This window comes from Bidens hawaiensis, unplaced genomic scaffold (assembly GCF_021521415.1).
Source record: "Bidens hawaiensis isolate Kalapana, Puna unplaced genomic scaffold, B.hawaiensis_p1.1 tig00036769_1, whole genome shotgun sequence".
NCBI classification, from domain to species: domain Eukaryota; kingdom Viridiplantae; phylum Streptophyta; class Magnoliopsida; order Asterales; family Asteraceae; genus Bidens; species Bidens hawaiensis.
In genome coordinates, this window is record NW_027496421.1 from 43400 (window position 1) to 112408 (window position 69009).

Here is a 69009-nt window from a genome sequence, read left to right on the forward strand (position 1 = left end):
TGAATGCTAAGGCGGGTAGCCTCTTGAATGCTAAGGCGGGTAGCCTCATCAAAGTATGATCATACGTTAATTCCGAGTATATATGATATCCCCATATAGAAAGGTGTCGTCAATGTATTCTTATTGACGATTTCATTATTGTCGTCAATGTATTCTTATTGACGGTTTTATTCTCTAAATTGTTGCTATTATTTATTGTTTTCATATACTAGTTGTGGATTTCATACTATATACTTATTGTCCAAAACTATGAAAATTGCTCACCAACCTTCGTGTTGACAAACTCTATTTTATGCAATGTTACAGGTTTGATGTTAGCTTGATTGGATTACTTGAAGAAACTTATTATCTTGGCTTTAGGATATTAGAAAATAAAAGAACAAGTTATTTGTTTATCTATCTATTTGGCATTTTGTATGAACAATTGTTATGTTATTTATGATGATATGGATTTAAATGAGTTGTTTAAATATTGTAACTTTATAGTGTCATTGTGCGATGAGCAATCATGTCGCGCCTCGACGTTTCCGCCTTCATTGGTCGGGGTGTGACACAATACTTCTTGGTCTATCGTTTGAGAAATGTTTTCTTCAATGAAGCATGTGAAGTCGGATTCGCGTAATTATTTGGGTGACGATTATATGAATGATGCGTGTATTTGTTATATTGAGAATGAGTTCTTTTTCAAAGTCGCGATTGAAGATATTTTTCAAAACATGAAAACACGTAAGAAACAATTATAACATGCAATATCTTTTTATTTAATAACTTTGTATTGTATTGAATGCTAACGATATATTTTTGTTATGATAGTGATACTGCATTTTATTTATTAAACCGAATGATCGACCCGCCCCGACCCATTCGGGCCCGAAAACTTTGACACCGGTAAAAAATCAAGCATCAAAAAGTTCCGAACCCATAGAAAAAAGTTTTTGGCTCCGCCACTAATCGTTTGAAATTATATGTGTTTAATTGACGATTTTATATTCTCACCCGTGTCGTACACGGGTCAATAACCTAGTTATTCATATAGTATATTGAAGCCTTGAAGTCTTAAAATCAAAGAAAGAGATGGCCGGCCATTGCTGTTCTCTGGTTGAAGCCTTGAGGCGAACTGACGAAGAGTTGGACGAGTAGATGACCTTTGGACTCTAGTTGATAGAAACATAAATTTATCGGTGTGTTTAATTAAGAATGCTAATTGGGTTGGGCTTATCCACTCATTCCATGAATAATTTTGATCTTTTTAATATATATATAAAGATGAATGATAATAAAGACTTCAAGGCTTCAATCTATTAAATGAATGATGCTTACATTTATTATATTAAAGATAAGTTCTTTTTGAAAGTTGCGATTAAATATGTTATGAATCGTTTTCAAAACATGCAAATGCGTTAGAAACAATAATAATAAGTAATATCTTTTTTTATTTAATATGACTATATATGTTATTAAATATTGACGATGTACTTTTATTATTTAGTAATATTGTATTTTATTTATTTGACCGAATGACCGACCCGACTCATTCGGGCCCAAATACTCTAAAGTCAGAAAAAAATCAAGTATCGAAAAATTCCAAACACGTAGAAAAACATTTCTAGCTCCGCCACTATACTTGGTACCCTACCTCCACAGGTCGTTATAGATAAACTTTATATGTGTATGTGACTCATGGATTATCATGTTAGTTATCTAATGTAACACCCCGGCTAAAGCGGAAACGCCCGAGTGTGACGTACAGATTGTTCAAACACACGTGACACTATTTGGTGACAATAATAAAGTTAATTCATTTAAAACATCATGTAACACAAGTTCCAAAGTAAACAAGTACATCCAAATCAAAGACAAACAATCATAATGAAAATCCATTTATTTGAATACCCTAAATAAACTAAGTGCCTTCCAATACTTCATCCTCTAAACACGGTACCTGTAACATATGTATAAAATACGGTCACTTATAAATATAGCTGGTGAGACTTCCACAGTTTGATATATATATATATATTATAAAAACCATACAATTCCATGAAAACTTGTAAAATGCGCAAGTAAGGGTTCTTTACACTCGATGCAATGGACCTGAGTGTAAAGAACAAACGAATGTCCTTTCCAGTTGGGGCTACCAACGTACTTGGATATGATGTCCCTTTTCCACTCGATACAAATGGACCTAAGTGCGAAGGGGGGCGTATGATCATACTTATTGAGGCAACCACTTGAAATCCACGTATATAACAAATAAGCAAGTACGCATACAAGTCCATGATACGAATTGTAGTTTGTAAGCAAAGTTGTAAATCTTGAAGTTTGATAATAAATACATATGCCACCCCAAAATATGAAAGTGTTTAAAAATGGGTTGTGAAAACTCACCTCGAATGCGAAGATAAATTTGTAATAAAGCCGATAGCACAATTACGAAACCGAAGCGATCGAAAATGCGTTTAAAGAATCCGAAACGTTTGAACTTCTCGAACTATAATTAAATACAAATATTTAAAGACTAACTAACGAAATTGATGAAACAATAATTTAGATAAAGGGATTTTAATATATTTTTATTTGCTTTTTATGAAAAATTATAATATAACATTATATTTGAGTTTAACGAAATTTTAGCGGTATTTATTATTTAAGTTATAATTTTAACACTAATATGAGAGTTACGATTATTATAATGTACGTTTTAAATTGGGATTATGTCTCAAAGACTAATTATGTTAACGATTTAAAACTAACGAATTTTAACTCCAAAGAATTAAGGTTAACGAATTAAAGTTAATAAACTAATTAATATTAACGGGTTAACGATTTATTAATATTTTAACATTATGTTAATTCCAAGATTAATGCTAGTTTGCATCTCATAACGTTTACATAAATTTGATGTTAATGATATATTTTATTTATATAAAAAAAAAGAAAGTGTTAACGTATTATAGAGTTTAACAAAGATTGGTTTTTAAGTGAAAATGATAAAATTTATTTATTTAACTTAAAAGGATTTTATTTGATTTATTATGATTTTAAGAACTTATTTAGTGTAATATAAAAGAAAATGCTAAAAAAAAACTAAATAACAAAAATAGTGTACTGACCCGGGTTGGAACCCGGGTCTGGTGCATGAAAGTCCAGTGACATAACCACTAAACCAGCTTGGTTTCTTTGTTTAGGAATAGAACAGAAGGGGAAGTATAAAATGAAAACCCACTTGAGTTGTGAAAACCCTATGTAACATCGTTTTTTTTGTTACACACGTAATATATGTTGTTACATTTAATACAAAACATTGAAAAATCAAAAAAACATGTTTTTGCTATTTTTAATATTTTTTTACTAATTTTTTATATGTTTTCAGGAGAGAGAAAATGTTATATATATGTTTACATTTTTTATTAACTTTAATTGTGGACCACAAGATTTATACTTTAATTAAAAACATGTTGTTGAGAATGAGTTTTTAGAGTTTTCACAATTCAAGTGGGTTTTTATTTTAACCTAACCCTAGAACAGAAAACATATAACTTAACAGACAGTTTCATCATCTTCTACAATTAACCCTAAAATTTCAATTCCTACAATCCGTTCTATGTTTGATCAAACTAGTTTAGGGGTTTGTTTTAGGTGTCGTTTGCGATGAAAAACCATATAACAATTACCTCGTGAGATGCCGAGACGTACAGGAACGAGAGGTGGCCAGAAGTTTGACCGGAAAGCTTTAACTTGGATTATATGTGTGATACTGTGATAACTGTTAATTGGTGCGAGTTTAAGCTTGTTAGGAGGTCCTATTTATACTAGTGGAAGGAGTGTCTACGCGTTAATTGCATTGATTTGATTTCCCGAAGATTCCGGCGTATATCACGGATATAATCGCGGTGTATAGGTTGTTATATCGTCATTAATTGGTTCGTTATGATATAATATCGAAGATTAGTGATTTTTATATAATTTAATTGAACTAAAGTTAGAGTTTTGAGGGGCTACGGCCTCCTCCAGCGTCGGATTCCGGTGGCCGGAGGTTCGTCGGAAAAACGGGGGGGGGGGGGGGGGGGGCTGGGTAGGGTTAATTTATAATATTATAATTTAAATACTAATTAAACTTTAGACCCTAAAGTTTAGGATTCTTTTAAGTTGAAGTTTATTATTTAAACTTTCATTTTTAACCCTAAACTTTATAAGTTACATAGTTTTCGGTTTTAGAATATTTACGCGTTTTAGCTAGGTTATCGATAAGACTCGGGATTTCATAAACAATCGAATAACAACGAACATTGAACATTAAATGTCGATGAGTATAAATACTTTGAACGATAAAGCGAGTCGGAAAACATTGACGAACGTGAAACGAATCTCGTGAATATAAAATATACATATATATATATATATATAAATACTTGAAAACAAAAATCCGAAAACTTGAAATGGGTCGGGTTTTCATTAAAAGTAACGAATGTTACATCTAACTAGTGTTAGACTACAGGGAATTTAGTATAATGATATATTTTAAATGCCGTCTTTCTAAGGGTTTACGGTGGGCTGTAGAATAAAACTCAAATAGATTAGATGAGTGTGCAAATTTTTTTCTAAAAGTTAATATTTTTCTCTTTAAAACTTTTGTACTTTGTTTTAGGTTAATTTGATCACACTTTGTTAAAACAAATTGCTTTTTGAATATGAGAGCATTCTTAGCCCGTTTTTAAAAAATGTGTGTGGAAGATTTTAAATTATATGGTATGGTTATGAGCGGTTGTAAGTAGAGCAGAGAGAAAATGTTATATGTAAAAGTTAAATTTGGGGTTTCACTGTTCATCTAGTATAACTTTTTAGCATTTTCTAAAAGTGGTTGTGAGGAAGATTTGTAAATTATATGGTATTGTTATGAGCGGTTGTAAGTAGAGCAGAGAGAAAATGTTATATGTGAAAGTTAAATTTGGGGTTTCACTGTTCATCTTTTTACCATTTTTTAAAAGTGGTTGTGAGTTGAGGAAAGAGAAAAGATAATGATAAAGGTATAAAAATATTATTTAATGAAACATGAGAGAAAAAAAAACAATAACTTATAGTTTAATTATCTTATCTTACTATTCTAATAAATAACTACTCCTATATGCCATTTGTCAACCTCTTATCAACTCTCACAACTTTTAATCCATTTTCATAAAATGGTATCTCTTTCGGGTTAACCCGTCCCAATAATGCTAACTGGATCCATTTTTATTATTCTTTCATTCTTTTCATTCAACACCAAAAGAGATGTCGAACCTTAATTCCCATTCATCCCAACCTCCGCCAATGATACCGCCATCGCCATCGCCACCTACGATACCGCCATCGCCACCTCCATCTCCTACTTTCAGTTGTTCAATCCATGTATTTCTCCGCCGACATCGCCACCTCCGATACCACCGTCTCCTACCTTCATCGCCACCGCCGTCTCCTACTATATTGCCGGCACGTTTAGATTTGGAATTGGAGTCTCGATTGGAATGTTGATGGGATATTATTTCTTCATCTACTTCCAGCCCGCTCCTGTTGAGGTAATCATAATCGTTGTTGTTGTTGTTATTATTATTCGAGTTTGCTTTCTGCTTACATTTTTCTTAACTGATGCTATTTATTGGGCAGAAGAGCTTCGTAAACCTAAACCATGGCTTTTAAGGGCTTTACATCATAGTCTTGGAGGAAGGTTTGTATAATAACATTTTGCTACAAAATTTTGTAGGCCGGTTTACATACTTTTTTTTATAATATCGAGAAAGTTTGAATATTTCACGTTTGTTTGATTACAGGTTTTGGTGGGGAGGCTTTTGGAAGGTATCCTATGAATATTTTCATAGTCTTGAATCTCATATGTTTTTAATATATATATAGAAACATATTTATTGTTGACTTAATAATATAAATCTACAAAAAGAAAAACTTGTTGAATATCATGAATTTTGGCTCTCTGATGAGTTTTGTGCAATATGGACATCTTTTGAACTCAATGTGTCATGCGAGTCCTTATCATTGAATCGAGCAATGAACATTAGATACGATAAAAATAAAATGGTTCTTTGGTTTTGTGAATGTAATACAATGAGCTTACACATGGTGTTTTTCTTTGCAGATTGGCAATGATCTTTCGCAATTTGTCGGGCCACTGATTTTGAACCAACTGTCATTGGTGATTTAGATAGCTTGTGTTTTTAAATCTCTATATCTAAATTATTAGCTGTTGTAAATTGACGAGTTAGGTTTTTTTGAATCTCTGTATCTAAATTATTAGTTGCTGTAATATTATTTCATATCTTTAACTAGCTCCCCTAATTTTTGTTCTAACTGTTTATACTTTTCAGGCTATGCAAGAACGTGATCCAGCTCAGAATGATTACATCTATGCATTCTTAATTTTTGTTCTAACTTTCTTTATGTATTAGAGTCATTCTTTTCTAATTAAAATATCAAAAAAATAATTTGGGAAGGTGTTGCATTTTGATTCTTACATATCCTTCTTCTGTTATCATTATTTATAAATGCTGTCTTTCTTACTTTTTTGTTTGAATCTGTGATTTCTTTCAAGATTGCTGTAGTTTTAAGGAAGACACTAAGGCTAACTAATGAGAGTTGCAGAAAGATTGCATCTGTGAAGATTACCAACTTGATGACAACCGATTCTGAATCCCTCCAGGCATGTTTCAGTAACATTTGTGTCCTATTGAGTCGTATATTTTGAAACAAATAAACACTTTTTGTCCAATATTTAAAGTTTCCCATTGCAGTATGTTTTGCGATAACCATAAAAAAAAGCCAAGGTCAATCACTATCTAGGGTTGGTTTGTACTTGAAAGAACCCGTGTTCTCACATGGACAACTATACGTCGTCTTGTCAAGAGTTACAAGCAGATTTGGGCTCAAGATTCTGATTCTTGATAAACAAGGTAATCTGACAAATACAACCACAAATGTCGTGCACAAGGAAATTTTTTCTTATTTGTAGACTACTTGCGTAATGTTTGTTTTGTAATTCCTGTAATTTTAATGAAAGTTGCAATTGTATTAACAATATATGATAATTGTGTTATTAATTGTATTTTGTGTAACGTTTAAATTATGTAAATTTCATTAATTCCCCGTATAATACACGGGTCTCAACCTAGTATGATATATATGAATACAGGGTAGGAAATGGGACAGGAATATACTAATTATAAGGTAAGTTGTCATTGTCTAATAACGTTGTTTTTGTTTTTACTCTCAAAATAAGTAAACTTGTAATTTATACAATTTTAGGTTGAATTGAAATCTATTCTTCTTATCTTGATTAAAAAATAAGTGATATTCTACTTCATACAACTTAGGGTTAAGATAAATGTTTATTATTTATTGTTTTTTTCTCTTGGTAAATTAGTTATATAATCATCATCGTACTCAATAAATTCTACTAATAGCAAAGTTATGATAGGGTCTGATGAGGGTAAGATGTAGACAGAATTACCTCCATCCCGTAGAAATAGGGAGGCTGCTTCCAGTGAAACCCATGGCTCGATAGTAGTTTTGTGTCAAGCCTTGGACATAAGATACATAACACTCAACCATCGGGACACCAGCCGATTGATGCATATACCCTTGTCTTTCGGCTATCAACGCCACCACATGATGCTTAATTAACCTTCCGCCACTTTTAACGTTATTTTCACGAGATTAGTAAAATAACGTTAAAATTAGTGTAATTTCACTTTTGCCCACCCGAGGGTTTACACGTATATACATTATATACGCGCACCGCAAACATGGCGTAAATTAGTATGTGTATAAATATATATATATCATATCCTATAAGTGTATGAAATAAAACGCAACAAAACTAATATTGATGATACTTTGGTATGTAATACTGCGATAGAAAACAAGGAAATAATGTGGATCAAGAACCAAAGTTTGTTGAAGAATATAAGCATACGAATGATTGTAGAAAATGAAAAGATGCACATGACAAAGCTTGAATTCTCTCGCAAGTAGGAAAGCTTTTGGACTAGTGTTTCAAGAGGTCGATGTCCAAATTTATGGGAAGGTTTATATTTGTAACACTTTAAAATAATATATTTTGGCACCAGTGTCGATATTTAAAAACATTGGAGTCAAATTTCACAGGACCTTAAAATTTCATAGAGTCGATCAGGATTTTATCAAATATATAATGTTATATTTTTTTTCAAGGGTTGCAAGTGACCTCATACAAACCATGTGAGTACGCCCCATAAGTACTCCGAAACTAGCATTCGGCTCTGTCAATGACACTCAAAGCGACTCAGACTCCTTATTAATTGAATATTTCAGTTATTATTTTGACTGTCTACAACCAAATGAAATTTTTGCTCACGATCAAGATTTTAATTTCCGCCCCACTGGAAGTTGCCTGATGTAGTTTGCCGGCAATCCACCACCACACCTTTTGTTGCCCCGTTTTCATTGCAGAGCATTTCAATTCACATGAATAATGAACTTATTATAGTATACATGTTGGTGGCTATACCAAAAAAACTATGTTAATCATACTTAAATACTTCTCTCAGTTCTAATCCAATACTAACATTATCTCTACTAATTAAATCATAACTAGATAACTCTAAAGATTAAACTAAAATACAAATAATTAATCAAACTAAACTTGCTTCATTACCCTTTCAACTTTATTTTGACTCATTTCAAGATTTAGTTTCAATATTTTTTTTAAACGGACAACAAACAGGTAATTACCTAGTTATTCTGTACGGGATGACCCAATAGCAAAAGGTCACCGCTAGCTAGCCCAACCTAGTCGTATGAAGCTCTTAAATGCCTCCAAGTTATCTTTAATTCCGGGAAAAACCCACCCGCCCGAGGGCATACTGATGGTAAATCCCAGACGCCCTCTAGATTAAAACAGTAAATTACAAAGATCACTGTCTTCCTTTATTTAACCACCATGGCCTCCCTAAAGTATTGTCGGTATGCATCAAACCTTGCTTGAAAACTGTATTTTTTTTTCTTTCAATATTTGTTACTAACTTTTGAACTCGTGTATTACACGGGATTTGTCAAATAATAAAAATAAATATGGTCTATTATTTGAAAGAAATGAATAAAATTAAAGGTAAAAAGAAAATAAAATATATAGTAAAAATAATAAGAAATCTACAATCTTAAATTTACAAATTAGAAAAAATATTTTTATATACAACATTTGTCAAAATTGTTTTGACATATTAATCTATTACCCATGGATAATTATGATAAATGAGACGAGATTTAGAGAATTAGAAGAAAAATTATAACTCATTTGTTAAAATTGTTTTAACCCATGACCTATTAATATGTAGGATAAATAAGATGATGAATTAGAGAATTATAAAGAAAATTATAACCCATTTGTCAAAATTATTTTGACCCATAACCTATGGAGAGATAGGATGAATGAGATGAAAGATTACAAAGAAAATTATAACCCATTTGTCAAAATTGTTTTGCCCCATATCCTATAGATATCTAGAATGAATGAGAAAGAGATTAAATCAAAATTGAATATTAGATTGCCACGTCTTCTTCATTGTTTTCTTTTATTAGTATTGTTAGAGTTATCATTTTAATTTTATTATTATTTAACGTCACCTTAAACGGTTTCCCGCCGGAGACAAGCCGACCGTCTCCGTCACTGTCACGTGCGAATTTGATAAAGCTTTCAATCACATGCCATTTCTCCATAAAATAATATCAGCTTCGATCACTGTTGACTACAAGCATTAGCACTTTGACTTTATTCCGGTACGTTTTCAAGTGATTTTGATCCTATCTTCTTCCCAAATTGATTCTTAATTTTGTCATATGCTTAATTAATTGCGAGTTTTAAATATTATGTTGTTTGTTAAATGATCTGCAAAGCTGATCCGGTTTTTTTAGCTCATTGATCGGATCTACAACAATTCCAAGTTGCATTAATGTGTTATTCATAAAAAGCCCTAAATTCTGTAGTCAACCCGATCTGCTTTTAGTAGCTTTATGAAAGTTTAATGAGCCTATGGATTATTAATATTATAATATATATCTTATCTGTTAAATCCCTAAAAAAGTAAATTCTGTTAAACAGTTAAATAATTGTTCAGTGTTGTAGAATTCGCTAGGCGCTGGTCAGGCGGTAAGGTAAGGACTAGCGATTTATCGGATTGGAAATTATATGTAATTTTTCAAATACACATGTACACCAAATTTTATAAAATTTTCAATTTTGACCGATTTTGAACAAATAGCGATTAATTGACAACTAGTCGGTGGGTTACCAGCTATTGATTAATCGGGATTTAATCGGATTGGAAAATTTATATGTAATTTTTCAAATATACATATGTATACCAAATTTTATATATAAAATTTTTAATTTTGGCCGATTTTGAACAAATAGCGATTAATTGACGACTAGTCGATGGGTTACCGACTAGCGATAACTCGGACTGGAATTTATATGTAATTTTTCAAATATGCATATGTATACTAAATTTTATATATAAAATTTTCAATTTTGACCGATTTTGAACAAATAGCGATTAATCTGCGACTAACCGATGGGGTGCCAACTAGCGATTAATTGGCGCCTAGGCGGGATTTTTATAGGTTAGCTGATTATTGTTTTTTTCCTTTTAGTAATGAGTTTAAAGATATCCGTGGTGGTGGGCAGTTTTCTTGGATGGGCGTATATGCGGATCAAACCACCGTCACCTAGAATATGTGGATCACCGGGCGGCCCACCTATAACTTCACCGCGTGTCCAGCTTAATGATGGAAGACATTTATCCTACAGAGAGTGGGGTGTCTCTAAAGATGAGGCGAAATATAAGGTTATTGTTGTTCATGGCTTTGATACCTGTAAGGACTTGAAACTACCTCTTTCCCAGGTATCACAAACTATATTATTTAATATTAATATTAATATTTTTCATACATTGTTTATACTTTTGTGAGATTGTGTTGACTGTTTGAAATGTCGAAAATGCCCTTTGATGATGGCAGGAACTTATTGAGGAGCTGCAGATTTACTTTCTCTCATTTGACAGAGCGGGTTATGGAGAGAGCGATCCACACCCAAAACGCACGGTTAAAAGTGAAGCGTTCGATATTCAAGAATTAGTCGATAAATTGCAAATTGGTCCCAAATTCTATGTAATTGGATTATCCATGGGTGCATATGCTGTTTGGAGTTGCCTTTATTACATACCACACAGGCATGATATGAAAATAATTTCTAACTGCATATTTTCTCCTGTTTTTTGTTATTTTTATTTTTTATCGTGTCAACAATATTATGTTGTTAATTTCTTCTAAAATGTGATTGAAGGTTCTCGGGGGCTTCACTTGTGGTTCCGTTTGTGTATTACTGGTGGCCATGTTTGCCTGCTGACATGGCTGAAGAATGCTTTAAGCTACTGCTTTCTCAAGACAGGTGGTCGTTTCGTGTGGCACATTATGCCCCGTGGTTGTTTCACTGGTGGATGAATCAAAAACTGTTTCCGTCGTTAAGTATGATGGCAGGAAAATTGGATATATTTTCCCAATCAGATTTGGAGTACTTGAAGAGTCTGCCACCAAATTCAGATGATAATCCGGTAAATAATAATCACTATTTGATTATTTTTACAAATTAAGAGCATCATAGTTAATTATAACAAATTTAGAACATATAATGCGGGACGTTTTAGGCACAAATATCTATCATTTTAAGGTGTGTTTAGATCCGTTCACTCCATTGTATTAGAAATTATTTCTTCATGAATATTCTTGCAGTATTCATATCAAAGTCATTTTGACTTTTAAAGTTAACTCCTATCTTTTTTATATCAAACAGTTGACTAATCAATTCTAAATTCTCTCTTATGACGATATACATTTGTAAGGCCCCGTTACCGGTAGCCCTACTTTCGTGTTGGATTTACTCATAAACGCAGTTCTAAATATCAGAGTTAATTAAAACATTCGCGGAATATAAAAGCTTTCATAAAACATTTCATAACAAAACACGTCTTGTCTTAAAACATCATTTTGTCTTTCAAAATAAACGAAACATTAAACTTAAACGTCTTGAGTCTTCCGATGCCAGCCTCTTATTCAGTGCCACGTGTCTCCTCAAGCGAGCTGCCTCATCCTACTCACCTGCGTGCATACTAAAAGTCAGCTACGCTGAGTGAGTTTTAGTTAATCATACGCTATACAATACACATAAACTTATATTCTTTCATTCATACTTTCATACTTTCATACTTTCTTTTGTATTAACTTACTTTCATATCTTACGTTATAAAGAGCATTACGCCCTACATTCCTCGAGTATTATTAGGGCTCGGTACCCTCCTTCCTCGAGTATTATTAGGGCTCGGTACCCTCCTTCCTCGAGTATTATTAGGGCTCGGTACCCTCGTTCCTCGAGTATTATTAGGGCTCGGTACCCTCGTTCCTCGAATATTAGTAGGGTTCGGTTCCCTAGTTCTCGAATATTAGTAGGGTTCGATTCCCTCTTCGTTACCATATAACCATACATCATACCTCGAGTATTATTAGGGCCCGGTACCCTCTTCGTAACCATACAACCATCATTTCCTTCTTTTATTAACTTTATCACATTCATACACATAAGCATACATATCATACTTACCTTATACTTAGCGTTACAACCTGACAGTACGTGCAATATCCGAAGATCGTTCACGTACCGTCAAGCCATCATTCATACATATCACATTATTCACATAAGGCATACACTTATCTCTTAGGATAAGCGTATTAACAAACATATCGAGTATGCACACAGCCCCGAAAACATAACACATAAATGGGGCTAGAAACTCACTTGAACACGGTTACGCTCTCCGTTAATAGTTATTCCCTTCTTGAGCTGTGCATGGCTAACTGTATAATATTTACACGTATCAATTAACTACTACTACTCATGTTGTATTTCTATCTTTATATGACCCACAACGAACGGGGGTCCGGGGGCAGCGCCCCTGGCAGCAGGGTCTAGGGGCGGCAGCCCCTAGCAGGGTCCAAGGGGCAGAGCCCCTGGCTGGGGTCGAGCTGCCAGGTCAGCTTGGAAAAATTTTATTTCCATTAACTGTCTTAACACATTTTTCATTAGGTTTTTAATTTATTTTGTAAGCGAACTTAACTTTAGGCGAAGTTAAACCTTAAGCGAACTTAGCTTTAGGCGAAGTTATCAGTTAGGCGAACTTGGCCGTAGGCGAAGTTATCAATTAGGCGAACTTGGCCTTAGGCGAAGTTACCAGTTAGGCGAACTTGGCCGTAGGTGAAGTTATCAATTAGGCGAACTTGGCCTTAGGCGAAGTTACCAGTTAGGCGAACTTGGCCGTAGGCGAAGTTAAGCTTTGAAGGCGAAGTTAAGCTTTTGCAGGCGAAGTTGCCCAGTTCGCAGGCGAAGTTGCCCAGTTCAGCTACGGGTTGGTTTTTATCAAGCATTTTGGCGATTTTAATACCCTTGTTATGGTTCGACATCACCCACTAACGTTCCCTAACCATTTCCGGTCGTATATATATCCCGTATATACTATAAAGCTTGGATCTTTAAGCTTAAGGACATTCAAAAGGCTAAACGTTCAATAAAACGTAAACTTTAAAGGTCAAGAACATACCTTTAGCGCTCGTTCGATCTTGGTTAGCTTGTTTATGCACTCTAGATCTCGTGTAATAAGATCTAATACCAACTAACGTTTACTCTCTCTCGGGTCTTGCTCGTTTATGGTGTGTGTGTGTGTTTGGAGTGTGTTAGAGAATAAGATGGAAATGAAATGAGGGTTTAGGGTTTTAACTTGGTTTAGGGGATATTTATATCCCTTAAAGCCCATGGACCTAAGGCCCATTCTCACTTAACCCGTCTCAATCAATCTAAGTCCATGATCCGTTCTTTACTCGATATTGATTAATTAATAACGCGAAATCACTAAACGTAACTTTCTTTATTCAACATTATAAATTTTAGGATGTTACAACATTAGGACAAGACACGTCAGCAAGGAGTTTATGAATCTCTGTATCGTGACATAATGGCTGGTTATGGAAAATGGGAGTTTGACCCGTTGGATATAAGTAATCCTTGGCCGGACAACAATGGTGCTGCTCATATTTGGCAGGGCTATGAAGATAAAGTCATACCGTATAAAATAAATCGGTTTCTTTCTGAAAAGCTTCCTTTTGTTCGGTATCATGAGGTTCCAGGCAAAGGGCATTTCTTAGCTTTTGATGGCGGTTTATGTGAAGAAATCTTTAGGACACTTTTGGTTGGATGAACCGGTACATATTGGTAAGATTATGCGCACTGTCATAGGATGCTTTGATACTGAGTTTCATTATATGGTGATAATAATATTGTTCTCTGAAGCAAGCAGATTTTATTGTTGTATATGCAGCTAAGTGCTAGGGTTATTTTCTTGTATACTAAAACTATTTAAATTGGAGATGTTTGTTCAGCTATAATAAAGTAATGAACTGTTATTGAACATCAACCAAAAATGTTAAAACAGATGATCACGCTGCATTTTACGTTTAGTCTTTTTCTCGGTCGCATAGTGATGATACCAAAGGGGGGTCAAACCGCACTTTATTCGTCGGATGTCCTCTGTCCCAAAACAGGAATGTCTTCGTATCGCTTCTGCATAACAAGGCGATATGTTAGAATTTGGTATAAAAAATGTTCTGAATTTGACACGTACTGTAATTGTGTAACTACAGTTACTATCTTTAAATGTACCGACTTTAAAACCTCTTTCCGTTTATGTAATGGTAGACCCGAAACTAGGAAACTGGTTAACTTAAACCTGAATGTTCTAAACCGGACATCTATTTTACTTTTGCATTATCAAAATCCAATAATCAATTGAGAAAATATATATATATATATATTACACAAAATAGTGAAAGTATTACCTTCTAAAAAACTTTAAAAGCAAAAAGATATATAAAGAAACAAATGAAATATTATTCTTTGTTAAGATCACCATGTTCAATAAAGTGGTAAAGTTTAGGATATTAAAACCTATTTTTTTTTAACGGTCAACAAAATAGATTTTATTAAAATAAAACAACCGACCAGGCTAGCAAGAAACTAGACCACGAGACCAATATATTAAATCTTAGTTTTAACATGTGAAGTAACATAATAATGTGAAACAGCACATCAATCTAGAGTTTAAAACATTACCCCAACATTATTTTTCTCCCATAGTTTATGAACTCCATAATCAACGGCCTGAAACACATTAGCACAAATCCATTGGTCATAACATGCAAATTTATTTCATATATACAAATACATCTGTCAATAACATATGTATGTATTCACTTATGCGTATAAATAATATATAAGGAGCGAATCCTACCCGTTCACCAACAAGAGCACCGACAATGACGAAAGTGGCGTAGACAGAAGTACGTCGCATAAAGACTTTGTATAATCCTTCAAGCAGTCCTCCGCTTCTTCGAGATGATGCATTCATGGTGATGATGTTATTCTACCTCTCTTGTTTGGTTTTGCTATCAAAAAAGGTGATGGTTAAATGGGAATAATTTGGTTTTTGGTAAATTATTGTTTTGATATGAATAACCGGCTGTAAATTCCAACTTTTATTGCCTTGTTTATAGTTACCAGGTGACTGACTTTGTCCCCCACCGTTCATTTATAATTTGAGAAAACTTGTGTGGTGATTTTGTACATAAATGTTTAGACTAAAACATGAGGTTAATTTTTGAGATGACATAACCTTACCACGAAATTTATTGGTCCGGTTTAATGTAAACGGGTTTGATTCCGTGTCGATCGAACCGGCAGACATGTTTTATGGGTTGACCTGTTTATTTCATCAATTTTTTGAATATATTTTGTATTACAACTTAAATTAAGTTTTATGAACGTTATCTGAAGGGACGAACACCGGACACATCACACTAATATAAAACAATTTTACATGCAGCTGTAAAAAAGTAACTTTATATGCAACTTTTTTAATCAAAAATCGTGTCACATAGTGTCACATCATGTATTTTAGAAGTTCTTATAAATCTAGTCTAGTTTTTGATTATTATTTATTAAGTTTAATCCTCCTGACTATTATTTGCATGTTTAACGTTTAATTAACAAAAAGATTATAAATATTGTATAAATCTTATATTATTTTTAAACGGTGTATTGGTTTTTATTAATTCTAACTATCATTTTTTGGTCGATGTCGGTCCCAACTAACGAATTGGCTGATAACGATCTTACCATTTATCATATTTGTTCCAACGGTTCGCGACTAACAGAAAATTCTAACGTCGTTAGTTGTAGGTCACCAGGAAAACTTTTTTGGCCGAACAACTCAACATTTTCGTCCGAAACGTCTTTGTAAACTTGGATCGAACCTTTAGGAACCATTTTCTAGTAAAAGCCCTAATTATTGAGGTTGTCGGAACACCATAACCATCGTCGGATTCAGTTGGTGGTGCACTGGTGCTCAAGTGGTGGTGAGTTTGTTGGTAGTAGTGGCGGTGTTAAAGTGATGTTCAGGTTAAGTTTCTCTGGCAAAAAAATGTGACTTTTCCAGCCAGAAGCGTTTTTCCGGCAATCGGCAAATAACGAGGGCGTTAGGATTCTATTATTCACAGACCGTTGGGAACAAATACGTTAAAATATGGGACCATCATCAATCAACTCGTTAGTTGGGACCGACAATAACTTGAGAATGATAGTTGAGATTATGGGATTATTAAAAACCAATATACCTTTTAAAAATATTGTATCCTCAAGTCAGTTTGGTCCATTGTTTTTAATATGGCCCAGTAACTTATCATGACAATTGGCTACTTAAAAGCTCAACAATACAAGGCCCATTCATTTATTTCAGGATTAGGGTTTCAATCTCATATATTATAAGCTACTCGCCTCTGTCTTCTCGCCACTTTGAAACCCTATCGGAGGTACCATTTTATTCATTTCTCACAAGTTTAATAGCAGATGATTACGATTATCATGTGATTAGATGCTTATTGTTAATTAAGAAGCTTGCTTTTGTCAATTATATGAATTTAGATACCATTTGTTGATGCTTAGCCCTCTCTTTGATGCTGAAATCATTATTGTTTTAATTTATTTTTTATTTTTCGTATTTGATGTTTGCAGAAGTTAAATTAGCAGGAAGAGAAGCTTCCGAGAATGAGGTCTGTTATGTTGATTGATTATAATAGTAATAATATTTGTTACTGAATATTGATTGTTGTGGAAATGTTGTTTTAGAATGGTAATTAGTATACTAAATTTAATGTTTTTATTTTAATTATTTATTATGCAGTAAGCTTCAGAGTGAGGCCCTCAGAGAGGCAATTACTCAGATCACTACTGATGCCAAGGAGAAGAAGCGAAATTTCACTGAAACAATTGAGCTTCAAATTGGTTTGAAGAATTACGACCCGCAAAAGGACAAGCGTTTCAGTGGAACCGTGAAGTTGCCGCACATTCCTCGCCCCAAGTTGAAGGTTTGCATGCTTGGAGATGCCCAACATGTTGAAGAGGTGATTTAACCTTTATTTTTTATTAATTCACTTAACGGTGGAAACACATGGTATATTGAGTTAAAATTAAGGTTTATAAGTAAATGCACAATTTGAACATGATCAATATAGTCTTATTGGGTTGCTTATAATAGATTGCATCATGCAGCAGTGTTTGGTCCATAGTTGTTAATAGCAATCATAGCTAGTGATCAGTGTAGCATAGGGCTGTATAAAAACAGTGTATTTGGATATAATATAGCTATAAAATAGCAGGATTTTAAGTCTTTTATTAATAATAAAAACACTGTATCTGGATAAAATATACATATAAAATTTGAAGTCTTATTGGGATGTTTGCTATTTGCTTTTAACAACTATGGTTTGGTCAATTTGTTTATTCAAGCAATGTAATAATTTTCAAGCAAACTTACAGGCCCAAAAGATTGGACTTGAGTATATGGATGTTGAGGGTCTGAAGAAGCTGAACAAGAACAAGAAGTTAGTGAAGAAACTTGCTAAAAAGCACCAAGCTTTCTTGGCTTCTGAGTCTGTCATCAAGCAGATTCCTCGTTTGTTGGGCCCTGGTCTAAACAAAGCTGGTAAATTAATTTTTTCTGTCTTCTTAAACCAACACATTGTGTTCACATTATATCAATCTTTTTAAGATTTTGTAGGCCAAAATGTTCAATTAGAACTGTTTAACTAAGTTTAAATTAGTCCCTGCACACTTCATTTTCTTTGCAACATATTTAAGTTTATATATTATAGTTTTTATTTTTAAATTGCCGGTGGCTTTGGTGATGCCATCAACTGCCATGAGCACTCAATTTCATCTGCAGAAAGAGTTTATGGAAAATGTAATTTTTTTATAAAAAAGCAGTGATAATGTGATTGTTTTTTTACAAAAATTGGTAATCTGGTTGCAAAAGTAAAGAAAATATATAAAGCTTGTGTCCATTTTATACAATTTGCTCTTATTCTTTGAATAGTCACCATGATTCTTGTTATGATTAAAATGTAGGTAAGTTCCCGACTCTTGTTACCCACCAGGAATCTCTTGAGGCAAAGGTCAACGAGACCAAGGCAACAGTCAAGTTCCAACTCAAGAAGGTGCTCTGCATGGGTGTTGCTGTTGGAAACTGCAGCATGGAAGAGAAGCAAATTTTCCAAAACGTTCAAATGAGTGTCAACTTCCTAGTTTCGTTGCTAAAGAAGAATTGGCAAAATGTGAGTTGTTTATTTGATTGCAATGACAGATTTTTTGAGAAAATTATTATATATTTTATATCTATTTATTTTTTTAATGAATTCAGGTGCGGTGCTTATACTTGAAGACCACAATGGGGAAGCCAGTCCGCATCTTTTAAGGATGAGTTTATTTGTTATGTTTTCATTTGGTTTTTGTTTGGCTTGTTACATGTTTTGTTTCTGTAGCACTATAAAATCAATCTTACTTTTGAGAATTGTTTGATAAAAGTCATTTATGGATTTCATTTTTTGTTCTGTTGCTCAATACTGGTAGGCAATTTTAGTTTCGAACAAAGATTGGTGTAGATTAAAATGGAAGTGGGTCCATGGCTTTCTAAAAGGTTCACATATCAGAATACTTGGTTTATTTTGTGAAGGGGAATATTTCCAATCGGATAGAACGTGAAAGTGTGAAACCATAAAGTGTATACTTCATTGATGTGCATGAGTATGAGTTCCTGCTCAGGCGATGATGGTCAACACATGCAAGTTCTTTGTATGAGTTGCTGATGGATTGATTAGACATTTATATGTCATGGGCTTGTTTTGTGATAAGCGCCTATACTCCTATAGTAACTTTCACTTTTTATTAAAACTGTAATCTGGATACATTCTGATTTGGGTTGCCCGGCATTCGAATTTCATTTGCTCAATCATTAGCCTATGAAAATATTTCTATAACACAATTCATAAACCTGCTTTGTTCATCCTAAATGGAACCAGAATCCACTTGTGAGTGCAGTTGTACAAGACAAATCATTTCTGGAACTTTTCTTTAGTTTGGTAATGCTAAGAAGTAATCATGTTTCTGTTTAGTACGAATTATGCGGATTTTTGTCTGTTTTCCTATATGAAACAACGGAAGATGATGTTTCCGCCGGCTATACTCACAAACGAAACAAATAACCCAAGAAATGATCATAGTGTATCTCCATACGAGTTCTTCCCATTACTAAAAATGGACTTCAAAGAAGAGCATCTTTCAAGAACCGGTGGTTCAATACAGCTTCAGCAATTGGCCTACTCCTGAAGTCGGGATTTAACATCGTCTGCATTTAATCAAAAGCAATATAAATAACAGTACCATTATCCTAATGTTACAAATTAACACACCCAATTCCATAGGAGAAAAGAAATAATACTAATGGAATTAAACCTGCAATAACTCCCAGCCAGCACCGTCACCCATATCCAGAAACTTAACCGCCTCTACAAACCCATCATCAGCCAAGCAATACCTAATAAAAACATAGGTAGCATGTGTATTATTTGTGGTTTGAATATACTATCTAAAGAAATTAATTAGAGTTCTTACTCTCTAGTAGCTGTAAGATCAAGTTTAAAAGTGCTCTCTAGCAGCCTCTGCAAGTTCAAAACCATAAATATAAGCACATAAATAAAGGATAAAGTGGGGCTTAAATATAGTTATTTGAAACTTTTAAATAACTTGGGGCTTAAATATAGTTATTTGAAACTTGCTTGCAATGAAAGGCTATCCACAATGCCTGCTTCACAAAAAGGAATAAAAGCCAAGTATGCAAAAAGAAGACCAGCTCCATAACTATAAAAAAATAAGAATAACCAAATATGAGTAAACAATATTAATGATATATATTTCTAGAACATTAACAAGGATTAAAGTAGACATTTTACATATCATCTGCTATTCCAAAAGCTCGTTTTTCCATAGGAGTAAATGCCCCGGATGATCTTGCTCGCCTCCAAAGACCTTCAGACAATCCATATGAATTTTCCTCTAAACTTGAAAATTAGAACAAAAGGTTATTAAATATGATCAAACATTGTTTTTGAAAAAGGATACTTTCAATTATAAAGTTTTTTTTTCATTAAAAATAGTTGTGAAGACTTTCATATATGCTAAAGATGAAACGCCCGCACAGATAGGCATGCCTCTAGCTATTTTAAAGACGAATACGTTTTGCTTGGATGTGTGTTTTGAACATGATTATGTGATATCGGATAAACAGAATAACATAGCAACTGTAATGAGTAGAAGATATTGTTTAAAATCATTAGCACTATCACCATAAGCATACCGTATATCCACCGAGAAGGCAAGATCACGGAGCCTTGGAACGAGATAAGCAGCATCTTTTTCCACCATTGTACTGCAATGCCAGCACATAGCTTTTATTTACCTTTACAATAAAATATAATCACGCCTCCAAGAAAAGGAAAAAAGAAACAAACATACTTTAGAACAACTGAAGATGGGCCAAGGCTCTGATGTAATCTTTCATTGTCATGCATGTATGCCAAACCACATAAAACACCTTGCAGAAGTTTAATAATAAATGATCTTTTTCGCTTAATATTCAATTCTGCTTCAAAGGGATTCCAGGATTTCGGCTCTCCAAGTCCACGGTTTCTTGAAAGCTTCTCACTTGAAACTTTAGCATAGTCTGCTGCACTGTATTTGCCATCGTTGCGAAATGCAAGCCACTGTTTGTTATTTAGATCACATATATAGTAGTCACAATCTTCATAATATGAAAACATACGAGGATCTTAAATTAAATAAAAAAAAATTAATAACCTGCTCTCCTGTTTTAGTTTCAAAACCCCCTAATAGAATTTGGATATTTTGGCAGATTGATTGTGAACAACTCTGCAGAAAATGTCAAGGTTTTATACGAAGTGAACAAGATCTCATCACTCTGAATCAAGATATGTAGTAGAACCAATTCATTTGGTCAAATATAATGCTGTAAATGTACTTGAAGGAAAGCATGAGATTGCAGCTCATTTGATGCCATCATATCAGCCTCAAGACCACCCATCTGTTTCCCTGGATAAACCTGTATAATTAACAATCACATAATTAATCAGATGTAGGGCTGTAAGGCTGTTCAAAAAGCCCATGACTCACTCGAGGTCGGCTTGTTTGTAAACCAGCCGGCTCGACTCAGCTCAGTTTGTAATGAGCCGAGCCCAAGCCAAGATAGGCTGGCTCATTTGGCTAATTTAAATCAAAGCCCAATTTAGAAGTTATAAATTCTACGTCACACATACGTTACAATTTTTATTGGTTCATATATATAGGGGTGAGTTCATTGGGGAACTCAATCTTACACCATCCATCCATCTGATCTTATGGTGTACCTTTTGTTCTTTGATCATCTACATCTCACATGACTTGATCTCAACATTTCAGCTCGTTAAGCTAAATGAGCTGCTCTGGCTCAAATACCAAGACCAAATTAATCTCTACAGAATATGGTGAAGATTACCTTGAAGATGATTGGAGTGCCCTTCCGAGGACCCTAAGCTACTCTTCCTTCATAAAGCCTACATAAAAGCTGTAATCGCAAATATCAATATGAAGAAGAAAAATTAAAAGGAAAGCAAAATAAAGGTTTGGATGAAATACAAATTAAATTAACATGCTAATTGTGAGAATCAAATAGTGTAATTATATTTACAACATAGCGTAATTATAGTGTAGTGTAATTACACCGTGATTTAATTACATAATTACACTACTTGTAAATATAATTACTCTACTTGATTATCACAATTAGCACGAATTTAATTTGTACGTTAACTTTCCTAGCAAAATAATAACACTTATGATCAACTAAAATCTTAATGCCCCTAAAAAATGGGATGTATGGAAGACCTCTAACCGCGACGAACCATCAATGAAACTGACCTGATTTGCACATTGCCTTGTGTAACATCCTGAAACTTCAATCCTCCAATATCCTCTAACCGCGATGAGCCATCAATGTCAGACCCAGACTGAAGACCCGAATAACTACACAAACAAATTTCTCTCTCAAATTAATTTAATTAATAAAACCATTCGATTTGATTGGTTTACCTGGTGACGCTCATGAAACCATAGCTTCCGATCATCCTACCGACTTCGAATGACTCTGGATTCATTATGAGGCTGCCTCTGTATCGTCCATGTGTTACTTTATTTTCGTTTTGCTGGAACTTTAAGTTGAAGCTTCGGATGATAACTGCCGGAGAGTCTGCAATAAGGGAAGAAAGCTTGCAAGTAGTTATACATCTGGCAGCCATTTTTGTATCAGCTTTCGTTACCACGCGACAGTGATATCCGATAAGATATTTAGCGCCCTCACTTATACTTATTTTAATATGTTTTTTACACATATTTTATATTTCTCAATTGTTTAAATTAATAATAATAATAATAGTACATTAATATATAGTTTAAAAACGTCAAAAATAATAATAATGATAATAATAATAATAGAAAATTACCGTTTGCTTCCCTAGAGTTTTAAGGAGAAGACATAATAAGTCTCTGAAAATTTTTGAACTGGCTGAGTCCCTGTGGTTTCAAAAATGAACCATTTGAGTCCCTAACGTTACTTAACTTTCATTTTACTAAAACCACGGGGACTCAAATTGTTTGTTTCTGAAACCACAGAGACTCAACCAGTTAAAAAAAATTTCTGAGACTCGTTGTGTCTCCGCCCTAAAACTACAGGGACACAAACAGTAATTTTATTTTATGTCGGATGGATCATTCTCATCAGCCGATTCGTTTTAATTATAGGTTATCATTCATCTACCACACATTCAATAATAAGTCGTTCATTATGGAGATAGGATATGCTAATGAAGTCTAAATCTGATGGTTAGCCCAAATGCACAACTTATTCGAGCCCATCTGGTGCCATTTCATCGAACACATCGATACTAGTAATCCAGAATTCTCCCCCATCTTGAATTCAATCAGATTGTAAACATGTGGTGCTCTCTGAGTTTCCAATCGGGATTGGCTTCTTCTTCGTCATCAACAAGAATCCCCTCTTTCGAATTTGTGTCCGGAACAACCACAATCAATCGCTCTGCACTCACCTACCACCTTTGGCACCTTCAAATTCGGATGTCAAGCTATTAAAACCAAAGTTTCTTATACAAGGATTGGATGCTTTGCTGGTATTTATATTTCCGTCCACTCATACATGGCTCTAGTTATTTTATCGATGTTTGGAACACTTGTTTCCGTATCCCCAACTAATTAAAGGGCTGTTTGGGAGCCCCTTAACGATTTCATTAAGAGGCTACCTCTGTGAATCAGTCGGAGGTTGGTAGAGTGTGTTTGGTTACACCTCTTGACATGCTTGTACATGTAAAGCATGTATCAATTATCATGAGTATGCAGTTTTAAACTATGCAGTCAATATCGGCGATATTCCCGATATCAGTGTTTTAAGTTTTAATTTTCAGCTTTTAGTGTTTTGAGTCTTAATCAGTACATACTTGCTACAATTATTATTGTTTTGCAAGTTGCAAAAGGATAATTTGTTAATAGTAGGAGAGTATACTGAAATGTTAGTGTTAAAGTGCTATATATATAAATTCTGCATGATATTAAGATTACTGATATCCCACCGCGATAACTGATTTCTCAAATATCGGTCGGTTGATGATTACCATCATAATGGATGCATTCCGAGTGTGATATATTCCAATTACAGATAAATGGGGCGAGCAATAACCAAACCGAAACGGTTATCGTTTTCTTTTTCTGTACCATCAGTTAACCAAAATTAACTTAACAGAACCATTCATATATTCTGATTTTCATGTAGGTTTAGCTTTTATGCCTATGTTTCATGTATTTCATGTTTTAAATCACCATTTCATGTATTTTTAAGTTAATTTCATGTATTTATGCGTCCATTTTATGTATTACTAAGTAAAAATTTTAGTCCAAGTTCGATTTTGGTTTTAAACCAAACCGAACCAAAAACCGAAAAACTAACTAAATAAACTGATCTGATTAACCAAAACCTATTGGTTAATTCGGTTGAGGCTAATAGCATAACCGAACTGTCCACACCCCTACTTGTAAGTCTAGCAATTGTTTTGATATTTTCCAAATTGCATCATTTTCAAGTGCAATTTACATAATAGAAACTCTAAAGCATGATCAAGATGGAAAGTGGTACAAAGTGTTATTTAGTGTCTTATACGTGTTCATATTCTCACAGCATTAAGTCCTGAGTTGAAGACCACATTGGATAAAGTTGTTACATCACACAAGGTCATTCTTTTCATGAAGGGAACTAAGGACTTCCCACAATGTGGCTTCTCAAACACAGTTGTTTCTATTTTGAAGGCAGCAAACGTACCTTTCGAAACTGTTAACATTCTTGAAAATGAAATCTTGCGTCAAGGATTAAAGGAATATTCGCAGTGGCCAACATTTCCGCAACTCTACATCGATGGGGAGTTTTTTGGTGGTTGTGACATAACTGTTGGTGAGTTCACTCACTCATGGTTTTAACTTTTAACTCTTACTTTGCCATTTAGACGCGTTATTATCAATGTTTCTTCCTTGAGACAGACAATATTCATAGTTTAATTACCGTCTTGTATTGCAGATGCATACAAGAGCGGGGAGTTGCAGGAACTGTTGGAAAAGGCATCACTATCCTGATAGATTCATGTCTGTATATATCCACCATAATTGTTGTAAAACATATTATGTATTTCATGATAATTGATCTAACTCAAAGGAGGTTTGCTTAAGTTGGTATTTATGAAAGGACATGGTTCTAGTCATTTGACATATCCGGCTTTCATTCTTTTTTTTTTATCAAACTGATATCCAAAAACATGAGTTGTCGGTTTCAATTGGCAAACTTGCTGTTTTATTGTAAAACCGGCTGATTGTGAATGATAATAAGAATGGATTTTGCCATTGCATCAATACTGCTTGGTTAATACCGGGAATGGCTAATTGCTGAAACTATTTCCTCACATTTATGAGCAATGGTTTATTAACAATATAGAGCCTAGTGTTGCAAAAATCCTAACTAGGCACCGATTAATCCCGGATTAATCGCTAGTCCCCACTTCACTGATTAATTTTGAGCTAGTCGGCCAATTAATCGGTCAACGGTCAAATCCGGCCAAAATCGGCGGTTTCCAGCGAGATTTCGACCAAAATCAGTGTTTTCCGACGAGATTTCAACCAAAATCAACAGTTTCTGGCGAGATCCAAAACCAACGGTTTTTAGCGAGATTTCAGCCAATTTCAGGCCAAAAATATGTTTTTGTATGTATAAAATTGAAAATTACATATAAAAATGTGTGTATAAAATTGAAAAATATACATTAAAGTCCGATTTGATTAATTCCGATTAATCGCTAGTCCCCACCCCACCACCTGACTAGCGATTTTTACGACACTGATAGAGACAAAGCAAAGGATGTGAAAAGGACCAAATATTGATTCTCAATAAAACAATTGAAGTGAAATTTGGTTCTTTACACTTCAATTTGTAAGTTGTTTATGAGCAGCAAAGGCACACTCGTGTAAATGGTTGCTGACACACCCAATGCATATTATAAATCTATAATATGAGTTTTCTCTAATTTAATAACCTCTTTCTTGCAACAAGTTTGGTATTTTTTACAATATATCAATAAAAACATCGGATTTACATCTCCAGCCTCCAGATCATTCCTCTTTCAAGAATGCCAATCATCATCACCATCTCCTTATGTAATAGCATATGTAAGCTGATTGTTTAATGTGTGCATGATTTTTGTTTATGATTTCACAATAGGATTCGGAGTCATGGCAAGTTTGGGACAACATCAATGGATGATTATATTACCAAGAAAAAATAGAATTAAACCAAATGATGAGACTAAAAGGTGACAAAAATTGTAAGCGTTGTGGTGAGTATGGACACCGAGAAAAGACAAGCAAAATTGCAGCAAACCAAGATCCACCCTCAACAAATAAAACGGAATGAGGAAAAGTGCATAATTTTCATCGCGATACGCGATGGACCAGAAAGTCAACAGTCAAATTAAAATGTCCAACGCGATACGCGACGGGTTCCTTTTCCGGCAAATCAAGTTTTGTGTCTCGTAATGCGTGCTGGTCATCCCGGGTCTTCATCCCGTGCTCGTGCAGGTACAAATTAGCTGCTTTAATTACCGATGACCTAAAACATAACAAACACGTATGAAGTATCGAAGTTCCTTAAACTAACGATTAAAACTAATAAATTAACAAACTAAAATATCTACAAACTGACCGAACATCAATGTTACATCTTCACAGCTAGAACACAACATGTGAATGCATTGCATCATCGATAATCTCTTCAAAATCGAATGCTCCACATTAAAGGGTTTAATTGTTGTTATTTACCACAATGCTTGTAACTCACGCATCGCTATCTTGTCAGAGTGCCAAGCGACTAAAATACACTTCTTTTCTTGTTTACAAGAAAAACTAGACGGAACTAATGAGTTAGGCTGAAGGAACAAGTTCTAACCGTATTATGTTTTTGATAACAAATATGAATACCGAGACAACAAATCACATTGACAAAGACAACAATTTACTGTTTTCATCATTAATAAACTTTGATGGCAAAAACAAAAATTTAACCTCAATATATTTATTTAAAAGGAATATCACATTTCATCAGTATAAAATTAACTAAAGAATATTAATTTAACCAGTTAATGGGTATGTTGATTTGTTGTTAATGATTTTCAACTCAAGTGGCTGAGTTGAGTTACTCAATGACTTCATTAAAATGAGAAAGTCCTTGGATCCCAGGTCATGTAGGGCCATAGACGAAAACTTGAGGTAGCCTCTCACTCATCTTCTAGTTCGGGGAAAAGGATTCTTAAGGCTATTATCTACTTGTCTATTTGGAGCATTTGGAAACAAAGGAACACGAAAACTTTCAGCGGTAGAGTTTTCACCACAGAGTTCGTTCTGGAGGAAATCAAGACCAATCTTTATGGTTGGATTAAGCACAGATCTCCACATAAGGAGATTGTTTGGCAAGATTGGATTGTCTCTTCGCTGGACTGTTTCTTAGCTTGAGTAGTTTGTTTTTTGGTGTATGCTTTCACTTTCCTTTTTTTTTAGTCCGTTTGTTTCCTCCGGCCCCTAGCTAGATGCTCTTTGCTTTCTAATATAATATGCTTTGCTGCTAAAAAAAATGTAGGGCCATAGGGTTTCTCACGTAACGTGGGTTTTCTCTTTTCAGGTCGGAACTAATAAAAACGGACTGACGTATGAGTTTCTCTTCAATGAATCTAGAAATGAAGATAATCTGGGAAGCCAGTGATCCATCAATTATTCAAATTAACATTAAAAAAAAAAAAGGTTTTAGTTTTAGTTTTATCATGAATATTATCTATTTGGGGAAATTCGATTGTATTTTACACCCTGTTTCACATAAATAATAAATAAATTACCAATAAATATGAGAAAACAGTAACATCCAGAAAGCATTGGTACGGATATTCATATCCATATCCATATCCATATTCATCATATTCTCCACCCCACTCCCAAATTATTATTATCCAGCCAAATTAGGTTAAACTAAAGTCACCTCCGCCATGGGAGCCAACAGCAACCACAACCACAACCACAACCAAGACGGATCCGACGAGCAACAACGCCGCTCCGAGATCTACACCTACGAAGCCCCTTGGCACATCTACGCCATGAACTGGAGCGTCCGCCGTGACAAAAAGTACCGTCTCGCCATCGCCAGTCTCCTCGAACAATACCCCAACCGCGTTGAAATCGTCCAGCTTGATGACTCCAACGGCGAGATTAAATCCGACCCGACCCTCTCTTTCGAACACCCGTACCCGCCCACCAAGGTCATATTTATTCCTGACAAGGAGTGCCAGAAGCCCGATCTTCTTGCCACCTCTAGCGATTTCCTACGCATCTGGCGGATATCCGATGACGATGAGACCGGAGATGAGGAGAGTGTTCCGAATGGGATTTCGGGTTCTCGGAAGGTGGAGATGAAGAGTTTGTTGAATAATAATCGGAATAGCGAGTTTTGTGGCCCAGTTACTTCGTTTGATTGGAACGAGGCCGAGCCGAAGCGAATTGGGACGTCGAGCATTGACACGACATGTACGATTTGGGATATTGAGAGGGAGACGGTGGATACGCAGTTGATTGCGCATGATAAGGAGGTTTATGATATTGCGTGGGGCGGGGTTGGTGTGTTTGCGTCGGTGTCGGCTGATGGGTCGGTGCGAGTGTTTGATTTGCGTGATAAGGAGCATTCGACGATTATTTATGAGAGCTCGGAGCCTGACACGCCGCTTGTGAGGCTCGGGTGGAACAAGCAGGATCCGAGGTATATGGCGACGATTATTATGGACAGTGCGAAGGTGGTTGTGTTGGATATTCGTTTCCCGACACTGCCGGTTGTGGAATTGCAAAGGCACCAGGCGAGTGTGAATGCGATTGCTTGGGCTCCGCATAGTTCGTGTCATATATGTACTGCTGGTGATGATTCGCAGGCGCTCATTTGGGATCTGTCTTCTATGGGTCAGCCGGTTGAGGGTGGATTGGATCCGATTTTGGCGTATACTGCTGGTGCTGAAATCGAGCAGTTGCAGTGGTCGTCTTCGCAGCCTGATTGGGTTGCTATTGCTTTTGCATCTAAGCTTCAGATTCTGAGGGTATGATTGTGTCATCAGTTTGGTATGTGTTGTTTGGTTGCAGTTGTTTTAGACTGACTTGTGTAGTCTATATAGCTTTACTGACTGAAATTTGCAGCATTTACTTGTTAAGTTGTTGACATGAATGACATCTATCCAGTCCACCAATTAAATGTTTTTGGTTTAGTTCTGTGCATTATACTGTGGCTATAATATTTGATGGGAAATTTACACATGGATGTACATCACTTTGGTGTCCGAAAGATGATACTTAAAAGTAATTGGGAAACAATGTATACAACAATGTATACAACAAATAAACAGAAATGGGAAATTGATTCTATTGCAATTTAAGAAAAAAGATAACAAAATAGAAAATAATGTGAATCTTGATCATAGTCTTTTTCCTTAGAACAACCAGTGCTTCTTCCTGGGCTTATGCTGCATCATAGCTTCTGCAAAAGGCGCAAATATGATCAGTTAGTTGGTTACAACACTTTTAATTATAAGATTCTTCCTTAAATCATAAATCAAAGGAAGCCCACCTCGAATCTCATAGAGCGAGTTGTAGTGCACTTCAGACCAAAAACTTAGCCACAGTTCTGTATATTAGAAAAGGTAAACATGAGAATTGTTATGGTTTTGCTGGTTTTTTTATGGTGATTCATATGTGTACAGTAAGAATAAGGTCGTTATACCTCGCTGAGGTGCCTGGTGTTGAGGAGTAATTTCTATGAAACAGGTATCCCGAAATGAGGTTAAAAGGCATATCTTTGCAGCAAACTGTAAAATCAAACACAACAAATATAAATAATTTGAACCAATGAAATCTTGAAAGTTTACCATAACTAATACTTTTTCAACAAAAATATAAACAGACTAGTTAGGAGATTTGAGACTGCTTATTCTCGGATAGCTAAGGTATCATGCTAATCTGTGCTTATTTTATGATAAAAATGGAGATTTGAGATTTGAAACTACTTATGCACCTATTTTTTATTAACTGCAAAGTAACTTTTAAATGAACTCCCAAATACCCTTGAAACACCGTAACTAAGAGGTTTTTTTTAACACTACGGGAAGCAATAAACATGCTTTTAATATGATTAGTTATTATTGGCTGGAGTTAACATAATAGGAAAGAAAACAAACCCTATCAGCAGCCGCTTGTAAAGTAACATGATCTCCCCATTCACCTGTTCTGTTAATGCCAGTATTCAGTAACTAAAAAACACAGTATTATATAACAAAAATAAAATAAAAATTAAAAACAATGATACTACATGCAGTCAAGAGATTAATTTTGTTTGCAAGTAAAATGCCCACTGCATGCACTGCAATATAATTTTCTTTAACAGACGAGTCACGACCTACTTGGATATTTTTTTGTAATACTTCTTGTACTTCATTGGAACATAGCCTTCGTATAGAGAACGAGACTCCTTCAGCTGCAAAATCAAAATATAAGCATTAGCATACATTATAAAGCAAATGACTTGGCTTCCTAAAGGCACAAAAATTGGACATTTATAAATGTACAAAAAAGACATTATGACAAACCTGCTTCACAACCTCCTTTCGGACATGCTTGTGGTATTCGGGTGACCTGTATAGCTGGTCAGAAATTGCACGGAACTGAAAGATATGACAAAAAAACACAATTTAATTAATAATGAAAACATAATTTATTATGATAAAATTATAAAAGTAGCCATTTCTGTATGTATGTCATAAGCAGCCTTTCTATCTAAAATTATATGGTTTGCCTACATCCTATCCTACCCTCCCTATAACCTACCAATAGCTTGGTTATGGGTGGAATTTACTTGGCAGTTGGCAGTGTTGTTTACACAAATAGAATCTATACACAAATACTAATAAATATACACACACATAATAAACATACGTGTATCTATGCGTGATATGGTGCCGTGTATCACGGTAAAACGTGCGATTTGTTTGACACAGCTATTTCGTTATAACAGACCCAAGAAATGAAAGAAAGTGAATATGTTCATTGTTATTTTGTTACGACATGGCTATTTCATTACAACAAGAAAGAAACTAAACACACCTGACAATTTCCATCACCAGACACCTTCACTTCACATAAACCATAAACATGTAACCTGATGAAAGATGAAGACGGATAATCAATCTCCAAATCTTGTTGTTTATATATTGCATATATGATAATAAGCATTGACGGTTGTCAGTCTACGAATATCAATCAACTTAAATGCACACACCTCTCGCTCAATCGTTGATGATCCAAACTAGCATCACTAATATTAGGAATAAAAGAATTAATCCGCGGAACATGCTGAAAATTTCAACCAGAATCAATCAGATCAGATCAAAATGCATAACATAATACTAGGTCAATCAAACTTAATAAACCATCTTTACCCGAACAGGTTCGAGATTGGTGAGCCGCCTACCGACTGAACCATCTAACTTAGCATACTCTTCAGACAAAACCGCAGCAATCATGCCATCATCATCAACATCTTGTTGACTACTCAATGAAGTCGAGCTAGAACATTCACCCACACTCGGCGGATGTGCTTCGAATCGAGTGATTTCGTTGTTTCTCATCATTCACAATGATCAGATCAATCAAACTGTTTATAACAACTGCAACCGCTAATAATGAATCCAGATCCAGGATAAGAAACGTGTATTATATTATTATTATTAAAAGGAATAATAATCGTATTGCGTAATATACAATCAATACAGATGTGGAAAATTAGGTTATGGAATGCAAATTCTTCAAACAGAAGTCAAATTCGTTCGATTTTGAATTGCAAGTGGATCACGAGAAGCAAATTTGATGGCGTCTAAACGATTAATTGAAGTAAATTACGCGTAATCGAATAGAAAGATGAAAATTAGTTGGAGATTAGCGCGTTTACCTGTTGGCGGATAATCTGGTGATGTGTAGGCAGAAATAGAGGTAAAAAAAAAATATGTCGTTCGCGGTTATTGACTTTGAGGAGGATTTGTAGGTGGGAAGGGGGATTGAAAAGGACGCAACAACAGATTATTAATGAATTATGAATATTGGATATGGGCCGCTGCCTGCCAAACTGACCTGACCACACCCAATCTCATAATAATATCTCCAAAACTATTTGTTTCTTGTGATAATAACTAGATTTTTAGTTATAATATTATTAAATTATATTATTAATTTGGAAATGACCAAAAAAAATGACTTTCTTTAGAAAAATTAACTATTTTTTTAAATAATGGTGATATATAGATTTTTGTTCTCTAATATAATACTACCCAGAGAAGTTGGTCTAGTGGTAAGAGGTCTACCGTCCCTTAGTGGAGACGCATGTTCGTTTCTTACTTGAACCAATTCGAAGGATATATGGGTGAATGGACGAATCAGGGCTTTAATCCCAAGTCCGAACTCAATAGAGGGCGAATGTTTATGGATTCCATCTAGTTCCCGCGTATCAGGGGGTATGGTCTCACGGCGGTCGAGGAGTCGATATTGGACATAGCCCCGAAAAGATATATTTACTCTAAGATTCTTTGCCATTAAAAAAAATTAGATAGAGAGCTTGGTTAGAATTATTATTAGATTGCATTTAATATTTATCATAATTGAGCAAGGAAACTTTATATAACAATAACAATTATTACAGGTGACAATCACAATTGCATTTCTTTCTTTTTAATGGTACATTGGAACATTTATATTCTTGTGTAGCTTATTTGTAATACTTAATGTTATGAGAATTTCATTATTTCACTATTTAGGTTTTTATAGGATATTGCTTATTCCATGAAGATTTATTTTTTTATTCTTCTCCCCGCCCGCTAACCTGGAACCCTAATCAATCATGAGGCATCATTGAATCCCTGAGGACCAACAATTTTTTCCGCCTATGATCATGGGTCATTAGTTTCGCCACCCCTTGAATTCATAGGGATGACCTAATTTCCGACTACTGTGGTGTGAGAAGTGCAAGTGATGCAGACACACATCTTTAACTAATCACACGAGCACTCTTATGTATATGCGTGAATGACTAGGAACCGACATGTTTTAGAACATTTTCCATTATATACGATCTTCAAAAATTTGACATTCACGTTCTCTCACCACCAAAACATGTAGGCCATAAGGCCCTCGTGCATTATTGCTCATTCGTGGCAACACCTTGTAAATTTGGCTTTACTTTGGCTCAAGGGACACTCAACCATCAACCAATTTTAAATAAGTTTTACAATATTAACTTGTTAAACTTCTTGAAGGCTCACAAATTTACCATTGTTTGGAATTGATTGTTGTTTCTTTGTTAAAATTTTGATAGTTAAAAAGTACGCACATTAAATGTTTGTCAACATCCTTTTGGCCAAACTTTATAAACAAATGATACAATTGAGGGCACAGTTAGAAAATGCGGGTGCCATCTTACTTGTCATTAACCTTGTGAACAATTACAATTGAAAGACAAGAATATCAAGAATCAAAAGGAAGATATACCTCCAAAACCAATCAAATCAAACTATACAATAATTTCCCTGTGACGCACGGCATCCCTCTCTTCCCCAGTTAACAACCATCCTGTATAAAACCAATAAATCTCATGTACTAATCAATCCTCTACACTTGAATTAGTATTTTCTGCCGCCAACTTTGACCGGTCAAAATTGACTTCTCCGAATCCATTCATTTTTTGATGGAACCATTGGCATTACAAGAACAGATGATGCATGATCTCCCATGCCCACCAACAGTGTGCAAGTAGTTTGTAGTTTGAGCCCAAAATGTTTATAAATTATTAACAGATTATACTCCGATCCCATCGTTTGATTCCATTCCTATATGGAATTAGAATTTGCGCAACCTCTGCTCTAACCACAGCTAAGGCTTTTGTTGCCACTGCTCTTGCAAACGACTTCATATCCGTGATCGGTGAGTCTTCAGTCAACCTTTAAAACAACACCCATACGCATGTATAAACATGTATTCATAGAAAAGAAGGCCTACATGTTAGGGAAATAAACTGGTACTAGATACTAGATGAGTCAATGGTCTTCATTTTGAGTCAACACTAAACTACTATAGGACTTAATAATTTGACTTTCTTCTTGATAGTCAAACTAACCTTTCTAGATCAGTGTTGACTTGTGACGAGGTTATAGATGATAAGGGACTATCCATGACCTCTTCCCCTGGGAATGAAAAGAAACAAATTAGACAAGATCCAAAGAAAATAAATAAAATTATTGATGCTAAAATTATCATTTTCAGTAATAAATAAAAAAAATTCTGTACTTGCATTAATTTGTAGGTTAAGGCTGGTTACTGTGATTCAAATGAATTTTTTTTTTAAAAGTGGGTCCACAAGATAAGGAGCATTTTTAAGAATGACCCATTATGACCAGAACACATTTTGATTTGTCACCTCAAGCTGAAGTTGTAATAACCGAGCAGATATATACCTTTTGACTCATCGGGTGCCAGCAAGGAAATTCCTATGAATACTGAAATCATTCCAAGAATAAACATCACAGTCCTCAAGGCATTTAATACCTGATAAAAAAAACAAGAAATGTCACACAACAATTTCTAAAGAAATATTATCACCCACACAGCGAATGTTCATTTCAGAACTGATGATACGTTGAGAACTATGAGAACCGTATTAAATCTTGTGACTATTTATTATATAAATTCACTAAAATGCATGTAGATTCCAATACTTTCAAGATTTTTTTTAATACAAAATTGACAAGTCTTTTTTATCAAAATGCATATATGCACATACACTATATCCAGATTTATATATCAGGAGATAGAAGATAAAAATCAAAGAAAGATGGAGGAAAGATAAATATAGATATTATTTCCAATTTTACATTGACACAAAATGTGCATGTCTTAATTTCACGGTTCTCGGCATACTATTGAATATTGATTCTGAAAGAACGCGCACCTGTGTGTGTGTGTGTGCGCGTGTAGAGAGAGAGAGAACCTGATATTCCTGGAAATACACAAATCCAGTACAAATTGAGAAAAAGGTCCAAGCTATTTGAAACATGGGGACTATAAGTATGGCATCAAACTGTGCTAATCCTTCATTCAACCTTGTCATCTGTAAAAACAAATCGCATTATCCAAATTTATTTTTCGTTGCATCCTTTTACCATAAAAACGAGTATGCTAGTACTAATCATTACCCAAAATCCAGCAGTGCATAGGAACATTAAAAGAATTGAATACGTGAACCAGCTGTCCAGGCGATATGAACTTGTCATGGACAATCTTAAAAGATTTGAACTGAAGAAAAGGGAAAAATATCGTTAATTCCAAATGGAACAGATTGAAATCTTCTAGAAGATCATATCATTAATCAATGAATCACTCACAGAGACTTTGCAAAAAGAACTGAGCATGATCCTATGGCTCCTGAAACTACTGCAAATGAAAAGGGAAGCAATAATTTCCAGCAGCGCATAACTTCTTTCCCGGAAATAGCAAGAAGCAATTCTCCTCTCCTGATTATCAAAACTTGTATAAGTAATCAAATGGAAGTAGAATTAATATAACTAATAATCAAGTGTTTAATATAATCGCATAATTCTAACCTGTATACATAGTGATGCATGGCAACCACCACCATCAATAGTAGACAGTAAAAAAGGAAGGTAATGTTAATGTACTTCTCTGCCAACTGGTCTTGTGTGTAAACTGTAAAATTTTCAAAAGGTAAAAATTAATGATAAAAAAGAACATAATTTAAAAAGGAAAAGAACAAATTTGGTATACCAGGTGATTGGTGATTGCCAAATGCAACAAGAGAGGTATTTCCAAGGACGATAAAAGTTGTGGCAACTAATACTCTGCACAATAAAATGTACAACTGTTAGTTTAAGTTACTTTTATATTACTAATGAGAAGTACATGCTGCAGATTCTATAAAACGTACTTAACAGTCACAGTTTTGTTCAACACAAAGCGAGCAAATACTATGTTTGACACGAATTGAACAGATCCCAATGCGGAGAGAAGTGACTGCTCAAACAGAAACAAAAAATAATAAGAAAAACAAATATAAATAGAAAAATAGAGAAATCAAATAACACCTTCTAAGTTCTAACCGACCTGAGCAGCATATCCGAATGAGATAAAGTTAAGAGCATTTCCAAAAGCAAAAAATAGAATTCCTGTGAACAGATTAAATAAATGGATATGAAGTTAAATTAAGCAAAAAAGAATAGTAAAAAAAGCAGAAGAAATTTTTCTTTTTACCGATTCTCCAGGACTGGAAGCTTATAATAGGCCTTAATATTGTCTTTATGTTTATTCCTTCACCTAGTATCGAATGCCTTTCTCTCTAAAATGTTTTAATTACAATTCAGGTTAACTTATCACAATTTATTGCAAATTTGAACATAATATCATATACATATCAAATAAATTGTTGCAAAGAGTAGCATTAAGTACCTCATCATGGCCCAATTTAAGAAGATTAGTTCCAAAGTTAATCACAATGCTGCCGAAAAGATTGATGAAAGCTCCAATCACCCAGTCACCCATAGATTAAAAGTCTATGCGTGACAAACTGACAACGATATTTTTGGAATATGTAATCAAGATGGTACTTATACTTTAAGCCGCTTTGTTTCAATTGAGTGGATAATGAATTGCCTGCAAGATTATGTTTTCACAAAGGCCACATTAGTTAAGTGCTAATCAAGACACATACATTTAATTAGACGATAAACAATCATCAAATAATTATACATGAGCACAAGTAACTGCAGAATCTAAACCACTAATGATCATATTATAAGAGATAATACCAGAATCAAATGCACTTTCAATATTTAATAATAACAAGTCACCAGACTCCATGATGAAAACTAACAACATTAATGAACAGCAAGGCTTTAGCTGTCATACTAGGATCATTGATGAACCCACTCCCACCCCCAAAAAAAATGAAAAATGAAAAAAAAAAACATTAATTAAACAAATCACATTGTTTAAAAACATTAATTAAACAACTGATAAGAAATTCCTTAAACATAACTACCAGTTAGGTGTGAGCAATAACCGACAAAACCGAACTGAAATTAACCAAAAACCGACGAAACCGAACCTAAATTAGCAGATAACCAAGCCATTCATATATACGTATATTTCTAGCTTTTATATACACATTTCATGTTTCATAATTTAATTCTAAGCAAAAAAATTAGCACAGGTTCGGTTTTGGTCATTAACCAAAAGGAACTGAAAACCGACAAAACCGAACTGAAATTAACCAAAAACCGACGAAACCGAACCTAATTAGCCGATAACCGAACCTTTCGTATACGTATATTTTTAGCTTTTATATACACATTTCATGTTTTATAATTAAATTCTAAGCAAAAAATTAGGTGTTGGTTATTAACTGAACGGAGCCGAAAACCAACAAACTAACGAAATAAACAGAACCGATTAACCGAAAACCAATTGGTTAACAAAATAGATTAACCGATGACTTCACTTTTGGTTTGAGGCTAATAACCTAACCGAACCGAACCGTGCACGCCACTACCAGTTTATAAAATGAAAAAAAAAAAGTAGATAACCGTAATAATCAGATCGGCCTTCTGTCAAATAAAACTACAGATCCAAGAACAGTTGTGAAGTAAGTGAAAGTTAACCAAAGATATCGTACCTCAGTTGTGAATCAAATCCGTATGATATGATATAATACGAATGTATGATCAGTTGCTGATTTGAAGATGAAGAAGCATGCGGATCAAACAAGAAGAATTTGAAATGAGAGAGGTGTTGAATTTGGTCTTTGTTTGTTGTACAGGTGTAAACGAGTCGTATTGGGTGGCTTTGGCCAGACGCATATCATATGAGGTTTTCTTTTGATTTTCCAATTCAGCCGTCGGAGACTTATTTATTAAATTACCAAAATATCCTATGCCTTTGACTGCTTTTCCTATTGGGTTGGTTGACTTTTTGTGGCACAAGCGTAATTTACAATTTCAACTTTGTTGGGTTATATTCCATGGAGATTCGCCTAAGGGATTTGATAAATTATAAATTAGTTACACGTTATAAATTCTAGATTTTATACAATGTGGACTCATTTGGAATCTTCATTTAGAACTTTTTTTGGAAGGCTAATTTAAACCTTTTAGACCGGACACTATGGGCGGAAAAGGTATTGAAGGGGAACACTGAAGAGGGCGGTAAGAGGAGAGGGGGGGGGGGATTCGGACGACTGGCGGTAAGGAGAAAGTGGTGGTGGGGCAAGGCGTTTTTCTCTCTCCCTCTCATATATACACATGCATATATATGTATATATATAATGGGACGAAAATGGGCTTTAAACCACAACGGGACGTTGTGGAGAGGGGCTTTGATGCCATGTTTTTTACGTGACGATGACGTGGAGGGGTTTTAAAGCCCCTCCACGGTGAAGATCCTTAATGGTTAAGTATTGCTAACACACAATCTAATTATTAATTGTTTGTGTTCAACCTGACATGGTTAACTTATTTAATTAAACAAGTTTTAAATGTGTAAAAAAAAATGGGTGAATGAGGAGAAATATTTAAAAATCTCTTTAGATAAATATGTTAAAATGCCATGTAAGAATGACATTTTTTTATAAGATTATCGCTCAGACTTTTTAGGCGTTCGTCGGTGTCTGTCGAGACCAACTGTGACAAGTATTCACTAGAGTGCACATTTAATTACGCACGTGTTTTGAATACAAACACATGTTATGCTCTAATACGCCTTTATGTAACGTAAACTAACCCACTAGCACATAACAAGATCCGCTAAGGCCCATAAATGTAGTATAAAATATAAATCCTAAACAAACCACAAACATGTGGCATGTCCCGTTAAGACCCAGGAGTTTATAATTACTCACAAATCTTTGTATGTTAGTTTGTGAATTGGGTTTATTTAAAAAAAATTATCTGCATTTTTATGATATTCTCTACATATACCATCATCATCATCATCATCATCATCATCGTACTCAGTATATCCCGCCAATAGCAAAGCTATGGTAGGGTCTGAGGAGGGTAAGATGTAGGCAACCTTACCTCTACCCCATAGGGATAGAGAGGCTGCTTCCGGTGAGACCCCCGGCTCGATAGTAGTTTTGCAACAAGCCTTGGACATAAGGCACATAACACTCAATCATCGGGACACCGGCTGATCGGTGCATGTACACTTGTCTTTCGGCTATCAACGCCACCACATGATGCCTGATTAACCTTCCGCCACTTTTAACGTTATTTTCACGAGATTAGTAAAATAACGTCAAAATTAGTGCAATTTCACTTTTGCCCACCCGTGGGTTCACACATATATACATTATATGCGCGCACCGCAAGCAGGGCGTCTACATATACCATCAATTCGTGTTTAATTTTAATAATACTCACTCTTTTGAATAATAAATTAGTTACTATATTTATCTAATACAAGTACTTTACTAGCCATAGCACATCATAGACAAAAGTATAAATATTTTTGAATCCTAATAAATCATTACTTAAGAACAAAGACGCATATTATCTATTAGCCAAACAATATAAAAAGAGATTGTGAAATTCCATAATAAATAAATATAAATCAAATCTATGATTAATAATTACAATAACCCAGCAGTTGAGCTAATTACTACATATACATTCATGTATACTAATTCACCATCTACATGAACTATACGTGTGTCTTCTGCACTCATCCCAGTTGGTTCGTGTGAACTGATTGATGATTTACAGAAAGGGCACAGGCCAATTCCAAAAATTTACATGCACCCTACCAGGATATGCAGCATCAGCTGCATTGTTTGGGTTCAGGTTTAAACAATTAAACCGCATGACTAAACGGCTAGGTCTGATTTGGTTCGGGTAGATTCGGTTAGGCTAGGTTTCGTACTGAGCTGCTTGCTTTATGCATCACATATAATAAATCTTGATTGCTTCTTGTGAGCATATGGTTAGAGGGGTACTATAATAATTAGTATCTTATAAGGGCGGGTAGTGCAGAGTGAAGTTCAGCTAACAGCTGGAATATCCAAGTAAGAAGCTGATCTTTTGGTAAATCTATCAGTAATTCCGCCTGCAACGCATTCATTTAATCAGATTTGGAATGCAAACAAGTATAGGGTGGAAAATGGGAGGGCGAGCAGGGGTTGGAGAACAGGTCAAAAGTCAAAACGGGTAAATCTTTATACCTGTTTAAAAGGGCCAGACCGGGTCCAATACTCCAGTTTACCAGAAATATATTTGTCTTAATCCTTTTCAACACTTTTTAAAAATAATCGGTGTCAAAATAATATTATTATTATAAGAAAGATTTTATATTATTTAATAAAAATATTATAGGAGGTTTTACGCGTTATAATGTTTGGCCAACTTTTAACCTGTTTCCATTTAAGCTTGAGCTTGAGCTTTTTTATTGTGCAATCGCCAAGAAAATGCAATGTACTGTTAAACTGTTAGCAATGTAAATCTTGTTTTTATTAACCATTTTAATGCAAAATGCCTATCATTTTTGTAAACCAAAGTATGCAATGCATTAAATGTTATACAATACATTAGTAATATAATTGTAAGCATGTTGTTTTAAACTGTTAAAACAGTACATTGCATATCTAGGAAAAGGTGAAGAGTATACTCTATTTTCTCGAAAAGTTTATGCTTTTGTATTTTACCCATTTGACCGTATTAGTCAAAGCAAAACCTGAATCGACACATTTTATGTTAACAGGTTCAAGGGTTAATGCCGGAAAATAGCAACATACTGTCAGTCATGTGTTGTTCTAGTCATTGCACACACCGTCCATTTTAGTCATCGAATTTATAAAACATTAAAAAGTGTCGCATTTAGTCATTTTCATAAAAACAGTTCACCAGATACCCCTAAAATGATAGATACTTATGATGAACTAGGTGGACCATTTCAAGGATATTATGGCCATACTTCTATTTTTTCAAAATACCAATATGGAACATTTTCTAAAACTTCAATGGCTAAATCAACCAAATCAAAGTAGACCAACTAAAATGGAACAAAATTGAAAACACATTGCTACCTTTTGAAATTATCCCCAAGATTAACTAGTAAATATGGTAGTCTTTTCTTGTACCTTAATTTCATCTTCTTCGAAAACAAGCATATTCCGGTGAACATCTGACAGCATGGCGTCTCTTATCATCTTGAAAACTTGCTCACTCATATTTGTCATCATTACTACTGTTTTCCCCGAAACATAAATCCTGGTAATCCCAATATCCGCTGCCATTCTTTTCACATAAAGTTTTTTCAATAAAATTTCCATGGCATAAGGCTCTTTCCCATACTGTCTCCTTAAATCCACTGTAAATTGTACCAAACTACACGTGTCTTTTGCTGCAGCTTTTTCTGCACCTTTAATAATTTCTATGGGATTGTCCAGATTATTTATGTACTCGGACGACAGTCGGGGATTTATATCCAACTCAAGCTGTTTGTATAACATTATTGTCTTTAATATGATTACAAAAACCATATTACAATCTATTATACATTATAAGTAACACATACCTTGACAGATTTGTAAGGAACTGGACGGGTTCGATGTACATCAACCTGGTTTATTAGAAGAGCAGGATTTTGCAATTAATTTTACTGGAAAACAGTTAATATTAACCCAGAAAACCATTTAAAGAATGAAAAATAGTAACAAGAATACCGTGGATAAGCTCTCAAAAAGCATTTCAATGAATAAATCAATGCCTACATTGCCGATATCCCCTGTTTGTTGCACACCAAAAATATTGCCAAAACCTCTTATGGTCATGTCTCTTTCTGCAAGTTGCAAACCTTGACCAAGATCACCACATTCTTCAAGAGCTTCTAGCCTTTTCTGTAGCATTTATTGCAAAACATTTATTACAAGATCACCCTTATAGCCATGTGTTATTTACTTTTGTATCAAGTAAAAAAGCCTATCTTTCTCAGATCTGTGCAGAAACAAAGCATATGCAGAAAGACCATTGCAAGTAAAAGGAATGTACTTTTAATTGGTTGTTACTTTGGGAAACATACTTCTAATATCAACATAAAAGAACCTATGTCCGTAATCAAATAAGGTACCCGAAAACCTAATTTTTATATGCCAATTAGTTATCATAGTTAAGATGTAATGCGCCAAACCGTATTCGAATTATGTGCTATTTCATAAGTATTATATGTGTAACATTTTTGGACATTTCACTCAACTGTTATATAGACTTATGGAGGGTTAGTTAATGAATATTGATGTAAAAATAGTGGCACATGAATGTAATATGCTATGTATAGTGCAGAATTGGGTAATTAGATGGAAAGAACATCCACCCATCGGGCAATGAAGCTTGAAATGACCATATATCAAAAAAAAATTGAATTGGAAAATAATACATAATGTTTTACTTTCATTGTTTTCCTTGTGCTTATCTATTCTTGTGCTTTATAGTTTGGACCGTTTGGAAGACTTGCTCATAGATAGCATAATCATACTTTACAAATCTTGAATTTAGTTAAGCCATTTTTAAACACACTACAATTCCTTAATTACTCTGATTTTGTAAAACATTAGGCATGGTGGATGCCCTTAACTAATCACACATAGAAACGGGCATAAAGATTCATAATTTAGTATCATAAATTATTGAATTTTAAAAATATAAAAAAAAATAAAACTGTTTGAAATTTGGGTGTAACATAAGACCACATACCTGTGCTGCTGGAGACAGCAACAACTTATTAGGGTAGAATAAATGAGCATGTGCCTCCTTATTCGACCTTCCAACCCTTCCACGTAACTACACCAAACAAGAACATTATTAGAGAAATATGTATTGTGTCGCTAATAATATAATTTTTCAAAAAAGCAACTTAGAAGGTGATATGCATCAAAAGAACGCTTTGGTCAACATTTGACATGGTTTATATTTAGCAAGCAGATGGCAGAAACAAACCTGATACAGCTGTGCAAGCCCAAATAGCTGAAAGTCTTGGATGATGATGGTGTTAGCATTTTGAATGTCGAGCCCGCTCTCTACTATGTTTGTGGAAACTAAAATCTTAATCTCTCCATCTACAAATCTTGCCATGGTTTTTTCCAACCGTTTTGAATATAACTGCACAAAAGATATCATTATGTTAAGCATAAACATGTTGTAAAAACTGGGTGCTTATACATAACAGAAAAATATTTACTTGTCCATGAGCAAGGGCAATTTCAAGATCTGGAAAAGTTTTCTCGAGAAATGACATCACCTCTTCAAGACCTGTATAAGGTAATACACATTGGGCTTAACTAGACTGTCAAGACACCATACATCAAATAAATGTGTATATTCGTCTATAAGTGTGTACATAAATACAAGTTTCAGAGATGATACCTTGAATACGTGGCAAAACATAGAAAACCTGACCTCCACGGTCCAGCTCATATTTGATTGCTGCTATAACCTTTTCTTCACTATATTCTGAAAGGTGGGTTTTTATAGGAACTCTTTGAGGAGGTGGTGTTGTGATCAAACTGTTAGAATCACAATGAGAAGAAAGGGCTAATTATTCCCCACAGATTTACTGTTTATTCATTTCACAAGCTAAATTATTTTTTTTGAACGGCCAACAAATAGAGAATTGCCTAGGTACTCTTTACGGGGTGACCCAATGGCAAAAGGCCACCACCAACTGGCCCAACCCAGCCGTACCGAGTCCTTAAGGGCCCCCCCAAGTTATCTCCAGTTCCAAGGAAAACCCACCCGCCCGAAGGCCCACTAGTGGTAAAACCCGGACGCCCTGAGGATCGAACTGGAGATCACAAATATCCCAGTCTTCCTTCACTGAGCATGAACACTTGAAAAGACTATCAACTTTATATAAAAGTATTCCAACAAATGAGATTGCAATGCTTTTAAACTTAAATATCAACATGTATTACCTGCAATCACGAAATCCAGTTAATGCCAAATAGAGGGTCCTTGGAATAGGTGTTGCAGAAAGAGTAAGAACATCAAGTGAAGTTTTCAATGAAGCAATCATCTCCTTCTGTTTGACACCAAACCTCTATAGAGCAAACACACAAATTATTTGCATTTAATTTCATCATCCCAAAATAGCATTCATAGATTCTTAGTATTAATTATCAAAAGATCAAATGGCATAGGAGGCAAACCTGTTCTTCATCAACTATTAGAAGACCTAATTTATCGTACGTGACTCGGCTACCAAGAAGAGAGTGAGTTCCAATAATAATATCCAGCTCACCATTTTGGATCAAATGGAAATACTCCTCTCTCTCTGACCTGGTCTGCATTATGTACAAGGTTAGATACATGCGACGTGTTATTCGAGTATGGTGACTACATATGACAATTTTGACCCATTTAAGTGTGTGAATGGGTCGATTTGGGTTGTAACTTAACTCAAAACGGTCAAAGCTGTTAATTAAAAAAAATATAGCTAAAAAGATAACGAGTCACATGAGCTGAAGGTTGTTAAAGACTAGTTTTTTATTCAAAGATTTGGATGGTTACTATAATAATATTATTTATATAATCATAGTTAACACATTCATTTAATAATTAATAGAGAAGGTTATTTTCACCTGAAATCTGCTCATAAGCCCAACCCTAATGTTAGGGTATTTGGAAAACCTCTCAGAAATAACACTAAAATGCTGTTTAGCTAAAACAATGGTCGGTACTAACACCATAGCTTGCTTCCCAGACGAAACCACATAAAAAAGAGCTCGTTGAGCAACTTCCGTCTTCCCAAATCCAACATCTCCGCAAATCAACCGATCCATCGGAGTTTCCCTCTCAGTTAAATCCTTTTCAACATCAATAAACGCCTGCAACCATGATACTGATCAGTAAAGGCTACTACATTCCACATTCTCCAACAACAATAAGATGAAATTAAATAATAAAAAAACCTGCTTCTGATCAGGAGTGGCCTCATAAGGAAACTGAGAAGCAAATTCAGCCATGGCGGGATTCTTAGGGTACGGAGGCCTTTTTAACCTTAACCTATTTAAATAAACCTCCATCAAATCAACCACCATTCTCTGAATGGCAACCTTCCCTTTAATCTTCCTCTTCTCCCACACACTCGTATCCTTCAATCTCCCCAATCCTCGAGGCGCTCCGCTTTCATTTGGACTGCAAACTCATAACACATGACCGATAAACACTTTATATTCCAATAACTCAAAAACTCGTCACAATAATCCCATTACAATTGTAACAAATTGGAAGGTCCTGCCGCTGGCAAATCGTGTCTTATCCAGGTTAGAGACGATGCGATTAACACAAGTATCAAACATGAAAACGACTCTTTTAACACTTAGCTTTGTTGGCTTATGCGTGACAGTTACATGTTTTATGTATCAAAAGGAGAAATGATGAACCCTAGCCTCCTAAATATTTTTTAAAAAAAAGTATAAAATTGCATAGTGTACTTTTTTTGCTAAATAGGTCTTATTATCATGTCTAAACAATGTCTAAACAGGTACTCAATTTGCCAGCCCTACCGTCCTTCCATATTCACCTACTTAACACAAACAATTATTAAAACGCGTAACATTAACCGATTCGAATATGAACAAATGCTAATGCTAATAGTCTAATACTAATACTAATACGCATAATTACGTACAGATTATATCGATAAAGGAACTTGGACGCCTGTTTAACCGGAAGCTTAGCAAGTCCATCAGCATACTGAATATAAACATAATCAATCGGCGTAACAGAGCCTTCAGGAATGCTCGGTCGAATCGACATAAACCGACCTATTCCGACTTTCTTATGCACAACATAATCCCCTTCCTCAAGAGTAAACGGATCCACTTTATAACTGAACGCCACGTCAGCGTTACCAGTAGGATTAGTACGTAAACGACCTCGTTTCAACTCACGCAATCCTCTCTGCTGCTGCTGCTTCACAAGCTGAATATACTTATCAACCTCCTCATCCGTTACTGCAGAACCGGAATTGGATACCGGTTCCGGTTTATACCGACCGGAATTCCGTTTGGCGAAGTCTTCCTTGAGAAATCTGTCGTTGAAGGTGGAAATGAGGTCGGAATCGGAGTCGTGGCTTTCGAAACGAGTGATTCGGTCCGGACCGGTGGCGATGGCGCTGAAAGCGGTTATAGATGTGGCTGGATTCCGGTGGATTCGAATTCTGCTTCTTCTTCTTGTTCCGAAGAAGAATGAAGTACGTAAGCGGAATGGGAAAGAAGGATGACGTGGCAGTGGGGAGAAAGGTAGGGGTTTGATGATAAGAGTGGGTGACATGGCCGGAGTGAAGGAAGAAGGGGCTCCGGAAGCCGATTAGCGGTTGAATCGTGTTTGTTTTCAGCTTCTTATCATTGATAATTACTATACTTTTTCTTACCGGTTTTTTTAATTTAATAAATAAATAAATGGATTAATGGAAATCACAAAAATAAAAATACGAGTCACAAAGGAAGTCACAAAATTACGAGTGACAAAGATATTTTTTTGTAGATATAATCTGGATTTTGAACAAGTAATACAATTTTCATATAACTTGTGTTTTGCTTTTGTCTTCTAAGTCGACATCCTTAATTTATGACAGGTTCAGTTTTATGAAAATTTAGTGGTGACTTCTCTAAAATTTACTATAGCAAGGAGTTTTTCTTGTCAACTTAAGAATCTTGTTGAGGAAGCTTCGAGCTTCCTGGTATAGCAGCTTGTGCTGTTGTTTCTTGACTCTTAAGTTTCTTTAACTTATGAGTGGGTAAGGATACTCACGTCATCAAATATCACTTTATTATTTATGAAAAAAGGATTCACACGCTACATAATCTATTATTTAATATTCTTGTAAATAAGACAATAATTACATATTGAAAATTTTATTTTAAAGAACCAATCTACCATGCTAAGTATAATATTTTTCAAAATAAAACACATAATTTATACTTTTGAGATGACATATATGAAATTTTCTCTTGTTAAATTGCTCAAATAATCTGGAGTATTATTGAAAATTGGTGTAAGGTACCAACATTCTTTGTTTTTTCAACCCGTGACAGTTTGGAATTATATAAATATTTCTTACCACCGAAACGGATGGCTAAGGTTCTTCATACGGTGAGCTTAACGATTTGATGTATATGGAAAGCAAGGAATTCGGCGGTGTTAGAGAGGAAGCATATTTCTATTAATGGTGGAATTGGGGAGATTAAAGTTTGAATTTTTTGTGGGTAAAAAATACGGCAAAATGGTCGGGGTTAACGTAGGAGAGGTGGAACGCGTTTAATTTGAACCCTTTGTAAGGGTGTAATATGGTGGATTCATGGGGTAGCAGTTTTTTTCTCGTTGATGTTTGTATTCGTTACTAGCTTCTTGCTAGTTGTTGTTCGGTTTTAAATATATGGTTTTGTTGGTTGTTCAAGAAAAAGGAAATTTGGATTTTAATAATCCCAACTTTCTGTTATTGGCCGATAATAATTCCAACTTAGTTTATTCCCACCAGTGGTCCCAATTTTAAAAAATTTGGCTCTCAATGGTCTCTCGTTAAAAAAACCTAACGACGTTAAGTTTTTTCCGAATTTCAAACTGATTTTTTAGGGCTTTTGATCGGAAGAAGTATACGAGTCGATTGATGTGAAACTTAGCTCGAAACTATAATCCAAACAGCTTAATTTTTGTTAATTTGAAGTTCAAACACCATATTTGAAACACTAATCAAGCCATTTGAAGCATCATTTCGAGCTAAGTTTTACGTTAATCGACTCGTATCCTCCTTCAGATCAAAAGACCTAAAAAATCAGTTTGAATTTCGGAAAAAACCTAACGCCGTTAGATTTTTTTAACGGATGACCATTGAGAGCCAACTTTTTTAATTTTGGGACCACTAGTGGGAATAAACTAAGTTAGAATTATTATCGGCCAATAATAGAAAATTGGGATTATTAAAATCTAATTTTCCAAAAAAAAAAGAAGAAGAAGAAGGTAGGCTTGCTTGGTTTATAATTTGTAAACAAGTCAAAATAGGCTTGTTCTAACGGGGCTCTTATGTTTGACTCATTTAAACTCACTTAAAATAATAAGCCCAAATTTTATTGTTTATAACTTATAATTCCATTTATAAATAAGCCCACATTATACGGTCCATGAGCCTATCAATCGGAGACCGCCTCAATATTAATTTCAATACTTATTTGTACTTAAATTTTGAATATAAATGTTAATATAAACGAGTTGGCTCGTATTTTTTACTAGTTAAAGTCGAACTCAATTTTAAACACGTTAAAAAAATCAAGATGAGAGCTCGTTTAGCTTTGATCATGAGCCCAAACTGAAGTTGTCTACTAACTAGTTAAACTAGCCCCTAGTTTAGAAGGAACATAGATGCGTATAACTTATATTTATTTATTTTTTTGAAAGACTAATATACTAAGAACAAAAGGGAAACTTCTAGGCTTCTAGCCTTTAGCAAGAAGTCCGAACATAAAAGAAACAAAAAACATCAAAACAACCATAACGTAAAAAGTATAAGGGAAAGTTAACAAAGCTGAATCTACACTGCTTATCGGCGTTTATCTACATCGACTATAGGACACAAATTGAAAGTCAAAACACTAGTGTATGAGAATCCATTCTAAGACGATTTAAATATACAGTTAACATTTGTTATTACTTTTTTCTAATTTACATTTTAGAAACGCAAAGGTGTGTATAAATATTGTATTCATGAAAATCTTATTTTCAAAAATTTAATATGAAAGTATGTTTTTGGAAAATATAAAAAAAAAATTGTCTAAAACCGCTAAACAACCCCCAATAGCCCGTTCAGTCGTTTGGTTCGTCTTTTTTTCCTCTTTTATTTTTCCCAAAAAGACATTTAGTAGTTTGGCCCAAAATTTTCATCAAAACCAGCAAAACTGGACCCTAAACACCCTTTCTTAAGACTGCATCATACACAAAATGCCAAAGAAATACCAATGAACAAGGAGTGCATAGACACACTCATGTTATTGTGTATTGCATTCTAAACTATACAACTTTGATTAGAAATTCAAACACAAGTTTCTGCCATACACATCATGATAATCTTGCAGTCTAATGGACTACACATCCCTAAAAGTATGTGCAATAGAAACAGTAAGAGATTCGACTAGCGGTTTTTCTTGCCTGCTTATAACAAAGATAGATGCAAAGATTTTTACAAGCATCGAGTGCGCACAAACTAAAATAAAATGCTGGCCGGAAGCATGACGCCATAGGTAGCCATCAGAGGCCCATTAACATGGCAATTTGTGGACATTAATTGACAATCTTCACCTTCTTGTTTTACTGCCTTGTCTTCTTTGATTTCCACAACCATTTCATGTTTACTCTCCTTTTTTCCCTTTCCCGTCACTTTTTCAAATTCTTTTAGTGCATCGCGCATCCACTCGTACCGACACAATGCAAATGCTTCTTCCATCACCATCTGGTAACAAGATACAAACGTGAATCGTTCTTTTTCAAACTATTTGTAAAAGCCTACAAGGCTACAACCAAGGGTTTTTTTTTTATAAGTTGTTCAAGCTTTTAATCCTGTATAAGTGTGGGACCGGGTTGTTACATAATACTTACCCATTTTCTGTTGCGGTTATTTTGTTCTGGCCAGGCTTCAAGCTCTTCTGTGACTTCTAATACAAACATGTATCCCTTGCACCCCCCTTCCTCACTGCAAGCTTCTTGTTTACTCTTACTTCTAAATTCCCACACTCCAAGTGCATTTCCCTACGCATCAAACGACTGCCTTAGTGTGTGCTTAAAAAAGTTATTATGTAATACTTACTTAAAAGGCGTAAATTAAACCTTCTAAATATCAGATAATCAGATTCCAGAAAATTTAAGAATTTAAATGACAAAATATGACATTTTTGGAAAGAAAAGAGAGAAGTTTGTAAATCTGGAGTAAAAGAAGAAGGCTATACATGTAATTTTATTCTACTCTTAGATAAATATTTGACCCCTAAATAATCAGATTCAGAATCTGTTTATCCAAACATTTGAAGTAAATTGATCAATGCAGCACAATCAACCTACCCGATTGCGCACATTAGTAACTAGTATTACCACAGTAGCAATAATTAAAACGCAGCACAATCAACCTACCTTAAGAATTCCTCTTACTCCAGCTTCCTCTAAAGCTTCACGACGTGCAGCTTCTTCAACAGTCTCATCACTCTCCCATCCACCCTGAGAAGTAATAATATTCATGTCAGATTATTAATTTACTGTTACCCATTTACAACTTTTCAAATCAAAAGTAACCACATATAAAATAACGAAAAAAATTTACCTTCGGGAAAACCATGTCATCACGGTTTGGTGAAGATACCATCAATACTTCTATTTTCTCCAGGTCTTCAGTTTTGACCAGTCGATATGGAATACACCTGTTGTATCAATGTTAATGTTAAGCATGCATTAATTGAATTATAGAACATGGTTTCTCATAGAAAAATGACGATGGTAAAACCACTATTTGCACTTGTTTCTGTAACTTCCTACATAACTAATATATTCAGAATGATTATAAGAAAACTCTAGCTAACATGATGACCCAAATTTCTTGTATAAAACAATTTGAGAGGCTGTATCCTGTAAAGACTTAAGAATGTGTTGGCTGACTTCTAAACCATTCGCCTTGCTTGACCTATTTTCTTTATTTTACTAGTTTGACTGTAAAAAATAAAATACAACTTAAATTTAACAGATTACATTAAAATTACTAACAGTAACAAGAAAATGGTGTGAGAGGATTTTCAATTAAAAAAAAAGCGGTGCAATCTACAGGATATTAGTTTGACTTATATTCATACCATCTACAAAAAAATCCAACACTTTTGATTTTGTAAGTTCAACATGAAATCTTAAAAAGTTTAAAGTGAACCGGGTATAGAGTAAACAGTTCCATATACAAACTATATTAAGATATCCGCAGTGCAACATCTTAGAAAGTACTCCCTCAAAAAGTTGTGAAACACTCAACAAACAAGATTAAAATATCATTTTCCAAGCTATTATTGTCCATCATTAAAAAATTAAAGATACCTAAACTTTCTTGTTTGATAGCTTGCATAAGCCAATAATTTCTAAGTTAAAAATTTCCATGGTTTGTCCTATTCTAGACCAAAAACTCCTTTTTGCTATAATTATCCACATAAGTCAAGAATATATTATTTCAATTCTTCTTGCCAAAATAATTTATTATACTTGATTCTTCTTGCCCCAAAAAACTTATTATAATTAACTCGTCTGGCCCCAAGAATTTAATATAGCGGATTCTTCTTGCCCCAATAATCGAAGCAGGCCTGTGTGTGTGTACGCGTGTGTGCCCACCGGGTACAGGGGAGGATAACATATCAAAGAAGCTACTCCCCACTAATAAGTAACAATAATTTAGCAAACAAGGCATATAAGATCTCATATTTCCATGCTGTTATCGGTCATAATTAAAAAAATTAGAGACACCTAAGCTTACTTGTTTGCTTGCCTAAGCTAACAAAAACATGAAATAAAAATTTAACATGTTTTGTCATATTCTCTAGCAAAATCTCTTTTTAACTCTAGTCATATCCACATATGTTAATAACTTTTTATTATTCAAAGTAGGCTGTAGGCCCTTGTGGGGAAAGATAAGAAGCAAGTGGCCCATGGTTTCCTTGTAGATATCCTAGTAACCACTAGTAGAAAATTTGGGGGTGTTTGGCATTACGTCTTAAAAGTTATTATATTTCATTATTTGTGGACCATGTTAATAGTTTTGGATAAAGCAAAGTTTTTCACCCGTCCTACCCTCCACGCGCCCCACCAATAGCTTGCTGTGAACAGTAACCAAACCGTTAACTAAACCCAACTAAACCGACAAATTAGCCCGAATCGAAACAAAAAAAATTAACTGAAAATCGGTTATCGTTTTTTTTTTCTGTACCCTTGGTTAACCAAAATTAACGAACTGAACGGAAACATTCAGCTTTCCTTATATTTCTAGCTTTTATACCTCCATTTCATGTTTTTTACCACCATTACATGTATTTATACCTTCATTTCATGTATTTCTAAGCAAAAACTTTAGCCCAAGTTTGATTCTGGTTATCAACCTAAATTAACTTAACCAAACCAAAAACCGACAAACTGGCCGAATAAACCGAACCGATTAACCAAAAACCGATCGGTTAATTCGGTTGAGAATAATAACCGAACCGAACTGCACACGCCCCTACTATGAGTTAAATTTTACCATGTACACACGTCCGTTTGTTTGTTCGTTTATTAACACTATTTTCCGCAGCCTGTTACCTTGCGTGTCATATTAATTCTGATTCTGCACGATGCCAAATTGCCAACAGTACTTAACCTACCTTATTTGGATATATAACAGTAATACTAATTCAAAAAATATAAAATCAAACGATAAACGAGTTAAAGCCATAATGTGTTCAATCAATCCAGGACCCCCCAAATTAACCATAATTGGTAAACAGCAGTCAATTGGACGCCTAAATCGGTAAGTTAAGCATCGGATAATGCAATTAGGGCAAAATCATCATCATCATCATCGTACTCAGTATATCCCACCAATAGCAAAGCTATGGTAGGGTCTGAGGAGGGTAAGATGTAGACAACCTTACATCAACCCCATAGGGATAGAGAGGCTGCTTCCGGTGAGACCCCCAGCTCGATAGTAGTTTTGCATCAAGCCTTGGACATAAGACACATAAGACACAATCATCGGGACACCGGCTGATTGGTGCATGTACCGTTGTCTTTCGGCTATCAACGCCACCACATGATGCCTGATTAACCTTCCGCCACTTTTAACGTTATTTTCACGAGATTAGTAAAATAACGTCAAAATTAGTGCAATTTTACTTTTGCCCACCCAAGGGTTCACACATATATACATTATATGTGCGCACCGCAAGCAGGGCGTTAATTAGGCCAAAATGTGAGATAATAATGCTAAAACAAAATTAATTACGAACAAATTAATTATAATTAGATTTAGGGCGGAATAATACCCCGAAACAAGGCGGAGTTTGTTGTCGTAACGCTGAAGCTGACGACCGGTTCTGGCCACAATTGATGACATGATTGATATCCGATTAATTCTTCAAAATTCAAAATCATCACAAGTAAAATCGGTTAGTTTCATAATAATAATCTAATCATTGTGAAATTAATTTAGGTTACAAAAACATCAAATAATTAGTTACATACCGAAATAGGATGCGAAGAAATGAAATGGCGTTAGTTAACCATGGCGGTGTGTTGAAAAATTGAATGGTGGAATCGGTTTCATGGATCGAAAGAGAGGAAGAAGTTATTATTATTTATATAAATGTGAAGAAACGAGTTTCGTATGGAAAGATGGATTCGAAGGGGACCGTTAAAGTTTGAGAAAACACGAGATATAGACCATCTGTTTACATACTAGTTATATATAGATATAGGATGTATGTATGTATATAATATCTTGAATCTGATTCGATGTCATCACTTACTACCCAAACGAAAAGGCATTTCTTTGGTGTGAAAGTTATGTGCCAAAATCAATTCAAGAGATGGTCTCAAATTTGGTTCATGTGTATTTCCAGGTGTACGGATGGGCGTTTTCAGAGGTACGCAAGTATAATATGAAAATACGGGAATCTGATTCATGTTCTTTTTGTTATGACAAAAAAACGTATTCGATTCATGTAAATTTGTGAGTTGATGAAATGATATTTTCAAACATGGTCGGTCTGTTGGTTAATATATAGTGTGTGTGTGTTTTTGGGCTAGTGCATACCATATATCTAGGCTGGTGAATGGGTGAATCTTTGAAGGAAGGATGGTTGCCATGTGACTCGCTTATCTATTCCAGCATGCGTGAAAGTCGACTTGTGTTTTGTGAACAATAAGGTAAGTAGCATGAAACACTTAAAGATAATCATTTATCGCTTGTCTACCTCAATAACTTGATTATGAAACGCAACCGACTAAAGATTAGGGAAATTATGATGATCGATCCACTATCAATTCACAATCAATTAGGGCGTCATGTCAATTCTCCATTGAGTCACAACCGATTCAACTTTTAAGTCTCATCGTCGGTTCTCAGTTCATAATCCTGTTCAATCCTATTGTTCACTACTGATTCTTAACTCTTAGTGATTCATGATTGATTTCTCAGTGTCACACAGATTCACAAATTCATTCAAGTCTTACAATCATGTCCCTAGTGTCCATGTAATAAGGTAATCCTTCTAGACTTCAATTTTTAGGTATCACACGATTCTTCAAGTGATTCTGCACAATGTCAATAGTACTTAATCTACCTTATTTGGATATAATAGTAATATTAATTCAAAAATATAAATCAAACGATAAAAGAGTTAAAGCTATAGCGTATTTAATCATGGATCTCCCAAATGAACCATAATTGCCAATTGGTAAGCATCAGTTAATTGGAAGCCTAAATCGATAAATTAAGAAATGGTAAATACAATTAGAGCAAAATGTGATTATAATTAGGGCATGGAACAAAGTTTGAGTGTTTGTTGAAATTTCTATAAATTTTATGATCTTTGGGATACAGATTAAATTCAGTTATGATTTATGTTATTTTGCTTTCACTTGGTTAGTTCATTTAATTACCTAATTTTTATTTTTTTTTTTGGAACGACCAACTAAGTAACGTCGGGTTAAACTCCTCCACTTAAATCTTTTTTTTTCTTTTTTTTAACGGCGGGCCTCATTAAGGAAAAAGAAAGACTAGAATTAGCAAGATGCTATCTCAACCGAAAACTCCTCTTCACTTAATTAGTTGATTAGTTCACTTGATTTAGTTGATTAGTTTACTTGAGACTCGAGTAGTTGACTAGTTCACTTGAGATCCGATTAGTTATTTATTCTTTTTGATATATTTTTCGTGTCGAATCGAAATTAGAAGTACGAATCAGCTTAAAAGAAAAATAATTTAAACGGGAATTCAAAAGAAGTCCCGAATTTCTGTTTCACTTTAGACCTTAAAAAGGATTGTGTCATTCATATCTTCACGAATACTTGAATTTAAATTTCATATCCTATGATAGAAAATATATCTCTACTGACACAAATATAGAAAACAGGTATTCAAATCTGATCCACATATCATTGATCATCGATATATTTAGGCAAATTGAAAACAAATAATCCTAATTTTTGTGTATTGACCGATAATAATTCCAACTTTAAAAATCACCGCTAGAGGTCCCAACTTTCAACTATTTTTGTCCCAATAGACCTCCGTTAAAAAACACTTAACGCCGTTAAGTTTTTTTTCCAAGTTTCAAACCGATGTTTTAGGGCTTCCGATCGGAAGAACGATACGATTCGACTGATGTAAAACTTATCACGAAACGGTGATTCAAATGACTTGATTTGTGTTCATTGGAAATTCAAACACCCGAATTGAAACATTGTTTCGTCGCTTGGATTACCGTTTCGTGATAAATTTTACATCAGTCAAATCGTATTGTTCTTCCGATCGAAAGACCTAAAACATCAGTTTGAAACTCTGAAAAAAACTTAACGGCGTTAATTGTTTTTTAACGGAGGTCCATTGAGATAAAAATAGTTGAAAGTTGGGACCGCTGGTAATGATTTTTATAAGTTATATTATTTATTTCTAATTTGTCATATATTTTTATATATAATTATCGAACATAAAAAATTGACATGCGATTAAAATATATGGAAGATTAAAATTATCACACATGTCATGGCTATATAATTAAATAAAACTGAGATGGATTAATTTGTAGAATATAATGTGCATCACAATTCATAATAAATATGTGAACTCTGTGTACCGTCACATGAAAAGCTTGATGTTGATTGTTGCAGACAAAATCAAGGGATGATTGCGTTTACCTGAGTCAACCTCTTTGGAAGGATGCGATCAATGAATTGATGTAAACATAAAAACATATACACGACTATTGTTTTTAAGTAATTTATATGCCAGATAATTCTTTTTGGTTATCATAAAAACAATTTATAACACATATTTCATACTTTTTTCTTTCCTAAAATGACAAGTTTACATATTTTCTAGAAGTCGTGTAGAAAAAGGTTTAATATATCAGATAATTCTTTGTGATTATTCTATAAACAATTTATAAAACATAATTCATTCATTTTGTTTTATTTTCGTAAGTTCTTGTATTTCTTTTAAGCAACAATATTTAACAATTTTTAATAATTTTTTTCATATATCTACTTTTTTTTTAATATATATAAACTTTTTTATGCATTTACTTTGTTAAGATATTATACTTTCAGGTATTTACTGTATCATTTAAATTATGGGCCAAGATTGTACATTCCAAAACGTTTCATATAATATACAAAAATATAAAATACATGAAAACATATTTATTTTTGTATTTAATAAATACTTTATAATACCTGACAGTTTAGACGAATCTCACACTGTTATGCTTATCCACATAAAAAATATTGAACCACACGTAAATAGATAATTTTCCGTCTCAAATATAACCAACGTGTTTTGATCGTATTGGTTTGGTTGTAAATAAAGAATAATTACATAATTAAATATGATTGAGTGTAAGTAAGCCAATGATGTTGACGTGTGACCCATGGGTAGTCTTTCACTTAAACAATCAAAATCAAATTCATTATGATTTTCATTACGTGTTCTTACTAGTTTGTGTTGGAGGTTCACTATTTGGAGCTGAATTTCTTAGCTGATCAAAAGAAGCCCATCCTTGATCCTTCATCAGCAATCACACTTGGAGCTATTGATTGTTGGTCATAGGGCAATTTAAATTCATATATATACTCCTAAAAGATTAAATGCATACAAGTAGAAAAATAACTAAAATTAAAATTGTTCAAACGAGTTTTAAATAAACTAAATTGTATTTATGATGCTTAGAATCATTACAAAAAACCTATTTCCATCGGAAGAAAGAAAAGACGAAAGCTTCCTCTCACATTGAGAAATTATGTCTATTTTTTCTTAGTTACTTAGAAAAATGCATCAATCTTAAAAGCTTTTATTTTCCTTTTGATTTCGCAAAGCCTCATTTTAACAACAGCTTTATGATCGTGTGTGTGTATATATATTAACTATTTCTTATTTATATGAAAAAAAAATGATAGCTAAAAATAACACCTTTGCGGCAAGCAACCTATTTATGTTCAAACTAGGTTTAAAAAGTAAAAGTGTACACATGTTCCATGCATAAGAACTTAAGAAGTTAAGAATATAAACACAATGCACGTTTCATACACCTTCAATTCCCAGCCATGTATCAAGAAAACAATAGGCACCTGTCTTCTTCAATTTTAATTTCTTGTTAGCATACACTTTCAAAGAGTTATCTATCTGTATATTATTTTTAGTATTTTTGTAGTTAGTACTCATTTCATACAAGTTTTTACTTCTATACATAACGTACACAAATCTTTGTAGAGTATTTATTTTCAAGAATTTTATATTTTTGAAAGTATAAAGTGAGTCAGCTTTATACATTTTAGTAGTCCTTGAATCTTAGTTAATAGGAATTTTTTTAACGGCAAATATAATATTAAAGATGATGGTCAGAAAAAGCTAACCGAGCATCACAAAATCAAAATTACATAAAAATAAGAGGATTTAGAAGCCACCCAATTTTTGATACTAAATAAAAAATGAGTTTTGTCTTAAAATCATTAGTGGTAGCTTAATTCCTATGTTTCCAAATCACATATTTGTAGTTTTGTACTAGTCTATGCTTTCAAATCACCCACCACAAAATACAAATAATTCCTTCCACCACTTTTTTCTTCTTCCTCGATAAATTACATTGTTTGAACCAATTTTATATCGTACCTGTTTGCATTGGGGAAGTAACTAAAATTTGAAGCAAATTCTGAATCAAAATCCAAACCTTTTCCGCAACAACACCCGAAATAAGAAGATGTTGTGTCATCTCCGTGTGTTTAGAACAACACAGACAAATTACAAATCGAATATCCATCCATTTGTCACAAAGATTAGTCCTCCTTAGTAATCTATTCAATCGAACTCTCCACACATATATATTAACTTTTTTAAGAATACTCCTATTTCAAATAGTTTTTATCAGTCCTTTCGAAAGCATATTCTTTTCTATGGATTGGTGTCTTATAAAAGTATATAGTTAAACTCTATGAAGTTGAAGTTGATCATATCATAATATAATTATAATACAAAAATATTTCTTTGTTTATTGGCAAACTGTTTGGGTCTTGTCTTTTATTATAAGTAAAACAATATAATTAGTATTAACTTGACCATAACAATGTCGACATCCAACCATCATATACCAAACAACATAAGTTCGTGACGTGTTTGGGAGTAGCAGGTGAATTGAGATCTTACATCTCTTTAACGTTTAACTCATGGATGTATTTAAAAACATAAAAGAAAATATTATAATCTTTATTAATTTTCACAAACTACTTTTTTATTTGTTTATAACTCTCCTTTGTGGATTTCTTGGTCACGTCTATGTCACAAGGTCATGATCTACGATCCGGACAAAATTTGTTTGTTTGTACTGATCAATGAGAATATAGCCTGATAAAAGCTTGAAGCAAGTCAAGTTTAAAATAACTTTGAGCCCAAACTTAAACCAAAACTAGACCTCGTCTATCGAGTTTAATCAGGCTCGGGAGCCTAAAGCACTTATAAGGCTCGGGAGCCTAAAAAGCTTATTATACATAAGAGTTGGTTACCTAGATGCTCATATGGTGTGATCGTACTGCAAATTAGCAGTATTGCAATTTTAATCCCTAGGTTTCATTAATTACGTATTTAGTCTAATTGTAGTCTAATTGTTTGCTCAAAAGTAACACGTATTACACGTTTGGTCCCTGAAGTGGATGTTAAATATTTTATCAAAATTTAAGAAATTACCAAATAACATTAAAAACTAAAAAGTAAAAATTCTACCTACTGATAAAAATGGTAAGACTCGCCATATCCCCTCCATCACTTATCCAATTCCTAGATCCTCGATCGCTATTCTGGCGACCTTCAACGATCGTCTTTCAGTTTGAAGTGGATTTCGGCAATTTAGAACTGATTTGGAGAGGATATCAGTTAAGGATTTTCAGATCAGACGTTGGTCTACGGAATTCTGTAGGTGAGCATGTAGTGTAAGGTTGTTTTTTTTTAACTGGGTCTCAACAATATATTTGTTTAGTTTTCCTTTTCTTAATAAGAGTATTTGGTCATTCACACGTACCTAACAAAAAAAAAACTTGATCATCTATTTTAGTGATCGTTCATGTTACGTCCGAGCAATCAGTTACACTAAAAGTGTAACACTAACAAAGATCAAAACTATAATACACCCATACCACATGAAGCATCAGTGTAATTAACTCTAAATGATACTATATATAAATATAGGGAATATTGGTTTTAAATAATCCCAACTATGCCATATTGGTAAATAACAATCACAACTTCAAGCTTGCCTGGTGACGGTCCCAACTAAAAGGGTATTTGTATATAACGGACCCGCGACTAACGGATGTTAACTCCGCTAGTCTGTTACTTATGTGGTATGCCTACTTGTCAAAAATTGCTTGCGTGGCGATTACGTGGGAAATACACCTCAGCTCATCTCTATATCTATCTCTCCCTCTCATCTCTCAGCTCACTCTTTATCACTTCCCAAATAATCAAGCCCTCATTTCACCCCATCTCCCTCATTCCAGACTTCCGGACACCATCACTAACCTCTATTACCACCACCGACCCGCAACCTCCACTGTCCACCTCCTCTAGAAGGTACTGTTGAAAACCCTATTTCGATCTTACCTTCGAATTCTCCCACAAATCACCCTAATTTCCTTATCCAAGTTCAATTTTTGAGGCACACTTTTATCCTTCTCGGGTTTCTTCTTGGCCGGCGTAACCTAAAAGTATTCCGATCAACGGTGATAGGCGCCGTTGCTGTGACGTTCTGTGACATTTGTCAATTTCGGGTTATTTTATACTTGTATTCTTAATGTAAACCCGACCCATTTTGTATCCCGAACCTTTCGATATTATCAAAATGATGAATTTTATGTTATATATTTGTTTTATAGTTGTTGGATCTAAAAAAACACCCTTTTCGGTTCTTAAAATGCCCTGAAAACGCTCAAAACGAACTCGAGGGACTAAAACTACCAAAATGAAGAATTGAAAGACCCATTTGTAGTTTGTGCTTTCTTGGGTCTATAACCAACCCATTTTCATGAAACACCCTTTCTGAAAGACACCCATTCAACTTACCCTATATATACACACACGTCTTCTTCATTTGTGATTGCTCATTTCCTCATTTCTCTCTCAAATTCTTGAATTCTAAGGTTGTTCTTCATAGTTTGACTCTCAAGGTCAAACTAAGCTAATCTTTCATTTTAACTAACTTCTCGATACTTAAAGCTTGATGTTACAACATATATATAATATACACTCATTGTTTACCTTCTGTCTTTCATTTCTCCGATCTCGGCCGGTTGAAATGTCGGGCTAGTAAGGCAAGGTTACATGAAGGACTTTGTAGTCCTTGTTTATATATTTAACAAATCTAACCATATAACTTGTTATACTTGCTTAAATTCTGCGTATTTTAGTTTATTGTTCATATTTGTCAAGTTCCATGGTATCGGGTATGTGGTGACTAGCCTCGATTTCATCCCGAGTTGAGAACCGAACTTTCGTTTAAAAGCTTTATTGTTAACTTTTTGAATGTAAAACTTGAGTATTATTATTTATAAGTTATTTTACAAGTTCCATGGTAATTGGGTATGTGCTAACCATCCTCGGTCTTATTCCGAGTCAAGGACCGAACCAAAAACCGAACTAAACCGAGTTCACTCGCTTAAGACACACAAGTGTGTTTTTAGCCACCAAAACTCATATTTTTCTTCAAGATTATATTTTAAATCAATTTTAATTAATTTCTAAACATACTTGGCATGTCGGTAACCAACTTGATCTTATAACAAGTTCAGACCGATAAAGTCGTATACTCGCTTAACGAACGTTAAGGTTCTTCACAATAGAACTACATACTTGGTTAAGTTTATTTTGATTTTATTGAGTTATCTCATAAAATTTATTATTTTGGGAAGTTAACTTTGAGCTTGGTCAATTATCAAGTCTCGAGCAGACAAACCTGAACACTCGTTTAAACCTCATTTTGGTATTCTTATAACCAAGGGTTTTGCAATATTGCATTTTAACCCACATTATTACTTAACATAGGTTGAGTAAAAAAAAAAACTAATGAATAGAATACCGAGACCCGGTTTCGAGTAAACTTATTTTACAAAACTCGTTTCTTTAATTTCTCAAATATTTACATTTTAAATCCTAAACTTTATTTATTTACTTTATTTTTCATGTATTTTATTTTAAACCCTTCCAAGACTACCTACTAACACAAAACCCGTTTGATATAGGTCTTGCTCGTTAAACCGATCTCTCCGATTATTCACGACACTATCTTTCAAGTTACTTGTTAAAGTGAGTATTTTTTTTTTCATCCCCCATTTTCCATCTTTCGTTTTGGGGGTGGCATTGCATACTTATTCAAATTCAAATGATTTATACTTGAGTCTTAAACCACAACACTTATTGTATATGTTTACTTAAATAAATGTTTGATTTGGTGTTATATGCTTTATATGATTATATGTGCAAATTCTTGAATGCTAAGGCGGGTAGCCTCATCAAAGTATGATCATACGTTAATTCCGAGTATATATGGTATCCCCATATAGAAAGGTGTCGTCAATGTATTTTTATTGACGATTTCATTATTGTCGTTAATGTATTTTTATTGACGGTTCGTCAATGTATTCTTATTGACGATTTTATTATCTAAATTGTTGCTATTATTTATTGCTTTCATATACTAGTTGTGGATTTCATACTATATACTTATTGTCCAAAACTATGAAAATTGTTCACCAACCTTTGTGTTGACAAACTCTATTTTATGCAATGTTACAGGTTTGATGTTAGCTTGATTGGATTACTTGAAGAAACTTATCATCTTGGCTTTAGGATATTAGAAAATGAAAGAACAAGTTATTTGTTTATCTATCTATTTGGCATTTTGTATGAACAATTGTTGTGTTATTTATGATGATATGAATTTAAATGAGTTGTTTAAATATTGTTACCTTATAGTGTCGTTGTGCAATGAGCAATCATGTCGCGCCTCAACGTTTCCGCCTTCATTGGTCGGGGTGTGACATGTTCAGATCACGAGTGGCGGCGGTGTGGTTATTGGATTTAGGGTTCCGACGACCACGAGTGACGGTTGCATGGTGGTTGGATTTAGGGTTCGGCGGTGATATTGTTGATTAAAGATGGGAATGGCGTTGAGAGGTTGGTATTTGGGGATTGACGGTGCTTGTCGTTGCTCCGGGATTGTGCTTGCCATGGTATCACAACGAGATTGATGCCATTGAAGGACTCTCTTTGGTTTGAGATGAAGTCAATAACAATGGGGGTATGGGAGAAGAAGGGTGAGGATTGGGACCCACTTTATGCCACATAATGAAGTTTTTGACAAGTAGGCATGTCACGTAAACAACAGACTAACAGAGTTCACATCCGTTAGTCGCGGGTCCGTTATAAACAAATACCATTTTAGTTGGGACCGTCACCAAGCAAGCATTAAGTTAGGACTGCTATTTACCAATACGGCATAATTAGGATTATTTAAAACCAATATTCCTAAATATAATGAAATATATATACAAATAATAAACAAGTTGAACCCAAGTTTAAAAAATTATCAACAAGCTGGCTCAAGCTTAGACAAGCTCTACTCATTTCAACCCGTAAAAAACTCTTCAAAATGTACTCAAAATTCTGATTAATTATCATCATCCTATTTCATACATAAACTAACAAGTAATTTGCATAAAAATAAAGTTACTAATTTTCTTTTATTTTACAGCTTTATTAAGGTCATCATTGTTGATTGTGCATATGAATCTACATTGGTTTAAAACCAGCCACCACCACCGCTGGCAAAGGAGCCGGGAGAAAACTCAATCACAATCTTAAAACTGTTCCGGCAATCAAACAATAACAGGAATGCAGCAACAAATATTACATACAGTTGGTACAAATTAAAATGCTTTTTAAAAACAAATAGCACACCGCATTTTCCCTGTAGGTTTTAACATCATCAACCGCCATGCTCCTGATTAGCCTTGAGTACAAGCTCCTCTGTTGTGGGGCCAATGATCTCGTTTGCACGCTTCAAACCGACACAGTAATACCTTCCGATTGAATCCTATAATTGAATAACGAATAATAAATTCAAACATCAAACTATTTGCATGAAAGTGAAAAAAAAAAAATTTAAAAGCTTATGCAGTCTCACCCTAGCAATAATGCCCATCTTTTCTAACTTGTGGATCGCGTCATCCACATCAAAGTTGCAACTTGCACCGAACTCCTCTTTAATCAACTCCTCACATTGAAAATCAAGATCCTAAAAAGAATTACAAAAATTGCAACTCAATACATGTATACAACCAAAAAAAAATGTATATAATATACAACAATGTGCAGATTAATATTTATGTGTACCTCTAAAGTCGCTTTGCCTTGCTCCATCAATATAAAGAAAGATATTATCACCTCTTTAACCTGCAAATGATCAAGGTATTTACCATCACATATTCTAGAAGATATACACTTTCTAATAAACCAAAAAGAAATAAAGTAATAAACGAAAAATGTGTAGAACACTTGCTTCTTGTTGAATGACATCATCACACAAATGAAGAAGAGTGCCTTTTCCACTATCCAGTTGTTTGTCATACATAGATTGTGTAATTAGGTTCTGATATGCAACCATATTTGCCTGAAACCTACAACAATCATAAAATACCAATAAATGCACATTTTTAATATTAGCCACATTATAAGAAAATTAAAACTCACGTGAAGTATATCTTCGCACAATAACCAATAACCGCGGAGAGAACAGCAAACATGACCCAAAAGTCAGCTTGAGGAGTCTCAACCGAACCTATGACAGCTACCTGGAGAAATGAGATGTTAATTGCTGAATTTTAAGAAAGTTACTTGTATACGTAAATAATTACTTTATACACATAAGTGCAATCTATGGTGGCTTGTACCATAGCTGTGTGAGGATTGTACTTCATGTGTGTAGTATAAAACAGCAAGAATTATGAAAACTAACCAGCCCAACTACAGCAGAAACAACAAATTTCATCCAGTCCATTGGGGTTAAACTAGGATTTTTCTTCTCTGGCTGTCAATACGAAATACAAATTCAATAAAATATCCAACTGGCAAGATAAAATTACAAGAAAAGATAACAGGATCAGTAAATTTTTGTACAAGTAGAAAAAATGAAAATAGGGTTTTTTTTATTTAATAAACAAATATAAGAACTATTATTACAATATTAACCTAACTTTTTTGCATAAAGTGATTAAGGAGGTGATATGCATTATAATAGGGCTAATTGCAATAGATTGGCAACAAACATGAGGTCATTCTTTATTCTAGCAACCAGCTATGAAAATTCACTGAAATCGTAATATATTTATCTTTATATTCATATAAACAATAGCAACCTATTATCTAAAAACCAAGAAAATTGTCAGGTGGTGATCTTTTTTTCTATTTTCTATTTTTCCATGTGTTACAATATAATTGGTAGTTTTCCTTTTGCTTTATTAATATATAGAATCTTATAAGCACAATGGCCATACTCATGTTGCTTTTATCGACACAAACAAAATAATTACCATTTCAATACTTCGGTTTACTTTCGACCATTTGACCCCTTTCAACTATTTTTTATTTGTCTTCGCTCATTTGATATGGATCTAAATTGTTACCTAGAAAAAATACGAACTACAAACACAGATAAAAAGAAATCTCACAAGGACTAACTCCATATCTGCCATTGGAATGTTTTTAAAATGCTTCACGTGGATTCCCCGATCTTTTTCTTCCTTTTTGGTGCTTGCCCGCCTGCATACCAGTCATTACACCACGCTTAACATCATTTTTGTAGATATACAAAATTACAACTCTTTCACCAATAAATCCAAATTCAAAAATTTGACAAATACGTCCAATAAAAAATAATCCATACCTGTACACGACAATTATCCTATCAAATGTAGGTTCTTGGATTGTAATCTTACTTGCCAAATTCCTTAAACTGGTTGAATGGTAATAGGCCCATGGTAAGAAATTACAAAAACACATATATAATACATATAAATCAAAAATATAATCTTGAATTAGCTCAAACCTGATCTGCATGTTCTCAATCCGGACCCGCTCAACGTATAAATCATCCGGAAATTCTTCATTTGTAACTTCATCATCTTTCTTTGGGTCATTTTTAATTCGCACACTGGATTTTCTAGAAAAAATCTTTCCTAGCCTGCAATTAGAATAAAAAATTAAGCATCAACAAACTCTCTAGTAAACATTATTAACTTAATTAGCAAAACTAGTAAATAAGCTTGCCTTGTTACTCTCATAATCCATGCCCAAAGACGTGCAATTATCATGTCCACCTTCTCCATGATAAAATAGTCAGTCGTTTTGTCAATTCCAATGCCTCGTCGGAAGATTATGTACTATCAAAAACAAGTAGATAATAAGGAAAATATTTTTTGTATCACTATGTGCATAGCATGAAGCATCAAAACAAAACAAGATGGTCCCGATGGTTGGACTTGCAAGCATTCTTTTTCTTCTTTTTTAGTTAAAAAAACAACTAATGCTTTAATTATGCTTGTAAAAGCAAGATTATTATAAACGATCTAAATCTTTGAATAAAAACGATCCTGTTTGACCCCTAATTGGCCATTCCCCCTTTCGGCTAACTACTTGGTTTGACACCTTTAAAATGAAGCACACCAAATAGACCATTTTTTTTTCTGAAAAAAAGTCAAAACTCCCACCTCTAAACTAGATTTATGGCAATACCTTATCAGCAAAGTCAGGAAGGTTATCATGATGATGTTCTTCAAAGTACCGCTTCAAAAGATTCTTATCAATCTGCATTCAAAAGAGAGAAAAACCAAAGAAAAAAGAAATATTAGTCGCCAACTAAAGTACTAAACATGAAGACAATGATCATAGCACCTAAGTATAAAGGTATGTAATATGTATCACTGCAGAAAACCTTTGATTCATCGACTGTGATAGGAAGATTTAAAAGATACTGCCCTGAATGTGCAACATCAATCTCCTCATTGGAACAGATCTTAAAATTACTTTTATCCATCACCTACAGCCATTAAATTGTAAATTAGAAGATAAAAACATTTTGAATATTAGCTAATTTGAGTATTTCAAGCATGGTACCTTAAACAAATATGAAAGAAAATTTTGTTCAAGAACATCAATTTCTTGTTCTGATAGGTTTTGCTGCTCCAATTTCTGAGCCCCGTGAACAGGATCAAAGAGTGAATACAGTTGCTGCAATAAGAGAATCACATAATTAACAACACTTTCATATGTCAAAAAAATTTAAAAAACAAGAATTGTTTTATAGCATAATAAGTTATATATACAGTAGATTATTAAATACCATGAGATCTTCAAACTGAAGAAGGTACCATGCTCGAATTGTGTACTCAACTCTCTTGCAAAGCTTCAGGAATTCTGCTCGGTCAGAACTGTGTTCTGCAATACTAAATCTTATTCAAAAGCTTGGAAAATCAAATTGAAAGGTTAAAACATTTCATTACACACACACACAAACAGGTAGTCTTCATCCCTATCATCAAATCAAGTTGTGCAAAACACATATGAAACTCTTTAGTGAGCCATCAAACATGGGCATGCACTTAATTATAGTGTAATGTCTTTGGTTTGGAGTTGATATCATTATATTATTGCATTTATTAATGCAACCCTAACGAATTATTTTTATCAAAAAATTCAGATGATTTCGAATCCCATCTATCTTTTCCAGTATATTGTTTCATAGAGAGGTGCCAAAGAATTTGGGATGAAATCAATTTGGCTGTCACTTTCTATGTGTGATATTTTAGACATTTATGCTTTGACTGTCAATCTTGGCTTAATGAATGGAATAGACATAAGGCAAACACATAATAAACACAAAAAGTCGATTGATACAGTCTGATAATCCAAACCCAACTTCTTCATCTTCATCAAACAACCCTCTTTTATACCTAGTCAATCTTTGGTTATGGTGCTTCTATGAGCACATTTCAATTAGATACAATGAAATTATAGCCAAAAAAAAAGATCATTCCAATGAACCAAACAAATCTAATAAAAATCCTTCAACATTATCAAATCTTTACAATGACTCCCATAGAAATGATACACTCACACTTGTTGTGATGTGACACAAGAAAATAAGTGAAGGGACAAAATGGTTGTACGACAGCGTCGGAGAGTGGAGGCACCTAACCCAAGCATTTGTTTCTTCTTAAAAAACGAATACGTAGGATCCACCAACGTGCCTCTAGTGCCACCGTCCGGCCATTTCGTCCCTTCACTTAACTACTTCTCTCCCAGCAAGCGTGAGTGTATCATATATGTACAATTCACTGCAAAGATCTTATAACGATGAAGAAGTTCTATCAAATATGTGTAATTCATTGGAAATATCCCTTTTTACCTCTAATTTCGTTGGATCAAAGTGAAATGTTTTCATGAAAACACCATAATCAAAGCTTAACTAGGTATAAAATATGGTTTTTTAACGAAGCAAAAGAAGTCGCATTTGGACTATCAAACTCTACCAACAAACCTTTATAGTTTTATTGCGTTTGCAGTCTCAATATTAGTTACCACTAATCCGCACAACCACCGTCTCTCATGTTTCCCCAAGATTAGCACAATTAAAAGTAACCTATGTCATTAAATCATTCATCTCTCCAACATATAATTAATTAACTAGTGCTCAATAGCCCTAACAGTCAATCTAAACAAGTAATAGAAAATAAATAAAAAAAAATACATAATTACCGATAAGATTGGCCAGAGTCATGACGAGTCTGGGCTTCAAAATCGGAATGACGGCTTCACGCTCCAATCGAATCACTTCCTTGCTACCGCTCCCCATTTTCGTAAACCTAAGCCGATTGAGATATAAATTTAACGGAACCTCGAGTTCTTGTCCTTCTTTCAAGGTTTATCTATGAGAATGATGAGACCGACAGACAGACAGACAAAATAAGTGTTTGGTTTGGTTGTTTTGCTGATTGATTGCAAATGGGTAGTAACGGAGAAGTTGAAATTAGTCGGACGGAGTCAAATAAATACTCACAAACTCTGTCATTTATTTACATTTTTTTAGTTTCTCGTGTTTTAACACTCCTTAAATTAGAGAGTCATGTTTAGGGGTGCAAACGTTTGACTCGTTAAAAAGTTTGATCAAGCCGAGCTTAACTGAGCCCGAGCTCGAATTTCATTTATCGAGCTCAGACAGGCCCACAAGCCTAAACAAGCATGTCATGTATATATTTTTAAAATATATATTTAATAATTATTAATTAATATATGTATGTCACACCCCCAACCTAAGATGGAAATGTCGGGGCGTGATTCGATTGCTTAGAGCTCGAAGATACTAT

General features: G+C 34.2%; 8 protein-coding genes and 3 pseudogenes across 10 annotated transcripts; 5 read left to right on the forward strand and 6 right to left on the reverse strand.

Annotated features, from left to right (window-relative positions):
• The first annotated feature begins 10676 nt into the window (after nucleotides 1–10676).
• Nucleotides 10677–11428, forward strand: LOC143588805 (uncharacterized). Its single transcript, XM_077069720.1, has 3 exons — nucleotides 10677–10925; nucleotides 11041–11220; nucleotides 11366–11428. Exons 1-3 carry the CDS (start codon nucleotides 10677–10679, stop codon nucleotides 11426–11428), a joined length of 492 nt encoding a protein of 163 aa, XP_076925835.1.
• Nucleotides 11357–14428, forward strand: LOC143588793 (uncharacterized). Its single transcript, XM_077069710.1, has 2 exons — nucleotides 11357–11633; nucleotides 14034–14428. Exons 1-2 carry the CDS (start codon nucleotides 11430–11432, stop codon nucleotides 14322–14324), a joined length of 495 nt encoding a protein of 164 aa, XP_076925825.1. The 5' UTR covers nucleotides 11357–11429; the 3' UTR covers nucleotides 14325–14428.
• A 2936-nt stretch (nucleotides 14429–17364) lies between these two features.
• Nucleotides 17365–18968, forward strand: LOC143588794 (large ribosomal subunit protein uL1-like). The gene is made up of 4 exons (XM_077069711.1): nucleotides 17365–17580; nucleotides 17996–18161; nucleotides 18584–18789; nucleotides 18876–18968. Exons 1-4 carry the CDS (start codon nucleotides 17551–17553, stop codon nucleotides 18927–18929), a joined length of 456 nt encoding a protein of 151 aa, XP_076925826.1. The 5' UTR covers nucleotides 17365–17550; the 3' UTR covers nucleotides 18930–18968.
• Nucleotides 18969–19753: 785 nt separating this feature from the next.
• LOC143588806 (uncharacterized) lies at nucleotides 19754–22860 on the reverse strand (annotated as a pseudogene). The gene is made up of 12 exons (XR_013145168.1): nucleotides 22655–22860; nucleotides 22484–22588; nucleotides 22062–22119; nucleotides 21549–21629; nucleotides 21368–21439; nucleotides 21026–21273; nucleotides 20868–20939; nucleotides 20464–20580; nucleotides 20290–20371; nucleotides 20126–20172; nucleotides 19967–20048; nucleotides 19754–19859 (listed from the first exon to the last, which is right to left on the reverse strand). The product of XR_013145168.1 is annotated as an uncharacterized LOC143588806 (transcript).
• A 694-nt stretch (nucleotides 22861–23554) lies between these two features.
• On the forward strand, nucleotides 23555–25281 carry LOC143588795 (uncharacterized; annotated as a pseudogene). Its single transcript, XR_013145167.1, has 3 exons — nucleotides 23555–23748; nucleotides 24807–25076; nucleotides 25200–25281. The product of XR_013145167.1 is annotated as an uncharacterized LOC143588795 (transcript).
• A 2914-nt stretch (nucleotides 25282–28195) lies between these two features.
• On the forward strand, nucleotides 28196–29401 carry LOC143588796 (WD repeat-containing protein LWD1 pseudogene; annotated as a pseudogene).
• Nucleotides 29402–29570: 169 nt separating this feature from the next.
• LOC143588791 (OVARIAN TUMOR DOMAIN-containing deubiquitinating enzyme 12-like) lies at nucleotides 29571–31891 on the reverse strand. Its single transcript, XM_077069708.1, has 9 exons — nucleotides 31681–31891; nucleotides 31521–31594; nucleotides 31346–31400; nucleotides 30832–30906; nucleotides 30646–30719; nucleotides 30424–30472; nucleotides 29970–30054; nucleotides 29817–29873; nucleotides 29571–29726 (listed from the first exon to the last, which is right to left on the reverse strand). The coding sequence occupies exons 1-9, from the start codon at nucleotides 31870–31872 to the stop codon at nucleotides 29680–29682; spliced, it is 708 nt and encodes a 235-aa protein (XP_076925823.1). The 5' UTR covers nucleotides 31873–31891; the 3' UTR covers nucleotides 29571–29679.
• A 2160-nt stretch (nucleotides 31892–34051) lies between these two features.
• Nucleotides 34052–36862, reverse strand: LOC143588790 (putative magnesium transporter NIPA8). The gene is made up of 12 exons (XM_077069707.1): nucleotides 36746–36862; nucleotides 36551–36635; nucleotides 36404–36465; nucleotides 36228–36313; nucleotides 36068–36141; nucleotides 35887–35989; nucleotides 35668–35796; nucleotides 35479–35578; nucleotides 35274–35393; nucleotides 34741–34831; nucleotides 34404–34470; nucleotides 34052–34227 (listed from the first exon to the last, which is right to left on the reverse strand). The coding sequence occupies exons 1-12, from the start codon at nucleotides 36836–36838 to the stop codon at nucleotides 34077–34079; spliced, it is 1161 nt and encodes a 386-aa protein (XP_076925822.1). The 5' UTR covers nucleotides 36839–36862; the 3' UTR covers nucleotides 34052–34076.
• Nucleotides 36863–39864: 3002 nt separating this feature from the next.
• LOC143588807 (ATP-dependent DNA helicase At3g02060, chloroplastic-like) lies at nucleotides 39865–46617 on the reverse strand. Its single transcript, XM_077069721.1, has 13 exons — nucleotides 45974–46617; nucleotides 45252–45477; nucleotides 44922–45167; nucleotides 44490–44624; nucleotides 44256–44380; nucleotides 43708–43847; nucleotides 43523–43593; nucleotides 43282–43443; nucleotides 43039–43125; nucleotides 42012–42185; nucleotides 41864–41908; nucleotides 41427–41783; nucleotides 39865–40396 (listed from the first exon to the last, which is right to left on the reverse strand). Exons 1-13 carry the CDS (start codon nucleotides 46615–46617, stop codon nucleotides 40295–40297), a joined length of 2514 nt encoding a protein of 837 aa, XP_076925836.1. The 3' UTR covers nucleotides 39865–40294.
• Nucleotides 46618–49257: 2640 nt separating this feature from the next.
• Nucleotides 49258–53443, reverse strand: LOC143588797 (nudix hydrolase 13, mitochondrial-like). The gene is made up of 5 exons (XM_077069712.1): nucleotides 53373–53443; nucleotides 50648–50744; nucleotides 50461–50544; nucleotides 49933–50082; nucleotides 49258–49786 (listed from the first exon to the last, which is right to left on the reverse strand). The coding sequence occupies exons 1-5, from the start codon at nucleotides 53441–53443 to the stop codon at nucleotides 49541–49543; spliced, it is 648 nt and encodes a 215-aa protein (XP_076925827.1). The 3' UTR covers nucleotides 49258–49540.
• A 9988-nt stretch (nucleotides 53444–63431) lies between these two features.
• On the reverse strand, nucleotides 63432–68508 carry LOC143588798 (uncharacterized). The gene is made up of 15 exons (XM_077069713.1): nucleotides 68402–68508; nucleotides 66987–67081; nucleotides 66761–66874; nucleotides 66579–66683; nucleotides 66380–66451; nucleotides 65915–66027; nucleotides 65694–65828; nucleotides 65532–65600; nucleotides 65317–65407; nucleotides 64605–64676; nucleotides 64340–64440; nucleotides 64149–64266; nucleotides 63983–64042; nucleotides 63774–63884; nucleotides 63432–63683 (listed from the first exon to the last, which is right to left on the reverse strand). Exons 1-15 carry the CDS (start codon nucleotides 68496–68498, stop codon nucleotides 63576–63578), a joined length of 1461 nt encoding a protein of 486 aa, XP_076925828.1. The 5' UTR covers nucleotides 68499–68508; the 3' UTR covers nucleotides 63432–63575.
• Nucleotides 68509–69009: the final 501 nt, after the last annotated feature.

Excerpts from the sequence above, each read along its gene's own strand:
- LOC143588794 (XM_077069711.1), top strand. The coding sequence starts at position 17,551 with ATGCTTGGAGATGCCCAACATGTTGAAGAG. Across the intron at positions 17,581-17,995 it reads ATGCCCAACATGTTGAAGAG|GCCCAAAAGATTGGACTTGA; the intron begins GTGATTTAACCT and ends GCAAACTTACAG. Across the intron at positions 18,162-18,583 it reads CCCTGGTCTAAACAAAGCTG|GTAAGTTCCCGACTCTTGTT; the intron begins GTAAATTAATTT and ends ATTAAAATGTAG.
- LOC143588807 (XM_077069721.1), bottom strand. The coding sequence starts at position 46,617 with ATGTCACCCACTCTTATCATCAAACCCCTACCTTTCTCCCCACTGCCA. Across the intron at positions 43,444-43,522 it reads TTGCCCTTGCTCATGGACAA|TTATATTCAAAACGGTTGGA; the intron begins GTAAATATTTTT and ends TCTTTTGTGCAG. Across the intron at positions 41,909-42,011 it reads TTTTTGAGAGCTTATCCACG|GTTGATGTACATCGAACCCG; the intron begins GTATTCTTGTTA and ends CTAATAAACCAG.
- LOC143588791 (XM_077069708.1), bottom strand. The coding sequence starts at position 31,872 with ATGATGAGAAACAACGAAATCACTCGATTCGAAGCACATCCGCCGAGT. Across the intron at positions 31,595-31,680 it reads CCAATCTCGAACCTGTTCGG|CATGTTCCGCGGATTAATTC; the intron begins GTAAAGATGGTT and ends TGAAATTTTCAG. Across the intron at positions 30,720-30,831 it reads GAAAGGAGGTTGTGAAGCAG|CTGAAGGAGTCTCGTTCTCT; the intron begins GTTTGTCATAAT and ends TTGATTTTGCAG.
- LOC143588790 (XM_077069707.1), bottom strand. The coding sequence starts at position 36,838 with ATGGGTGACTGGGTGATTGGAGCTTTCATCAATCTTTTCGGCAGCATT. Across the intron at positions 36,142-36,227 it reads AACAAAACTGTGACTGTTAA|AGTATTAGTTGCCACAACTT; the intron begins GTACGTTTTATA and ends TTTATTGTGCAG. Across the intron at positions 35,797-35,886 it reads ATGCATCACTATGTATACAG|GAGAGGAGAATTGCTTCTTG; the intron begins GTTAGAATTATG and ends TTTGATAATCAG.
- LOC143588798 (XM_077069713.1), bottom strand. The coding sequence starts at position 68,498 with ATGGGGAGCGGTAGCAAGGAAGTGATTCGATTGGAGCGTGAAGCCGTC. Across the intron at positions 65,601-65,693 it reads ATTGAGAACATGCAGATCAG|TTTAAGGAATTTGGCAAGTA; the intron begins GTTTGAGCTAAT and ends CCATTCAACCAG. Across the intron at positions 64,267-64,339 it reads TGTGCGAAGATATACTTCAC|GTTTCAGGCAAATATGGTTG; the intron begins GTGAGTTTTAAT and ends TGATTGTTGTAG.
- LOC143588805 (XM_077069720.1), top strand. The coding sequence starts at position 10,677 with ATGAGTTTAAAGATATCCGTGGTGGTGGGCAGTTTTCTTGGATGGGCG. Across the intron at positions 10,926-11,040 it reads TGAAACTACCTCTTTCCCAG|GAACTTATTGAGGAGCTGCA; the intron begins GTATCACAAACT and ends TGATGATGGCAG. Across the intron at positions 11,221-11,365 it reads TATCCATGGGTGCATATGCT|GTTCTCGGGGGCTTCACTTG; the intron begins GTTTGGAGTTGC and ends ATGTGATTGAAG.
- LOC143588793 (XM_077069710.1), top strand. The coding sequence starts at position 11,430 with ATGGCTGAAGAATGCTTTAAGCTACTGCTTTCTCAAGACAGGTGGTCG. Across the intron at positions 11,634-14,033 it reads CAAATTCAGATGATAATCCG|GACAAGACACGTCAGCAAGG; the intron begins GTAAATAATAAT and ends TTACAACATTAG.
- LOC143588797 (XM_077069712.1), bottom strand. The coding sequence starts at position 53,443 with ATGTCATCAATTGTGGCCAGAACCGGTCGTCAGCTTCAGCGTTACGAC. Across the intron at positions 50,745-53,372 it reads AAACTCCGCCTTGTTTCGGG|GTGTATTCCATATCGACTGG; the intron begins GTATTATTCCGC and ends TTGATACAACAG. Across the intron at positions 49,787-49,932 it reads ATAACCGCAACAGAAAATGG|ATGGTGATGGAAGAAGCATT; the intron begins GTAAGTATTATG and ends TCTTGTTACCAG.